Source organism: Momordica charantia (genome assembly GCF_013281855.1).
Source record: "Momordica charantia cultivar OHB3-1 chromosome 10 unlocalized genomic scaffold, Mcharantia_2.0 BLBB01000010.1, whole genome shotgun sequence".
NCBI classification, from domain to species: domain Eukaryota; kingdom Viridiplantae; phylum Streptophyta; class Magnoliopsida; order Cucurbitales; family Cucurbitaceae; genus Momordica; species Momordica charantia.
The window spans coordinates 20,623,807-20,674,900 of record NW_028275158.1 but is presented as its reverse complement, the minus strand read 5'-3'; the positions used below and the strand labels follow the sequence as shown (position 1 = coordinate 20,674,900).

General features: G+C 30.6%; 4 protein-coding genes across 10 annotated transcripts; 3 read left to right on the top strand and 1 right to left on the bottom strand.

Moving 5' to 3' along the window:
* Positions 1–5,582: 5,582 nt before the first annotated feature.
* On the bottom strand, positions 5,583–7,854 carry HB-2 (homeobox protein 2). Its single transcript, XM_022302775.2, has 4 exons — positions 7,539–7,854; positions 6,941–7,245; positions 6,740–6,819; positions 5,583–6,185 (listed from the first exon to the last, which is right to left on the bottom strand). Exons 1-4 carry the CDS (start codon positions 7,678–7,680, stop codon positions 5,873–5,875), a joined length of 840 nt encoding a protein of 279 aa, XP_022158467.2. The 5' UTR covers positions 7,681–7,854; the 3' UTR covers positions 5,583–5,872.
* Positions 7,855–21,773: 13,919 nt separating this feature from the next.
* Positions 21,774–25,294, top strand: LOC111024949 (kihadalactone A synthase LFS). Of its 2 annotated transcripts, XM_022302774.2 has the most exons (11): positions 21,774–21,932; positions 22,030–22,225; positions 22,351–22,431; positions 22,531–22,582; positions 22,804–22,925; positions 23,564–23,664; positions 23,736–23,794; positions 23,935–23,991; positions 24,117–24,162; positions 24,554–24,633; positions 24,998–25,294. In XM_022302774.2, exons 1-11 carry the CDS (start codon positions 21,855–21,857, stop codon positions 25,059–25,061), a joined length of 936 nt encoding a protein of 311 aa, XP_022158466.1. In that variant the 5' UTR covers positions 21,774–21,854; the 3' UTR covers positions 25,062–25,294. The 2 variants fall into 2 exon arrangements, 1 of the variants encoding a protein (XP_022158466.1); XR_002603415.2 differs by lacking the exon at positions 24,998–25,294 and having other exon boundaries at positions 24,117–24,225; positions 24,554–24,628.
* Positions 25,295–26,796: 1,502 nt separating this feature from the next.
* On the top strand, positions 26,797–32,252 carry LOC111024956 (kihadalactone A synthase LFS). Of its 6 annotated transcripts, none has more exons than XM_022302780.2 (11): positions 26,799–26,999; positions 27,077–27,281; positions 28,042–28,122; positions 28,228–28,279; positions 28,929–29,050; positions 30,382–30,479; positions 30,571–30,629; positions 30,699–30,755; positions 30,883–30,928; positions 31,058–31,137; positions 31,977–32,252. In XM_022302780.2, the coding sequence occupies exons 1-11, from the start codon at positions 26,979–26,981 to the stop codon at positions 32,029–32,031; spliced, it is 876 nt and encodes a 291-aa protein (XP_022158472.1). In that variant the 5' UTR covers positions 26,799–26,978; the 3' UTR covers positions 32,032–32,252. The 6 variants fall into 6 exon arrangements, with proteins under 6 accessions (XP_022158477.1, XP_022158472.1, XP_087975061.1 ...); XM_022302783.2 differs by having other exon boundaries at positions 26,801–26,999; positions 27,077–27,272; XM_022302784.2 differs by having other exon boundaries at positions 26,801–26,999; positions 32,001–32,252.
* Positions 32,253–37,840: 5,588 nt separating this feature from the next.
* Positions 37,841–40,874, top strand: LOC111024948 (myb-like transcription factor family protein). The gene is made up of 3 exons (XM_022302773.2): positions 37,841–38,363; positions 39,553–39,761; positions 40,095–40,874. The coding sequence occupies exons 1-3, from the start codon at positions 38,075–38,077 to the stop codon at positions 40,605–40,607; spliced, it is 1,011 nt and encodes a 336-aa protein (XP_022158465.2). The 5' UTR covers positions 37,841–38,074; the 3' UTR covers positions 40,608–40,874.
* The last annotated feature ends 10,220 nt before the right edge of the window (positions 40,875–51,094 follow it).

The following is a 51,094-nucleotide window of genomic DNA, read 5'->3' as shown; positions in this document are numbered from 1 at the left end:
TTTTAGAATATAATTTTTTATGTTGATTTGATATTTGAATGAATATATCTTTTATTAATGCTTAACTATTAAATATTTGACATGAGTTTTTAAAATAACTAGTATTTTCACACGTGCAAGGCACGTGACATCTCCAATTTATTTGTTTATATATTAAAATTAATGGTGAACTTATCAATTTATATTGAATAGTTATGATTTTTATAAGAATTAAATTAATGACTTCTAGCCGTACAAATATTTTTAGAACAAAAATAACGACAAAATTACTTTCAAAATATATATTATTAATCATAGTCATACATGGAGGATAAGACTTTTTTTTTTTTTAGAAAAAATGTTGATGGGAGAGGTGTTTATACTTGCTGAATGTTGCATTAATTATTAAACTTCCAAAAACTTTTTAAATTCTATTATTAATTATAATTAAATATAATTATTAACTAATTTGATATAATTTTAAAATAAAAATTAATTTACGTATTTCTAATTTGAAATAAAATATCAACATTTTATCCAATTTTAAGCATTCATAAACGGTCAAAACATTTATAACATAATTTAACTAAAAATAAAGTTTAAAAGCATGCATAAAAATTTTAAGTAATAACATAAATTTAAGATTAATTCTAAAATCATATTAATAATAATAGTCCGTAAGGAAGAAGAAAATCGATGTGCACATAATAAAAAGAAAAATTACCTGTCCCAAATGTTTGAGATTGCTAAACAATAGTCACATATTCAACTACATTCAATTTAGAAACATAAAAATATATAAAATAAAATAAATTCAGAGGGAAAGAAGAGAACAGAAAAAATATATATTATAACTCAAATGGTGGTAAGAAATGAGTCAAAAAAGAGTAAAAAAAAAATAGTAACAAAATAAAAAAAAATTAAAAAATTAAAGAGTGACAAAAAAAACTTTTAATATTCAAAATTTAAATATAATTCAACGTTATAATTATGGAACTAATTTATGTATATTGAAAAGACAAAAATTTATCATATTATATTTTATGATTTAAATTAAATATTAAATCTTAAAAACATCTTATAATATTAAAATTAAATAATCAATCATGCCATGGTCTTATACCTTGGTTAATTTGATATAGATAATTACTCAATACCTTGGTTTAATCAATCATGTCAAAGCGAGCATAACTCAGCGCTAATTGGCATATACCTCCAACCATTAGGTTGTGATGAGTTCGATCCCCCACACCCATATGTTGTACTAAAAAAAATCAAGAAATCTATTATCAATCCGTTTCACAATTCCATTCATAATAAAATATGATTCACTTTTCTCCAAGTATGCTCCACAATATCTTGAAAATTTTTGTTGTACGTCACATAAAATAAAACTTTTATAATACCAAAGTGAGTATAACTCAGCTGTAATGATGATATAACAATAGAAAAATAGAAAAGAAAAAAATTTGAAATTTGAATATAGAATTGAAAAAAAGAATGATGAACGATATTTGACTCCAATCTAAAAAATGACATTGGCAAACGTAGAATTATCTATATATATATAGTAAAATGTGAGAAAATGAAAAGTCCATACATTTAAAAAATTTGAGAAAGATGAAAAGTCACGTAATAGAGAATTTTCTATTAATTTAACCTTAATAAACCACTAATATTTAGTAAAGTAGGTGTGTGAATCAGTGGTGGTGTTAATGGTATATATTAAGTGGGTGTTAACCATAAGGATGTTGAAAGGTTTTTTCTTCTCTCTTTTTTGAGTGTTACGTGTATGTGAAATTAGTGGATGATTTTTCATTCATTGTTTTTAATTAATGGAAGGATAGCTTTGGCATTGTACAAAAAATCAAGCTTAAATTTGTTCAAAAAAAGTTTCTTCCCCCATCCGTACTTTTAATATATTATAGATATAGATGAAAGCGAGAAAAATAATAAAAAAACATCATACATAATTAAAGTTTAAGTACATATATATTCATACCTTTTTTGGGAGAATTTTTTCCATGTTAATAGCTGATATTAAAACTTGAATTAATCTTCATTTTAAAATAGTAATATACTTTATGGTTTGACATAAAAAAAAGTTAAAAATTAAAAATAAAATTGAATTATGTGAATTGTGGAATAGCCATTAAATATAAGGATAAATAGGTAATTATCATATGAAATAGGTAATTTCTTTTATCTATTCAAGATATTTTGGAGAAGATCTTTATTAGAAAAAATATGTAAATTCTTTAGTTTTTTTTAATGCTTATTATTATTAGTTTTACAAAAAAAAAATGTATTTCCATAAAAGAGATATTGGGTTACATTTTAAAATAATAAAATATATTTTACTTATAACACTTTTAGGTAAGAAAGTAATTACTTTAAACCTAATTTTTAAATTTCTGTTAAATTTTTGGTTTTTGAAAAAAAAAACAACTTCTTATTTTTTTAAAATCATTTTATGACTACTTGTTTTAAAATAGTATTGTCTATTATATTTTGAAATTGTTAGTAATATTTTATCTAATCAAAGAAAATAAGATGTTAAACAAATTTAGAAAAAAATAATGATACTATAAAATTTTATCATTACAAATTTTAGGAAAAATTAATCACATGCACGAAAATTTTCTAAAAAATATTTGATACAATGATTAGAATTAATATCTATTAAAATCTAGAAATATATGTATGATTTAAAACGGAAAAAAAAAGGTTCAATACAAATAATAAGTTAATTTGAAATTAAAAAAAAAAGTTCGAAACTTGTTGGTATGAAACGATGAGGAGATTGTTGAAGATAATAGAAAGAAAAAATTAATGAAAAAGATAAATTATAAATTTTCAGAAAAAGAAATTAAAGAACACAAATGATTCAAGACTTGCTTCTCATATAATCTCAGGTTCTTGTTGAATATATTTTTTTTCTTTTTTAGGAAATTGGTAGGACCTCTATTTTTTTTTGGGTTGATTTTCCTTCAAGAATATGATAAGATCTCGAACTTTGGGTTGATTTTTCTTCTACAAAATGATTGAATCTTTTCTTGTTTTGTTGGTTTTAGGACTATTTACACCTAAATATGATCACAGTACACAAATTATTAATCAAAACTACCACCATCAGTTTAGTATTAATTAAAAAAATTCTTCTAAAAAATAACGGAAGAGATGTAAACAATACATAAACAGATTCCAAGGGTAGTTAAAACCAAAGAAAGCTACATTATAATAGATACGAACATTCAGACTAAATATCAATGAATTATATGGCCACTTTATTTTTCTTTGCAATTGCACCTATACGTGAATAGGCGCATCATTTTGTCGAAGAGTTGCACTTCTATTGTATTAACTTTATCATTTGAATGTGTGAAATGATGTGTAACACAATCTTCTAATCTCCATCACATTAATATGTGAATAGGCACAGCTCTACGGTCTTGATCGATTCTTAGACACCTTGATCCAAATAGATTCATCTCATATAAATCTAAAAGGTAAAATTGGCATGGGTAAGATATGCGTATTGAATCAATAGATACTTCGACCAATCGCATTCCCTCGAAGTTTAAAGTGCAACATTAGTATATATTAAAAAATTGAGTACAAAATTGGTAGAGAAAAATTATCCTTGTACTATTGGGCCTTATCTAGAAGCCCAAATGATGCTTAATGCTCCTAGTATAGCCCATGGGCATTCAGCCTTATTTTGGTCAGAGTACAAGCCCCTTTGAAATATCTAACTCCTTTGCAAAAAAAAAAAAAAAAAAAAAAAAAAAAAAATCAGTATGTTTAATCAATTTTATTCAAAACTTTTAATTTGATTGCACCTAAACATGTTTAATAGTTTCTTAAAAAAATAAAAAATAAAATTTAAGAATGATAACGTTTACCTTAAATTTGAATAAGTAACTTTCGTATGGGTTTCTGTTTGAAGAATATAAAAATTGATAACCAATTTGTATGATTACACTATTAAATTATATATATATGTGTGTGTATGTTGCGGGTCGGAGCTAAGTTCAGCAACTCTATTAAAAACGCATAGGATATTAAAATCTATTCGAATTCACAACCTCTTAGTTGGAGATATATGTTAATTACCGCTTAACTATATTTGTTTTGACAAAATTGAATCTCCGTCTCAACGTTAAAATGATAATAATAATAATAATAACCTCAATGTCATATGAATAATCGCGTCCAATAACTACACCTTATAATTTGAAAACTCAGCAAATTCTAACAAATTCCTAAACATAAATATGGGAATTTTCCACCTTATGGGGTTTGAAACATTGGTTCATGTTTCCTTCTTACAGTTCAAAAGACAAAAGTAAAGCTAATCTCCAAAACTACTTTTTTTTTCCCTTCTTTGTCAAAAAGAAAATTTTAAAAAAATCCCCTAAAATAAGGAACATTGTCCACAAATTAAAATTTGTTTGGGTCTATATCCTCAATTTCCTATAGCCAATCATACAAATATGGAACCCACTACTAATCCCCAATTTTTGGTTGTTTTGTCCCACTAATACACAATTTAAAGAAAGAGTTTCAAAACCCTCCTAAGTATTTTACTCACGAGATAGATTTGTATGTAAGTAATTAAAAGTTAAGAAGTTTGAGGTTATATTTGGCAGGTGAATTTACTTATCACAAATTCTCGTGATAAGCTGAGCTTTATGAAATTCGTCTTACATGCTACATACGACCTTTTAAACATTATAAACTGTCGAATTAAATACAAGATCTCGAAATTATAAATTCATTTTTTTAATAACACATTTTTTCACCCCCACAAGAAAATCTCCTTTCATTATTTCAAACACAAGCTACACAAATTTAGTTGTCTTGCCTTAAACTTATGAATATCGTGAGCTAAATATCTTCAAAGATAAAATTGTGATCCCATACATAGCTTGAGGGCAAACAAATCTGACAATTAAGTATATTTGAAACATACAAATTTTAGATATAGAATTGACTATATAAGAACAAAAACTATAGTTTAGTTGACTATTATAAGTTATTTTCTAGATTATATTTTGGTCTTTAATTATTTATATTATTAACCTTGACTATAACCTTTGTATTTGATATCTAATTTTAGACAATATGATGTTAAGCATCCTTAGAATATATAAGTTAGTAGAAATGTTTATAAATTGCCTACGTAATGTATTAAAATTTTAATGATTGGACTCAACAAAAAGTTTAAAAATAGTCTAAAAACCAAATTGGAAATTCTAAAAAATATTTTAATAAAGAATTGAATATGAGGGCAAAATTTGAAAGAGTTATTTGGAAGTGCACACAAGGTTTTAAACCTTGGAATACAAAAATAAAAATTCCTAGCAAATCTTTAATTACCAATTAAAATTTCACCCTTTCTAAGTAAGTTAAAAATTACTAATATTAATATTATTGAAATACAAAAGAATTACAACTAATTTTTATTTTATATCTGAAAAACATAAGATTGAATCTACTGACAAGTGATACATACAGCTTGATTCTTAGATCAAATATATGTGTATATATTTTAATCATTCGTTAGAACTTCATAGAACGAACAAGAATAAGAGAACATAGAATGTAACAACATGAGCTAAATTAAAGATTAGTTTAAATGAAAAAAATAAATTAGGCATCTCACTTTACAACTCGAACCCTTTTCTATCACTTTGCAAACATTTTTTCTTTTTCCTTCCATTTTCCCTAAATTACAGAAAAGAGAGAGAGAGAGAAGAGAGAGAGAGAGAGAGAGAGAGAGAGAGGAGAGAGAGAGAGAGAGAGAGAGAGAGAGAGAAAGAGAGAAAAATGGGCCCCCAGCAGTAGAAAACAGAGAGGCCCACCAAATCCCATCCTCGTGGGTGGGTATTTACGAGCGAGGGTGGAGGGCGTTGAAGGGGATGGAGGGGGCCCACGGGCTAATGTGGATGGGCCGGGAGGGTTGGTGGTGGTGGGCCTGGCCCAAACGGGGGGCTGACGTGGAGGGGGGGACGGCGACGCGCTCACATGAGGGGCACATGGTGAGGGTGGTGGGTGGGGTCATGTGCATGTACAACTGTGGGGAAAGTTTCAGTGCTCTCAGCTCTGCTACTTCTTTCTGCAACCGCCTGTTCTCCTCCGTCAGATTCTCGCAGCATCTCTTTAGAAACTCGCAATCTACTTCCGTTTGCTTCAATTTCGTCCTAAAACACACCCATAAAACAAACTAATTTAATTTCTACATTCAATTATAAATATATTCTCATCAATTTCTATCCTCTCTAATCAATTTTGAATACAACCCTAACTTTCTAAACTCTCTTTCTTTTAGTACTAGATATAGAGTTCGACGTCAAACTCATGATCTCTTAATCAGAGACAAGTGTTAATAAACATTGAGATAAGTTCGTATTTCGACCCGTGAATGGGTGAAATAATATGGTAAAACTTAAAATATTGTTTTGGTTCCTAACATTTATCATTTATTTATTTTGGTCTATCTATTATCAATTTTTATATATTTTAGTCGATATAACAAAACACAAATGTTTATTTGTAAACAAAGGGATTAAAATGAAAATCCCCCAAATAAAAAGTAATTTCGAAAATAGTATTTTAATTAAAATAAAAAATAGAAGGGTTGGGTTTTAAGTGAACTTAGATTTGATTAAAACGAAATTATTTGAAATTTTTTTATTCCGGATTTAAACTAGCGTTTTGACTAAAATGGCCTTGGAGATTGAGGAAATTTTCTCACCTTGCCCTTCTGTTTTGGAACCAAACTTCGACTTGTCTCGGGCGGAGACCCAACTGCTTAGCCAGCGCCAATTTTTGTTTCTGCACAAAATTACGAAAACACCCCCATGAATTTTCGCCTCATAATCTCGTGTTTGGCTACCGAGAAAATTTTGGAAAAGAAAATGAAAAGCAAAATACGTTTGCGATGAACAGTACTTACAGGATTGAGAGTGTTGTGTTCTTTGAAGCTTTCTTCCAAGACCGCGGACTGATCTTTCGTGAGGCGGAGCTTCTTTCTGGAAGTTTCGCCGTCTTCTTCGTCGCTGATTCCTCTGGAACAAGCTCTGTCGCCGTCCAGATCCTCGCCGTTGGCTTCTTCGCGTTCACTCCGTTTCCCGCTCACGCTGGAAACCGTGCTGTTAGGGCTCGACATCGCCGCCTCGTCCTCGCAATCCGCCGCCGTCGCCGGTATCCGGTTCACGTCGATCCCCCGGAGCAGCGATCGCCCCGTCTCCGACGTCCGATCTGCAAATACCGATACACAAATCAACATCAGCATGCACCAAGAACATCAAAATCGCAAAAAACCTAACCAAAATCCTCCTCTCTTCGACTACAAAATCAAAAACCTAACCAATCCTCTCCTCTCTTCGATTTCAAAATCAAGACTCTAACCAATCCTCTTCTCTCTTCGATTACAAAATCAAAACTCAAACCAATCCCCTTCTCTCTTCGATTTCAATTATCTCAACGGTTAATTCGCTGGAAAAACGTAACAGAGACCTCTGTTTTTCGAAAGAAAAATTCAGAGATCGAACCTGAGGAAGAAGGGAAGGAGGTAGCGTCGTTATTCCAAGGCGAGGGCATGAGATTGAGCTGCAAATGATGATCGGAAGCGAGGCGGTGGGAATGGAAGCTCAATCCAAGGCTCAAACCGAGATCATCTTTGGCAGCCATCATTGTGCACTGCAAATAAAATCCTTGAGTTTCAAGAGAGAGAGAGAGAGAGAGAGAGAGAGAGAGAGAGAGAGAATTTGTTTGTGTGGTCCAAGCAGAAGGGGAGAAGAGAGGATTATATAGAAATGGGGGAATGGGGAAATGGAAGAAAAGAGTTTCTTTAAATTCAATGATGGAAAGGAAGCAAGTGAAGTTGTCAGAGGGAAAAGCCCCTCCAATTATCCCCAATCATCACTTTTGCTTCTCCAAAATATGCCCAACTCTTTGCCTCTTTTGTCCTTCACAATTTTAAAAATTAAATAAAAAGTTTCTCTTTTTTTTTTAACCATGGTTGGGGGAGGGCTTCACTTTTTAACCATGGTTAACCTCTCTTTTACCAACCCTTTTTTTTCCACTTTTTGCTTTTCACCCCCTTCTCTTTGGGTATCATGTCTTTGGCCTCTTTGCTTTTGGTTCTTTTTCATTGGTGGGAGAAAAAGAAAAGCCTTCCTTTCCCTTCCCTTTTCCCTTGAGTTGTTTTTGTTTAGATATATTCACTCAAAAAATTGAAAATACATTTTAATCGAACCATCAAATTTTAAAATATTAATCAGTAACTTTATCAATTGAATTATATGATCGAATTGACTATAATCACAGTAACTTACATGATCAAAGAATTGAATTATTAAAAACATAGTCACAATCTCATAAAAGGAGGATTTTTTAAATTCATCTAGCAAAAATATATGAGGTGAATGTGTGGGTTAGTATTATTTAATATTAATTTTACGGGTAAAATTACCGTACTAGGCTCACCTGAAGTGATGCTTAGCTCGAGCCACTTACGTTGTACCACCTGACCAATTCAGAGCAAGATTATTCGACTAGATCGGTCGAGTTGGTGGGCCGTACATTATACAACCTAACCTTTTGCTATTTGCAAGTAACTCTTTGACTTACTTAAACATTAAAGTATGTCCAACACTAATGTGCATATCTTGTTCGTTAGAATCTGGATCTAAAATTTACATTGAAAATTAATAATAATGATAATAATATAGTTTTTTTTAGTGAAATAATAATAATATAGTTATTATATATATCTTTACTTACTATTTAAAAAAAAAAGTTTAACTTTGATCTAGTTTTGCATTGAATACAAATGAACGTGTGAATTAGGAAGCAAAATATTGGAAAGGTGGGAGAGTAAATCGGGAGCGTTGAAAATGGAAGGGAGTGAAAGAACGGCTAGGATGAAAGGAAGGAGTGGGGCCCAGTGGACAGCTAAGCTGAGGCAACCATCAAATCATGAGTGGAATCATACACACAACCTTTTCAATTCATTCATTCAGTCTCCTCCCACCCCCTCACCCTATGGGTGGGCCCCATCTTATCTTTTTTTCTTCCCTAAAAATTACTTTTTGGTTAAATTACAAATTCCGTCCCAATTTTCAGATTAGCTCAATATTATTGTTCATAAATTTTGTTTTTATCTACTTGAAAAATTCAGCCGCTTGTTTTTATCTTCTTACTTGATCTTAAACTTTAATATACCCAACTCACATAGTTACCCAAATACCAAAACGGACATAGCTCAGTAATAATTGATATATATCTCCAATCAAAAGGTTGTGAGTTCGATCCTTGACCTCCACATATTGTACTAAAGAAACATAATTACCCAAATAGGAAATTGTTGCATGAGAAACAATATATCATCAATATGATTCTAACAATGATTATATGCAAAATTTATTTTTTTCTTGAAATTAAACACTTAAAAAAAAGTCAAACAAATTAAAATTCATAACTAAAGTAATTCGATTGACGCTTTACGTGCTAATTTATGAGTAATCGTGTTCACCTCTTGCTGGATGTGCCGAATTGAAGCTACCTTCTTCTCTTCTATTAGTATTCGAATTTTGTCCATAAATTAAAAGACTTTCGTGAGGTCTCCATCCGTGTATACTAAATTGAAACATTTAAAATCATAGAGATTAAATTTATCCCCTCCTTAGATTATAATACCAAATTTATAGCCTAACCTTACTTTTTCTATAATAATATGAATAAATAATAAAAATAATAATAGATAGATAAAAAGGATTTAAAAGAGTCGCCTTCCCTTCCCTTTTTATTTCTCGTTACACAATTGATCTTCATCACCCACACGCACTCAACTCCACTCGCGGTTTTCGCGCGTGTTTTTCACTCTCTCATTTTGTATGCGTTTGAGAATTATAATATATAATCTTTGCTTTTAAATTTTGTTTTGAAAATATTATATTGTAAGTGGAGCTGGATTTGTGAATTGAGTTATTATTCTTATTATTTTATTGTTGTCCCTCATTTTAATTAAATTCTTGATTTGCTCTCTTTGGGATTTAATTTAAGATTTTTGTGGTTATTCCATATTTAAATTTATTTTACAAAATTGATGGTGTGGTGATAAAATATTTTGGTTAAAGTATATATTACTTATCCCTAGAATTGGAATGACAATATAGTAGGTTAAGTGGAAAATGCACTCTTAATCTATTTACCCAAAAGTTTGCACGAGTTTTTAAATTTTGCCAGGGGAATAGAGTATAAAGAATACCTATTCGGGAATATGACTTCTCGATCATAGATAAGTGTCAATTACTGCTGAACTAAGTTCATGTTGGTTAATTTAATTCATATCGATAAATATATAATTCATAACTATATGTGGTGAGACAATTCATTAAGGTGGAGAATGTATTCCTCATTTCATTTTTTTTAAAATCAATTTGTGTGATGAAGATCATATTTGATCCAAAACATGTCATCATTTAGTCAGTAGCTTGAATTCGCGTGTGTTTCCTACAAAGAAAGAATTTGAAAACAATAAACGTCGAATCTCCCAACTTGAACGACGCTCTGAAACAAGGTTGTCAAACTAATCACTAACGTTTGAATGGTAACTACTAATTAACTTGATTCCTGCCTCATAACGTATCTTACGCCTAAAAGCACGGAGATAACTGTTCAGTTGGGTATACGACTCGAACGGTTATCTCCCCTTTTAATAAATATCCTGAAGAGAAAGGAATGAGGTATACAAACATTTTATGAGTTTTACTCTCTAGGATCCTTTACTAACAAAAGCTCAAAGTGTTAACTCCTTTATTTTGCAGATATTGACATTTCAGATCTTATCTGACTTTGTTTGTCCCTCTGACAAACTACCATCGAGTCTCCCCGAATTTACCGACACAGCTAGGTTTTAAACCATGACTCTGATATCATGATCATATCTCCATAATGATATGATATTGTCCGCTTTAGGTATAGCCCTCACGACTTTGCTTTTGGTTTCACCCAAAAGGTCTCATACCAATGAAGATAATTGTCCTCTTTTATATACCCATGATTATTCCTTTCGCTAGTCAATGTAGGACTTTATTTGTCATCACTTTATAAACCCAACACATAATTATCATTATTACTACTATATTATATACATATATGTCATATTAATTAATAAGAATATGATGCGAAATAATTGTCAAAGCGATCATAACTTAATGGTCATTGACATATATATCCAACCAAGAGGTTATGAGTTCGATCTCCACCTCCACATGTTATATTAAAAAAGAACATGATGCGAATAATTGAATTTTGTTACTATCGGTGATTTGGAGCGCGTAGGGTACAACTTCTAATGGCGATGAAGAGAAAATGAAAATAATAATTTAAATTAAAAAAAAAACGAAAACATTATTTTTTTCTGTCAAAAGAAAAAAACGAAACTAATTATTGTAAGCGTGGAACTTCAAAGGGGACGAGCCGACAGCATCCTATGGTCGCCCTCTCAATCTCAAGACAATGGTAACCTATTTTATTGAATTAAATAATTCCTATTTTTATTTAAAAGGAAAATAAATTATTTTTTAATCTAGACTTTCCTTTTTAATTGCCCTGAATAAAGGTTCATATAATTATATTCATGTAGTTAAAAAGCCAATTTTATATTTGTATTAAAAGTTTGAGTTAATAAAGTGTGCTCATATACTTTATCTTTCATTTAAATAATATTCTTTATACGGAATTCGAATATAAAATAAACCTTTGTCAAAACTTGAAAGTTTAACCGTATATTTCATTTTTCTTCATATTCTTAATCATTTGAAAGTTTTTTTTTTTCTTTTTAAGATTAATTCATTTGGAATTTTTTATTTTGAGAAGTAAACTTATTCATTTTCAATTTTATTTTGTTTCATAGTCAACTTTTTAAAATCCTTTTTGAAATCTTAGTCTAAAAGCATGAATCCATTTTTTAATAATGAAATTAAGTAGTTTTCGAAAAGTAAAAAAGAGAAAACACAAAGAAATTACAAAACATCTTTGAAAAAAAAGTTTACAAACAAAAGTAAGATATTTACATATAAATTAATGCTTAAATCCTATTTTGGTCATCTACAGTCAATTTTGATTCATTCTTATCCCTATACTATTAAAAACGTAGTCATTTTAATTAATTTATTTATTTTTATCTTATTTATTAATCATAATTTAAATGAATCACTATAAAATTTTACAATATATATATATATATATATTGAAACCAATATTTTTTCAAAAAAAATGAGAATCAAACCTGGGATTTTAAAATCACATAAATAGAATCATAGCAATATTTCAAATGTTCCTATCTCAATTTCATGAAAATATCGATAAAAATTTTTAGAAAAGTTACGAAAATTTAAAAATTTATAAGAAATATTTAAATTAACCTATAAATATTTCATTATTTTTAAATAAGTAAAAAATAATTAATATAAATATTAGATCCATATATATTATATTTTTATCAATTTTTTTTGGGAATATAATGGAAAATGTCTATTGAGGAGATGAAAATAGGATCTAAACATTAAAAAAATAATATATAAGATTATTGATATTTATGTGACGAGACAGCAATGATTGGACTATCATTTTTAGGATATGATTCATGGAACCAAATTAAATTGAGAAATTCGATTTATTTTATATTATTTTTGTGTTCAAATATGAAATAATTATGGAAATGGGGACATTACAATAAATGAAAATATATACATATAATTTAGAGAGAGAGAGAATTGATGAAATGGGTCAACTTTGGAGAGAGAGAGAAAGGGGGAGACAGAGGGAGGTGGAGTTCACGTGGGGGAGGGGGCGGGTGGGCGTGATTTTAAGGAAACTCACGTGGGGCTGCTACATGTGGCACGTGCAGTCACACGGCGGGACCCACACGCGCGCCATTTGTGGGCCCACCCTGGTGCTCGCATGTCATTTTGTCGCCGCAGGTCCCGACACCACCCTTCCCTTCAATCATTTGAACTTCCCATCTCCCACCTCTTCCTCCCCAACTTATCCCTCTACGCGCGTCACTCCACGCGCTCCTCCTTTTCGGTTCAAACCCTCATCCCCAATTTTGAAAAGTATCTATTAGATCTCTAATCTTTCGAGTTATATTTAATATATTATTTGAATTTTGAATATGTTAATTTTACACTTTTTAACGTTTACAAATATGTTAGATGTAAAATTTGTTGCAAGTGAACTTGGTCGAGTCAGTCCACTCGAACAAAAGTGAGGAGACTCTCTCTATAAATAAAAGGAGATGCCTGGAGCATGAAGTATGCTTTCCATTATCTTACTTACGCTCGATTGAACTTATAACTAGATTTAGACATTAGAGTGTATTGAGCTTAGCACCACATGGTGTGTAAATTTCTTGTGTGTTGTAGGCGTTCGTGGGGAATTTTTTTTACCTATCCACTCAAATTCAAATATTGCATCTATAGATGTGAATGATTATGAATTTAAAGTTTGGGGATTAAAATTTATTACATAATTTTAGAAATTTATCTTTTATTTAGTTGGTGGTCTGAAAATAAAAATCTTAAATTGATGATTATGAATCTATTAGATATTATTTAAAATTTAGAGATTAAAATTTGTTATTCCATCTTATTTGTATCTAAAATTTTAATCTAATTGATTACATGGTGATAAGACATTATACGTTTTTTTTTCTAAACTCAAGAGTCGTCGACTCTCTGATCTTTATGCCTCTATACCTGACCTTTATGTCTTTTATGCCGTTTCGCCTTTATGATAGGACATGACGTGCTGGTTTGTCTTTCAAAATTTATTTATTTATTTCCTTTCTTTTTTTTTGTAAGTTTTTGTTAAATAGAAATCTAATGAGTACATTGTAAATTTTTTTTATTTATTGTTTTTTATCTTGTAGGTAAGCATCTATGGAATCAAATCTAAACGTTTAGAAATTAAGAAATTAAAAGCAAAATGTTCGAGAGAATAAATAATAAAATTGAAATAAACCCAAAATTTTAGGCATGGAAAATAAGATCTAAACATATATATTTTTTTAATTTTCAATATAAATTTAAGCTCATTTGATAGAGATTACAATCTGAATTAAAAGATGAAAGGTTTAAATCTCAAAACTTGCACACACAGTGATGTATTTTAATATATTGTTTAATGATTTAGATTTTGTATTCCTCAAATTCTAATTATTAATCAAACTAATAGTTTTTATAATTAAAGTAAAAGGTAATTAAATTAAAAAATAATGTTGAAAAGACATTTGTCTCAATGGTCCCACAAATGCTGCGTTGAAAAAATGTAACTAATAATATTATTTAAAGTTGAAAGTCTTTTCCTTTAGATTCTATTAAGTAATAATTGATGACATGACCACAAGAGACCTTATTATAAGAATAATTTGCATAGTGCGTAGAATATTATACACTAAATTTTAAAATTAATTTTCAAATGAATTATAACATTCCAATATATAATACAAGAATACTTTATTTTTCAACAAATTTATTTGTTTAAATAATTAAAAAATATTTTTTTTTAAATACGAAATTATTAAGTATCAGTCGAATGATTTATAATACTTTTGGTTTGTGTTTGGGTATAGTTAGAAATTGAAATTCATGCTTTTCGAAGTTTATTGAGAGAGAAAAAAAAAAAAAATATATATATATATATATACATCTTTTTTAGTGTGAAATACCATTATGTGACAGTGAATTTAATTTGAATTCTTTATATTTTGCATTATGCTTTAGTGCTTCCATTTGAATTGTTTAATTAGTTGACATTTTTTAATTATTGAAGCAAATCATATTTACATGACAAAAACAGTAGAAAAAGACATTGTCCCATGATCATATTTTGTGTGTTGGAAAAAAGTTGTTATGGTACCGTGAAAGTGGCAAGTCTTTGTTTAGACACCATACACTTTATTGAATTAGATTATTTTAAATAATAATTTATGATAAGACTATAAGAGACCTCATTCAAATAATTTAAAAAATATATATGTGCAAGAGCATATGATATAATAGACTATGTTTAGAGCAAAGATTCCTTTCTCTAAATCTCGTATCATATTCACGTGAAAGGAAGCCACGGAAGCTAAACCCTTAGGTTGAAGGGTAAATTTAATTCATTTATTAGATTCTAACACTCCCCTCACTTGTGGGCCAAGTGGAAATCATAATAAAGGGGGAGGAAACGACAATGCAAAGGCTCGAATATAGGACCTCCCGCTCTGATACCATATTAAGAATGAACAAACCACCACTCAACCCAAAAGCTTAAGTTGATGGGTTGACTTAAAATTTGTATTTTTTTTTAAATATAACATATCAAGGTGAATCCTCACAACCTATTTGTTGAAGATAAATGCTAATTATCGTTGAGCTAAATTCACTTTGACTTAAATTTTGTAACTGCAGTTACGCGTGACTTACGCATTAGAATTCTTATTTATTAATCGAAATACTTTTCTTTTTTATCCTTGTTAATATATATTTCAAGTTCTGAATGGGCGTGTCGGCAACGCGCCCCTGTAGCGAGTGAGGGAAAAGAGGCAAAGGAAGGCCGGATATCTTTTAATTAGATAAAATTAATAATTAGAAAATATATTTAATTGGCGGAATTAATGATTAATTAAAGTGATTAAAATAATTTGGGGGAAAGGAAAGAAAACCGACAAGATGTTGGGTTATGATTAAGGTGTCCCCACGAGTGCGTGCTAGCTGTCCCACGTGTCCCCTCCCACTCCTCAATTATTATTATTATTTTTTATTTTTTCTCTCTCTCTTTATTTATTTATTTTTATTTTATTTTATTTTTCCAATTCTCTCCCCCACTACCCGACAAATTACCCCACACGTGGGACCCACTCCCCTTGCTTCCCCACGCTTCTTCGCAGCCCGTACGAGGCTCACCTCCCATGTGATTCGCACGTGAACTCGCCCCACTTTTGCTTCTTGTTCCGTCAATTCCTTGTGAAATCCCGATCTTGCCCTCCCCTTTCCAATTTTGGTTCTTCTATTTTTTTCTTCTTTTTGTCAATTTTTTATCATGTATGTTTTAGGTCACGCAATTGAACGAATGGAAGAGACAAATTAGAGCCCTATTTAGTAATGGTTCATGATTGTGATTTCTTATTATCCAATTTTCATATCTTCAAGATCCATTTATAATATTTGTCACATCATTCAATAATTGAAATTAATATGGACCCTTTGGTAAAATAATAAGTTGAATGATCACGTGGTAGAATATAGGAACGATAGTAATTGGTGTTATAGTAATAGCTGGAATTTTTTCGAAATGTCGTTACGATGACATTAAGGCAGGAGGGGGCCATATTGCAACCTTTAAGAAAAATTTCAATGTTCATCCTCGCTCCATTCTATAATCTTGGATAATCGATTGTGGCTGGTTCAAAAAATTCCTATTAAAAAACTTCAAACTCTGTTTGGATTAACCTTTACGAGTTATTTTTTTTACAAAATTTAGTATTCCATACTAGAAATTAAAAAGAAAAAAAATATTTTGTTCTCAAATAAAATGGAGAATTCCAATATGAATAATCATCGTCCCTACCAAACATTATATATGTACATTAATTTGTCTGATTTTTTTTTTAAGAATCATTTAAAATCTTGGTAGATCGTCTATTGATTAATATTCCCTTCAAACTACCAAATTATATTGTATTTGTTTTTTCATTTTGTTAATGTTAGAAAATTTATACCATATTTAACCAGCCATATTGATAAATAAAAGCAAACTCATTCATATCCTATATTTATATATTTTAATGCATATCCAAAAACATTTTCACTTGACGTTTATCCAAAAATAATAAAATATTCCTGAAAATGGAAGGAAAAAGAAAAGTAAAAAGGAAAAAAAATAAAGAAATGATAAAGAAAAATCCAAAAAATTCACGTGAAGAAAAATAGGAAAAAAAAAGGGAAATAATTGGAGGATATATATCAGGGGCGAGCATCCGACAAGTGAATATTTGGAAGGGAAAGGGGTCTCCATTCTCAACTCTCAAACTTCCCCACAACACACAGCCACGTGAAGCGCACGTGAAGTGTGGGGACCACCACCGGATGGTGGTTGGTTGGTCACCGAAGGGTGTGAAGTATCCAGATTACCCCTCCCCTCCTCGCCACGGAGTTTGTGGTTTGTCCAATCATTTGGCGGAGGACAGTGGGCCCACAGACAACACCACACGACACAACACAACAACTAAAATGTTTTTTGATTAGACTTCTCGGTTTGGGGTTAGTCTTGTCACGCTCAACACACCCATCTTACCCCTCTCCTTTCTACCCAACCTAATCATGTTCCTCCCCAAATATATATGTACATATTTTTAAGATATTTACGGCTCGAACCTGTATCGAACAGTTATTAAGAGTAAACGAGTATTAATTCTACATTGAACGATTATTGGATAGTTGCCACATTGTGATGATTGCGATCCCTTTCTTTTTACTTACCTGATACAGCCATGTTTTTTTTCGCATGAGTGTGTTTGCATCGTGCTAACTATGTTATGAGTGACATAAATTATTATACGTATTGAGTTCACTTGAATGAGTCCAAGAAAATAACAATGGGTCAAACTGTCTGAATTAAGCTTGCTGGACTGAACGATACTACCCAATTAGACTAACCTAACATGACAAGGTCCAACTGAACCAACTCGAGGAGACTTATTTTGTAAATAAGAGGAGAGACTTGGGGTGAGGTATATTCTACGCAACTCTATTTTTTGCTATTCTCAACTTAATTAATCTCTTGTCCAATTTAAGCACTGATATGCATCTCTTTTGTGTGTGTAGACTTGGTTATTGCTTTAGATAATATATCTAAATCTTAAATAATAGACTGACTATTATGTGTTCAATAAATCAATTTTTTGAGTTGGAGAGGCTGAATTTGTAATTTAACATGCTTTTATCCTCACATGACTACATATTTAAAGACAGTTTTGAATATTATTTTCAAAATATTTCTCTACTTACAATAACTACCTGAAAACACATATATTTGGATTAGTCATAGTCATACTCTATTAGGTGAGGGCATTACTGTCTGAGGGCATTACTGTCTGAGGGCATTACTGTCTTTTCAATCTATTTGAAAACATTTTCTTAGGGTAATTGAGAGAAAAGGCTCATCCAAATTCCTCTCTCTCTCTCTCCATTCTCCCATACTCACGTGGGTCCCACGTGGCATCAAACGGACAGCACAGCACACGTGTAGTGTGTCTAACCCGCACGTTCACTTTCGGTCAAAGTAACTCTGTCTTCCGCCCGATCCGGTCAACGGTCAAACCCCAACTGCAAAAAATAATTAAATTAGTAAATAAATAATAATTTCCTCCATAATTTGCCCCTTCCCCCTCCACCGGAATAGCCAGTTCCATCTTCGTACGGATCCATTTCAGGCCGTCCGATCCATTCCCGCCTCCGCCGTCCATCTCTCCCACCACACGTGCACCTCCCCGCTTGCCAAGAAGCATCCGCGGGGCCCACGTATCAGAGCCATGTGACCGGCTGAGCTGGTCACCATGTGATTCTGAGATTCACCCCGTCGAAAACGAATCGTTTCGTTAATCGAAATAAAAAATAAAAAATAAGGAAAATTAAAATTAAAAAGCTGTCGTTGTTGAGTTGGACTACACGTGCGTCGTACCAAAGATCACCAAATCATATATTTATTTATTTAATTTCCCCCAAAAGAAGCCAAAAGACGTACGAGCCCATCCCCAACGCAATAAATAATCATTAACAATATGATTGCGCGAGGGCAGTTTCGGAACCTCAGGAGAAAAAGTATGATTTTCGAGGATTTTGTCTGGGGGGCATGTTTGGTTGGTGGACTTTTTATTTTTTTAAATTTATTTTTAAAGAGTTATCGATTGATAATCAATTCTTTTTTTTTTTTAATAGACAAATTGGAGAAAGAAAATATAAGTCAAAATGATTAATTATAAATATAAATATGAATATTTATATGCATATGATCATTGCTTCAAATGATTTCGTTTTTTTTCCAATCATCCTCTATGATAGGATATTCATTGTTTTTCTAAAGCTCATAGAAAGATTATTCTAAATTCCAATCAAGTTTTACGATCAATTATGATGTAGCCTTTCTGGCTAAATGATTTATTTATTTTTTTGCTAACAACTTTTCAAAAATAGTTTTCGAATAAATGTAAATCACACCAATCTACTTTAAAATGGTTGAAAATCAATCAAATTTAATCTCTGTACGATTCATCTTTGAAATTTGATCTTTGTAATTTCAACATCGTGGTTTCAAAACTTTAAATTAAAAAAAAATGACGTCCCATGTTAAATATCCTATAAATGATTAAATTTATCATAAACTATCGATTTAAGTTTTTGTGTTCATTGGTCGTTTAATCATATTTAACATTCATTTTAGATACCTAAAACAAATAATGATAACTTAGTGATAATTGATACATATTCATTTATTTAGAGTTGGAAGTTCAAACTCTCGTACTCTCAATTTGTGGTATTCTAAAAATAATAATGATAAATCTAAACCATAAAGATCTAATTTATAATTACGAGACCAACTATTAAAAAAAGCAAAACATACACATGAGAAAGAATACCTATAATGTAAAAATGACAAATAAAGGCAAGAAAAGGAAGCAAAAGAGGAAAGGGAGGTTTGAATTTAATTTAAAAAATGTAAAAAAGTAATAAAAGAGAAACATTTAAAAATTATAAAACGTGGCCTACTTGCATTATTATATGAAGATTCTATTCTAATTGACGCCACATGCTCTGTCTCTCTCTTTTAGATTTTTTGTCTCAACGCACGTGCTCTCCAACTGTCCTTATGAGGCCTGCAGATTCGGGCCTTCTATGGTCGGCCCAATATAAGAGCGGCGCAAATGCCTTGCCCGTCTGTTGGGCCTTTTATGGTTGCCCCTCGCTTGTTTTTTTGGGCCTTATATGGTCGGCCCGCTAAGGCCCAATACGGTGCGGCCCAGAAGCCTCGCCCGTTTCTTGGCTTAGTTTTAGAAAAGAGAAATTTAAGTGGATGGCTAAATTTTGTCATCCGTTTTAAAAAATGTTTATTAGTTTTAAGTTTTGCACAAATGACTAAATGGTATTTTAGGAGTTTTACAAAAGAATGTAGTTTTCCAACAATACCATTTTCTATGTTTTGGCTTTTTCCTATATTCAACCACTTTGTTTTGAATTCAAAATGATTTTAATAAATTCAAGGAATTTCAAGTTAATTATTTTAATTACTTTGTTTAGTATTTCGGTTAATTTAAACGATTTGTGTACAACGATTCATCTCCCATCTCATCGTTTTGCAATTGTTCTACTGGATGTTCTTAATGTATATATACATATTTGCATCAATTGGTATATATACCTAACCACTAATAAGTATATGCTGTCACATGTTATTTGTATTCTTGTTTTCGTGTTTCTTTATCATTTAATAAATAATCTACAACAAAAGTAAATTACAAAATCGAAGACTAACAATCCATAAATCAAAATGATTAGGAAAATAGGTGATGCCTCTTAAATTTGTAGTCTTTGGGCGTGTATTGTCATCAGATTCAGTTTCTCAAACTTCTTTTGACGATGAGTTATTTTTCTTACGTTAATCGGTGGATTCATTATTCACTCTTTCATTCTATTCATTAGACTTTGTATCGTCGTTTAAAACATTAGAAGAGTTATCAAAATTAAAAGGTCAATAAATGTATAAACCAATTAAAGAAAAATCGAAATTAGAATTCAATACACGTATATATTACCATGAAACTCAATTATGTCAATACATGTATATACAAATTCAAGAATTAACAAAAATACGAAAGTCAATACATGTATATACAACTATACAACTCAAATACCATAAGTAGAATATCAATACATTTATATACCAATAATTACCTCACTAACACGTTATTCCTCAACTATCTTGCGACTCTTTCTTTTTATTGAAATATACGAGTACAATTAACTCAGTGAATCTAATTTGTAAATATTACTGTAAAAATTAACAAACAAAAAATATATAAACTACTGCATCTAATTTGTCTTAAAAAATGTTTATTTTAATTCCTACTGTCTAAGAAATTAAAAAAAAATTATTTTAATATGTAATTTTTGTTATCTACTCCAGACAATAACTAAAGAAAATAACCTGCCTCAATTAAAATAGACATTTTTAAAATTTGAAGATAAAAATAAAATAAATTAGAAATTTATCGACGAAATAGGCCTTTTAAAAATTTATAAACCAAAATGATATTCTATTATATCACCTCCCCTTTAAATATTTTTAATTTTGAAAGCATGGGTAGATTTAAAGTTGAATAAAATGAATATTTTTAAACTAGAAAAACAAAATGAACCAAAATTAATTAAAGATAAGATTATGAATTTTTAATTTTATAAAGTTTTTAGAAATGACATCAATATTTTAATAGACAGTTTAAAAAAAGATGAGGCCTCACATTTGTATCTACATCTATGTTTTAAAACCTTACCACAATTATCCATATTTTTAAAACATTACAACAATTTTTTTTAAATGTACATGTGGACAGAAACATGACCATGGACACATTCGGATAAATAGATCATATTGAGATTGGAAATAAATGTCTTAACGGGTTAATTAGGATCGGATCCTCTTTTTATCTTGCCAAAAAAAAATTAAATAAATAAAAAAATTAAAACCTTGACCACGTTGACTTATCAGTTATCAGTGGGGCGAACAAGAACTTTCTCTGAACGACAAATCGGCCGAAAATGGAGGAAGCTCTGCAACTCCCAATCATCGACCTCTCCTCCGGAGACCGCATCTCCATGGCTACTTCAATCCGCGAGGTTCGTCGGAGAATTTTCTTAATCAATTTTCTCAAACATTTTTTCCCAAAGAAATACTGAACAAAATCCGTTTTCTCGGAATGGAAATTGCTCACAGGCTTGCTTGGATCACGGATTCTTTTACCTGGTTAATCACGGCGTAGAAGACGAGTTGCTGCAGAGAGTATTCGATGAAAGCAGGAAATTCTTCTCTCTCCCTGTTGCGGAGAAGATGAAACTGTCTTGGAAGGAGCACAGGGGCTACACTCCGCTTTACGCTGAGAAGCTTGACCCGACCGCCTCCAGTTCTACAGGTTTTTCTCCGATTCATTCTCGATTACTCAAGGAACTCCGCTTTTGTTTCAATTTATAGACAAATTTGTACGAAATCCAGTCGTTTATGTTGTTTATGTTTGTATCCTTGATTTGATGTGAATAGGGGATGCAAAAGAGAGCTATTACATTGGCCCTTTGGCAGGCAATGCAACTGAAACCGACTTAAATCGGTGGCCCTCAAGAGGTGTGCAATCGGTGTTTATTGAACTTTCTTTGGAAGAAGTTTAGATTTGTTGATTACAGTTTTAGCTGAACCGTTACTCTCTCTGCAAGGAAATCACAGAACTGTTGCCTTCTTGGAGAGCTACAATGGAATCCTTCCATAATCAAGCACTGTAAGTTCAAATGCTTTTGGGATTGATCTCTTTGCATCCTTATACTCATCAATGCCATGAAATTGGTACTACGTTGTTTTATATGCATGTTTTGTCATTCTTATGCGTTGGCCCATCACCACCGAGAAGTTTTACTCAAAAAGTATTATTGTCTTGTTTATTTCTGGACAGCTAAAGGTTTTTGAATTTTGATTGCTATAATATCTTGCTTTCTGCTGCAGACTTGTTGGTAGACAAATAATATCTCTGATTGCCATGGCTTTGAATCTGGATGAAACTTTCTTTGAGAAAATTGGTGCCTTAAATAATCCTTCGGCTTATCTCCGACTCCTACATTATCCAGGTTCAGTGACATACGTAACTTGATTTTTTTTAAAACATAAAATTTAAAGAAGTTGAAGATGAAGAATCCTTGTTGTTTTAGTGTCGAACTGGTTCAACCTGTTTATTATCGGTGGGAACGAGAAACAAGAAATGAGAAACAATTGGAATGAAGATCAAAAAGGAGATTGATGGAATGATATTAAATCACGTTTACTAAAATTATTTTGGAGCACAAGTAGGATCGTTTGAGAATTGTCACTGATTGCTTTCTAAATTTTATAACGAGATGCATATTTAAATTCATTTGGGGCCTGAAACAAGTAGAAAGAGAAGTGTCTGGATCCACCATAATGGGGAAGTGAAATTGACCTTCTTCACCAAGGAATCAATCATTGGAAATGATTCTCAATCTTAGTGTGAGTCCCTCAAATTGAGAATCATTTTTACTCTTTGGTAAAATTGGAAAACAATACAAATATAAACAGAAATGTGGTAGAATGATTCTCCTTCCCTATTCTCATTACCTTCAGGTAACATCGTCTTAGTTCACAACCAATTGATTCATTAAGATGAGGTCAGTTTAAGGCCCAGTGTTTCAAAATCTTCAAGTAGAGGGATGCAATCCTGTTGATAATTTGCTCATTATTTTTAACTCAGGTGACTTGAGATCTCTTGATGAAGAACTACTAGGTGCTTCTGCTCATTCAGATTATGGGATGATCACCCTCCTCGTTACCAATGGCGTTCCCGGACTTCAGGTATTTCTCCTTAATCAATCGAAATCTTACTCTATAGAGAAAAGTTTTGTGTCAAGTTGCCATGGTAACAGATATGCAAGAAAAAGTACGATCAACCACGAGTTTGGGAAGATGTCTGCCATATAGACAAGTGAGTTCAAAACTTGAATTCGAAAACAGTTGAACATTATAAAGAGGGTTCTCTGAAGACACCATTAGGGAAAGTTCATGACTGTTTGGAAAAAATGTATACTGTTGGAATTCAATGAATGCAATCCTCTTGTATTGCAGGGCATTCATTGTTAATGTTGGGGACATGATGGAGAGGTGGACTAACTGTTTGTTCCGGTAAAGATTGACATTGTATATTTTGATAAACACTAATTGTAAAAAAAAGAAGAAAGGAAAAAAGAACCGAGCGATTCTGCTTGTTCTTTCATTTTTGTGTTCTTATTTAGTGTAATTTATGATAGGTCGACTCTACATCGAGTGATTCCAGTTGGAGAAGAACGCTATTCGGTAACTTTTTAGCTACCCTTCTTGTTTTTATTCCACTCGGAGAAGAATTTAAAGACTCGTTTGGTAACGTTCCTGTTTCTGTTTCTTTATTTTTAATTGGCATGGTTTCAGTCTCCAATAATTCAAGTATGATAAAACAATCTTTTTATTTATGTTTTGGAATAAATTGTACATGGGAACCAGAAAAGAGAAACTTGTTTTGATTGTTCCTAAATTTCTATACAATTGTTAGAATGTTTTCAAAATAGGAGAAACAAGAAATAAAATTAGTTGTAAAATTAGTTGTAAAATGCTTAGGTTTATTAAGAAAATTAGAAACGAGAAACAAGAAACGGGAACATTACCAAACGGGTCCTAAGTTGTTTAGCTTGATTTGCTCTCCACATTGCAGATGGCTTTCTTCTTAGATCCTGATGAAGATTGTGTTGTGGAATGTCTTCAAAGTTGTTGTAGTGAGTCATCTCCCTCAAGGTATTGACATTTCCCTCCTTTTATAATATTATCCCCTAAAGCTCTCCATCTTTGTAGGATTTTGATCCAAGCAACTCCATGATGTGAATCCTATTTACAAAATTTTGTTTTTAAAAACTCAAAAGACCAAATTTTCAACACCAAAATGTATATATTTTCTATTTTCCAAGTGAGAAAATAAAAAGATAAAGTGTTCTTCATTTTTTTTTCTTTTAATTTAACTTGTGGGAGCGGAGATCCGAGCCTTCAATCTCTGGGTCAAGGATATATATTTTAATCAATTGAGTTCGATCTTTTGGTTGATATATATTTTGATCATTTGAGTTAGGCGGAATAGCCTTAATACCATTGAATGTGCATGCAGATATCCTCCCATTCGTAGTGGCGACTACTTGAAGGAACGATTGAGATTGACCTATGCTTCTTGAGGATTTGATTAAAAGGTGTAAGATCTCTCGATAAATTTTAGGAAGAGGCTACCACAATATGTCTGGTTATTTTATATCGTTCAATAGTTATTAAAAAACAGCCACAAAGACAATCATATTCATGTAGTACCAGTCACATTCAATAATTTTGTAAAAAGTGAGTTAAAAAAATGTAAAATGTGTAACATAACAATTCCATTTTTACTTGTAAAAATAGAATGAAATTGTGAACACTCGAGTTTCGTATTCTTATTACATATTCACTACTATAACAACAAAACACAAATAGTGGCAAATAATTACATATATTTTCAATTAAGAGGTTGTGAGTTCGATCTCCCTATCCTACGTGTTGTATTCTAGAGAAAAAAAAGAAAAAAAATAGTGACGTATTTATGGTAAGTTTGGAGGGCTGAAATGATTTCTATTATTACAAAAGAATTTGCTAAGGTTAAGAAATTTGTCCCTCACCACTTCGGTTTGAATCTCCTTTACACTGTGAAGTTATTTTTGTTAAAATTTACTAAATATATAAAGTAAATAATTTAAACTTTTTATATTTTGTAAATTTAGATGGTAACCTATGGCTTTTTTAAAGAATTACTTTATCTATAAATATGAAATAATATATCTTCTTAGATTTATTCTTTTTATATAAAATATAAATGTAAACAAATAATAATAGATTTAAACGTTTAAGTAAATCGTTAAGAAAAATTAATTGCATTAAAAAACCATGGTTCTTGTAAACGAAAAAAAAAAAAAAATCTACTTATCTATATTACATGGGAGTCTTAAAAAAACTTTTTTTTGGTTGACTAATATCATCCTCCCTCAACTTCCAAGACATGCAAGTACTAATTAATTTCAAAAAATTAATTAATTATTTTCTCTCTTTTTTTTAATTAATTAACTATTTATTTCTAATTAAAAAATACATTAATAATTTGGTAAGCTCACTATAGGTAAATTTATTATAAATATAGTAAATTAATTAGTTAATAATTAATTATAAATAAACTAAATATATGAAATATAAAACGTTGGAATGAAAACATTTCTTAATTTGAGATGGAATTTCTTAACTTTTTTGCTCTCTCTAACATTTCCTAAATTTTGTTCACAAACACAAATTCATTCATTTTTTTTAGCATTCTCAATTCACATTCTTTATTATTATTATTATTATCGACAATTTAGTTTATCGAAATTATCGAATAGTTTCTTAGTTAAATAGTAATTAATTGATGCATTCGATAATCCCAATTATGTTGCACAATCTTAGCACACTCGTCATCTATCCCATTTCAATAGATGAATAACATCAAATAATTCAATTCATTTATGAATTTTTGAGATTGCTCACTTGTAAACCTCCGTATGAAAAATTCTAGATCCTCCATTAAACATTATGAAACTAAGTATCACTTATCACGTGGATTAATAGACTGAGGACTTTTTCAACTTTTCATTTAAAATTTTAGTTAAATTACAAATTTGATCTTTTAAATTTTAACAACCGTGTCTATATTAGTATTATATTGTTAACTTAATTAGTTTAACATTACGTGCAAGATGACTATATTATATAATAATTATATGGCACGTTGAATTTAGACATATTTAAGTATTTGGTGGTACAAAATTTAATTAATGTAGTTAAGTATAGTAATTTATTACACGGATAAAAGCAGAATTTCGCTTAAAAGAGACGTCATTGTCAATTCGTCGTTCAGTTTGATTAAGGCACGTACATTGCTTAGCTTTGAATTTGCCTCTGAGCTCTGTAGCAGCATTTGATTAAGGAAGGGAAGAGACTGTTTCAGGGGTTTCATTGATTAGTAAACCTCCGATGCAAGTAAGATCGGGGCCGTGGTTGTTCCAATCATCGATCTCGCCTCTCGAGATCGCACCTCCATGGCTACTTCAATCCGCGAGGTTCGTTGGATGATTTTCCCTTTCTTTTTCTTTTCCCCAAAGTAATCCGTTTTCTCGGAATGGCAAATTGCTCACAGGCGTGCTTAGGTTACGGATTCTTTTACCTGGTTAATCACGGCGTGGAAGACGAGTTGGTGCAGAGAGTGTTTGATGAAAGCACCAAGTTCTTCTCTCTGCCCATCGAGGAGAAGATGAAACTTTCTCGGAAGGCGCACAGGGGTTACTCCCCTCTCTATGCTGAGAAGCTCGATCCGACTGGCTCAAGTTCTAAAGGTTTTTTTCGTAAGGCATTCCACTTCTGTTGCAATTTTCTCACTCTATGCACTTTCTCTACCATTATTCAAATGTTAAAATTGGAGAAAGTTGTTTATCTTGGTTATATTACAAGCTTAGCTCCCGAAAAGGGTTGTGTCTAATTTAGTAGTTGAACTTTAGAAAGTTTCTAATTGGTGCCTAAACTTCTCGTGGTCTAGGAGAGAGTTAGATGTATAGAGGACTATTTGAGGGAAGGTGAAGTGGTACTATGTTTAAGAAGAGGTAATGCAGCCAAAGTTACAACATCTCCCTTAGTGTGAGATCTTTTGGGTGAAAGGGAAACCAAAAGTAAAAGGACGAGGGTTTATGCTCAAAATGGAGAATATTTACTGTTGTGGAAATGTGGAGAACTCGTTAAATTTAAGTTTAATAAGTTTTGTTGTTAACTTTGACAAGTTAAAATGTAGTTAAGATAAAAAACTTATTAGATACAAAATTTATTAGATACAAAATTAAAAGTTCAAAGATCTATTTTTTTTAGAGTGCTGGGCCAAATAGACATATATAATCTTAAAAGTTTAGGGACCTATTTGAAACTTCTTAAAATACTGGACCAAGTAGACACAATTCAAAAAGTTTAGAGTACTGAGTCAAATAGACGTACATTATCTTAAAAGTTTAGAGACCTAAAATTCTGGACTAGTAGACACAATTCAAAAAGTTCAGGATCAAATTTATAACTTATTTCTATTACTTGTAATCTTTTATCCACTATTTGCTGTGATAGGGGATGCAAAAGAGGGGTATGATATTGGCCCTTTGTCAGGCAAGGGAACTGAAGCTGAATTAAATCAGTGGCCTTCAAGAGGTTAGGAATTAGTGTTCATTGAAATTTTTTTGTGTAAATTTATATTAGTTAATTTTTGTTTTAGGCTTCAGCTAATCGTTACTCTCTCTGGCAAGGAAATCATAGTGCTGTTTCCTTCTTGGAGAGCTACAATGGAATCCTTCCAAGAGAAAGCCCTGTAAGTTCAAATGCCTTTGAGATTACTTTCCGTACGAACTTGTACTGAATCTAATATAATTGGTTCTATGTCATTGTAAATGCATGTTTTCTCTTTGGTGTGAATTTTCCCATCCTCACTACAAGTTTTTGAAATTGGACTGCTGCGATATTTGTTGGAAATATTTAAAGGGAATAGGAATTTCTGAAATAACCACACATATTAATTAGTAAATAAAAGTTAAGACGACGATGAAATAGAGCGATTAGAATAGCCTTGTAAATTTTAGATTGAGATGCGTGTTTGTAAAGAAAATACGACCTGTACAACACTAGGTTTATTGGCATTTTTGCAAGAAGATACAACAATCCTTCAAGAAAGCTTGTGTGTAACTGTAACTAAGAGCTGTCTTACGAGTCCCTGATAATTTGTATGCTCAAGATAAAGGTAACTCAAGAACAAGAAAATCAAAGTAGAGCCCTTCTGTTTTCCAAAAAACTGGTATGTTATTGGACTAACGAGTCCTCTCTTCTTTGCAAACTTGTTAGTCAAGTCTATCAACCACTCCCTACGTAATTGGATAGTGGATTGACCAAGTTAAAGAAAGAATAAAAATTAAAATCTTAAGAATATCCAACAATGTATCTTGCTCTCTCTATGTTTGCTACAGGCTTGCTGCAAGACAGTCAACGTCTTTGATTGCTTTGGCTTTGAATCTGGATGAAACCTTCTTTGAGAAAATTGGTGCCTTCAATAATCCATCGAGATTTCTTCGACTTCTGCATTATCCAGGTTCAGTAACATCAACATGTATCACTAAAGTTATAATTATCATTTTTGTTTGTACTGTACTGTTGAACTATCTTATTCCCATTTGAGAATGGCGAATGGAAAAAGAGTCCAGTTGAAAATCAATTGAAAAGAAAAATTATGAGATGTTAATACATATCTAGATCATGTTTAGTAAACTTGTTTTGTAACTGAAATAGGAATGTAGAGGAATAAGGTTAAGATTACTAAATCTTGCGATGGAAATAAAATTTAACTTCATGTGGTGCTCATAAAAATGTCAGAAGAAATGGAAAAACTAAAATTTGGGAATGAAAATTTCCATTTCCTCGCGTCATTATATTTGCCCCATTTATTTATATGGAAATGGGAAGGAGAAGGGAGACTTGGAATCAAAATTAGTCAAAAAGAACATTTGTGGAATGGGTCTAAAATTTCTAAAATTTGGAGAGGATTTCTATTGATATTAATTATCAATGTTTATAATAGGTTCAAGTGATGTGAGACCTCAGAAAAGTAGAAAGCAAAGAAAAGTAAAGAGAAGGTAAAAAAAAAATAAAGATGGTATGACCAACTAAAACATGGGGAATGAGAACGACCTTTTCCATCTTCGTGAAAGGAATAAGCCAATGAGAATGATTCTTAGTTTTAATGCAAAAATTCCACAAACTTAGGAATCGTTTTTGTTCTTTTATAAAATATGTAAACAATATGCATGAAAATGAGTGAGAATGATCCTCTCATTCTCATTTTCTTTGGGTAAACATGACCTTATTTTAGAACCAATGATTCGTTGAAATTTATCTGGTTAGTTATTAAGGCTTAGTATCTAACCATTATGGACACTTCAATTTAGGTAACGTGTTCGTGTTGGACACTCCGACATTTATTGGACACGTATGGGACGCTTGTTAGCAATGTGTGTCACATACTAGTTGTATAAAGTAAATATAGATTCGACATTGGTTAGGCACGTATTGAACACTTATTAAGCACAAGAAATAGACATAGGACAAAATAATAAATTTTGAAGGTAAAATACATCAAACTCATATTTTAAAGCATAAAAATGCACAAGCTTGTTGACTGAGTTTCTTTCCTATTTAAAAATGACATATACTTTAAAAAATAGTGTATTTTAATAAATGTGTCTTTGTGTGCCTGTGTCCTAGATTTTTATAAAATGATGTCACAGTATTCGTGTCGTGTCATATCCATGTCTCGTCTCGTGTTGATATCTATGCTTCTTAGCTTAGTATTACAAATCAGTCCTTTGGGCTTGGATAAGATAGATGCAATATTGTTGTTTGTCTGCTCACTATTTTTTAACTTAGGTGACTTGAGATCTCCCGATGAAGAACTATGTGGTGCTTCTGCACATTCAGATTTTGGGATGCTCACTCTCCTTACCAATGGGGTTCCCGGGCTTCAGGTATTTCTCCCTAATCGATTTATATCTTACTCTGTAGAGAAATTTGCTACAATCTGAGGCAAACTTTTGTGCCAAATTTCCGCGGTAGCAGATATGTAAAGAAAAGTTTGATCAACCACGAGTTTGGGAAGATGTTCTCCATATAGACAAGTGAGTTCAAAACACAAACTCGAAAAAACATTCGAACTTTGTAATGGATTCGATCCTCTGATACCGCAGGGCATTCATTGTCAATGTTGGGGACATGTTGGAAAGGTGGACTAACTGTTTGTTCCGGTAAAGATTGACATTGTATATTTTGATAATGCTGATTGAAGGAGAAAAGAAAAAAAAAAAACGATTCGAGTGCTTTGGATGGTTGTTCGCATTTTCTTGCGTTTTTATCTAGTGTAATTTATGATAGGTCAACTCTACATCGAGTGACTCCAGTTGGAGAAGAACGCTATTCGGTAACTTTTTTGCTACATGAATTCAAATTGTTTTGCCATCTCAACTACATGATGTGAACTCTACTTTCAAGAAGCTTTTTGAATCATCAAATATGATTGGTTAGCTTGAAATTTGCTCTCATATTGCAGGTGGTTTTCTTCTTGAATCCCGATGAAGATTGTGTTGTGGAATGTATTCAAAGTTGTTGTACTGAGTCATCTCCCCCAAGGTATCGATATTTCCCTCCTTTTATAATATTATCTCCAAAAAGCCCATAAATGGCGACCTAGTCGGCAAAAGTTTGTAGTCTCTTGGTCATACTGGTTTAGAGGTCTTAAGTTCAAATCTTTCGGTGAATTTAATACCAAAAAATCTTGAAGTCTTCTAGGTTCGGGCCTTGGGACAAACGTGAGTGCCTGTAAGTATAGGGAAGCAAAGCTCTGACTTCTAATTGTTAAAAAAAAAAAAAAATCCAAAATCTCTCTTTCAGAACTAATAGGACTGTTCTTCAGAATTGTGTTCTAAAAGGAAGTACCTCCCCTTACTCCATTTACATTGGTGACTTTTTTTTCCTCCTCCGATTTGAAGAGTAATTGGTAATGTTCCAATTTCTCCTTTTTTAGAAACATAAAGTTTGGTAGCAATTTTTATTTATTTATTTTGTTTTTCATTTTTTAAAATAACAAAATCAAATTTCTAGTTTCTTGTTTTCATTTTCAATTTTTTCCAAAACATAAACATTATTTTATCATTCTTCACTTAAAAAATGCATAATTAATATTAAAAAAAATAAATGTAAGATGAAATTTTTGAAAATTTGATTTACTTTTGTTAATTAAAAATTTTAGTCAACAAGAAATAAAAATTGTCTATCAAACATATCTTAAAAACAAGATAACAAGAAACGATTATCTTTTCTTTAATTAAAAGAAAAGAAAAGAAAAAAATAGAAACTAGATAAAAGAAATATGAAATGAGAACGTTACCAAACGAGTCCCTAGGATTAATAGTTGCAAGTTCATGCATTATTTGGATCTTTTTCTCCTATAATCACTGAAAAATGCAAAGATTTCCTGTCTGGAAACCTTGCAGATACCCCCCATTCGCAGTGGGGACTACTTGAAAGAACAACTGAAGTTGGCCTATGGCTTTTGAGACTTTAAACTTCCTTTTGGAATTAATGTAATTATTGCAATAAATGTTAGGTTTAGATCTTATTTTGGCTCGGTAATGACATATGTTTCTGATCCAAGAGATTATGTGTTCGAATTCCTTACCTCTACTTGTACTAAAAAGAAAAAAATCTTATTTTCGTCGGTAAATTTTTATGTTTCTTCAAGATTATTTTATAACTTCGATAAACTTAATAGCTTCGTAAGGGCCTGCTTGATAATATTATTGTTTCTTGTTTTTCGTTCTTCTTTCTTAATAAATAAAAATAGGGTTGTGTTTGGTAGATGTATCTTACTTTTTTTTTTTGTTCTTTCAAAAAGAAACAAAAACATGTTATGGGATAATTTTCTATTTCTTGTTCTTTAAGATTCAAAATTAAAAAAGTAAATTTTTTAATATGAAAAGTAGTTTTTTTAATTAAATATTCAATTTTTATGTTAAATTATTTTTTAAAAAATATTTATTATGTGTTCTATAAGAATGTTAAAATAATATTTTTATTTATGTTTTGGAAAAAAATTGAAGATGAGAACAAGAGACGAAGTCATTTGATTTTGTTGTTTTAAAATTTTACAAAATTTTGGAAAAAATTCTTAAACATGAGAAGCGAGATATATGTAATTTGAAACAAAATAACCAACAAAAATGTTTATGCGGTATGTTCATTAATTTGTTTAGTTGCATGCCACACCATGTTAATTCTATCAAAATTTATTTATCTTTTTAGTGCAAGTGGGCTGTGGGCAGATTCGAACTCATAGCTTCTTAATTAAAGACGCGTTTCAATTATCGCTAAGCTAAGTTCATGTTGACTAAAATTTATTTAATTGATATGCCGCATTACTGCTAAACTATGATTTATTAGTAATATTAATAGGGTTAGTAATCTCATATTGATAAGATAAGATATCTAACAATGATTTATAATATAAGTGGGTTACTCCTCTCATTGTTAATTGGTTTTGAGATACAACTCCACGAATAGTGATAGACTATCATAACCAAAAACTCAATTAACCATCCCGTCCAACATTTGGTTTTTAGTTTTCTATTTTAGAAATTATGCTAAATAAATTGAGGGAAATGTAATATTTCTAAGCTTCATTTTTAAAAATCGAGAACTAGAAACAAAATAGTTAATCGTTTTAAAAGTTAGAGAGTATATTTATGAATTTTATTGAGTAATTGTAACGCCCATAATCGTCCTAGCATTCTCCTCCGTCCCCTGCCACCGTCTAGTTCTGGTCTGAATCTTGAGCTTGGGGCGTTACAGTAATTGTAAAAAGTAATTAAAAAAAGTTTTTGTATTTACAAGATTGACCATACTTAAAATAATTTTCCTAACCTCTACCTGCATATAACTGAATTTTACAATTTTACTCTCATTCATTAAATGCAAACTTTAACTCACAACAAAATTTTCACCAACTTTTCTTCTATTCTTTTCAATTTCATGTGTATTTTCGTCGATTGTGAGAATGGTAACATGTTTCTATAATAATTTTAAAATTTAACAAAAAGTGTTGAGAGATTTTGGGAGGTAAATGCAATTTGGGTTTTAGAAAGTTTATGTTTTAAAAATTAGAACTCTTCAATAATTTTTTACCTTTACTTAAAAAAGAAAAATCCTAGGCAAGATTCATGTCATCTCAATTGAAATTGCTTGAATCCCGATATTCATTTAATTTCATTTGCCAGACAATTTCAATTGAGATAAATACAATCTTAGTTTAGGTTGCATGAATTTTCACTTAGAAGAAATGTTTTATATATTGTTTCCCAACTAAATGTACTATGGTTTGAAATTTATTTATTTATTTTACTTCCAATTCATTTTTCGTTTATTTGTTATAATTTTTCAAGTAAAATCATTAGAAATTTGGAAATAATTGGGATTCAATTTCACCTAAATCATTTATATAAAACATAAGGGACAGTTTGTTTCGTGGGAATCCAAGATTTCCGTGATACGGACATCTGGATTTCCACGTTTGTTTTACGGTAATGTAAGATATCCGGGTATCTCGAGATGCCCGAGTATCCTAGGATGCCCATACAGAAGGCATCCAAGTCGATTTGGATGCCCTTTTGAATCATGGAATTATTTTTCATATATTTTTTTTATCAAATTTCTTTAGTTTTATTTGTAATTTTATAATTTAAATAAATTAATGTACTATAGACTAATAAGTAATTAAGTATATTTATGTATTACACGTACATATAAAATAAACTTTAATTAAATTATATAATATCTCTATTTACTTTTAATATTTGAAATGACTTATTATGACTAATATCGTAAATAATTTTAAAACAACATTTTTTTAACGATCAGCCTACCTTTCATATAATTATTATAATTATCAAATTATAATTTGATAATTATAATAAATGAATTTCACATAATAACATTAACTATATAATGGTATTTTTAAAAAATATTAAAGTTGAAAATAAAATTTATATTTAATATTAATTACTTTTTAAAAAGTTCATTAATACATATGCATCCATATACACAGTTAATATAAAGAACTTAAAATATTAAATTAATTTTAAGAAAATCTATTATATAAATGTAAATTATAATAGATTAATGTATAAATTATATAAATATTCGTAAGGACATTTTTGGAACATTATATAAATTTAGAACATTTCCATAGATAAATTCGGCAAAACAAACATAGCTATCCACGTATTCTCGAACATCCTTACATATTTTCCTACAAAACAAATGTGGTCATCTATTATTCCAGACATCTACATTCCCCAAAAAAACAAATGGCCCCTAAAAGTATACTTCGAAAAAACTTTTTTCTAAATTAATTTCCTAGAGCCTAAATTTATTTTGGGTTAATTTTTACAATTATACAATTTTGTTCCATAAGTACTAAAAGAATTAATTATAATGAGAAGATTATATATATCTAAAATTGGATAAGATCAATGATTCAATTGATTAAACAGGATAGAATAAAGTATTGGGTTCAAACTCCTAGTCGTGCCAATCATTATTTGACACCATTTAAATATATTATTCTCCCACTCTAAATTAGTTTAAAATATATTCACGTCCCTAAATTTATTTTTATTTCTTTTAATTTTGTATAAAATTTTGATTCCTTTGAATCTTTTACATATCTCTCGTTATTTGGGTTTGGGATCCGACTTCAACGTTCTCAATTTCAAGTATCTACATGACATTGTTGTATTTCTGTGGAAATTTCTTTTTCTTTTCTCTATAAATATTTTTTAAGGCTATGAATTTTGAAGATATATATATATATATATATATATTATTTATTTATTATTATTATTTTTTTAGAGTAGTAAGATTGAATGTAAAGAAAATATTTAAAATGAGTAAGAATTAAAATAGTTCTTATACAAAATATTGATACTAAAGTTAAATATTTAGAATTTAAATAGTTATAAAAAATTTAGAGATTAAAAGCTTACTATTACTATTCTTTTACTTAATTTTGACTTTAAACTTCAGTTAATTTTTTTTTGAAAATTCAGTTTAATTAATTTAATCAAGTTGAACTTTAATTTTGAATAAACCATAATTTAATACTTGTTCAAAACAAAATTAGAAAACCACCCATAAACAAATCAATTAATAATTCAAAATTAACCAATAAAACATTCAATATTTCTTTTGTGTGGGTTTAATGTATACTTAGTTGAGACCAAGGCACAAAATAAAAAATGCTTAAATTCGTCTAAAAAATAGAACCTATTGTTGAAGCAAATAAATTATATATATATATATATGTATATTTATTTATTTAATTTTATGGCTCAATTCAAAGAAAAAAAAAGGGTAAAATTAATTTCGACTCGTGTTAAAAATTATTTAATTAAGTTACACTTTTTTTTTCTTTTTGTAAAATTAGAAAATCTCCCGTTTTAATTCAATACAACCTAGATCTAACGTACGTGAACCATCCACGTGATCTCCTACACTTATGAACGCGTGGGACCCACGTGATCTTTCTTGGCCGTCCGATCATCTCTCTGTGGGGCCCACCGATTAGAAACGATAGATAAAGAGAGATATAAGAAAAAAAAAGGGAAAACTTTACTTAAAGCATTTACAAGATAAGATGTCTGTACCTTTGGATAAGGTGAGAAAGACAAAAAAAAAAAAAAAACTAAAATAATTAATTTATTTGAATTTAGTTTTATTTTAGTCCATGTGATTTTAAAATTTGATCTCTATTTCATTTCGTTTAATATAAACGGAAATCGATTAGTTAGTCTGAATTTAACTTATCAGTAACTGACATTTATCTCTAACTAAAAAGTCATAAATTCGTATTCTTCTACCCTCCTTTTGTTGTACTTAAAAAAAATTGTATTAAGATTTGAGTAGAAAAAAAGGAGTAAAATTCAATTTAAGGATAATTTTTGAAAAACCAAATTTAAAATAAATCTAAAACCATAAATATCAAATTAATTAAAATTAACTAAATTGATAATTTAACCTATGAAAATAAATAAATAAATAATTGATTTTCCTTTCAAATTTAACAATTGTGGAGGCTAGAGATGGAACCATCGGCTTCGGAATTAAATAATCGAATTTATTGTACACAAAAAGTTTCGACCGTCCGATTATAGAATATATCACAACACGTGTCTATTGAGTATATTCCACGTGGCAAAATCCGCCGAGATCTGAGATCTTTTGCCGACCAATTCTCGCCCTTTTTGACCATTTCCACCGTTGACCAATATCTGACCGTCCACGTGTCCCATCAACTTGTCTTTATCCATTTCCCCTCTTGACTTTTATTAATTATTTTATTCAATAAATTTCGTAATTGTTTAAAAGTCAGCTTCTTTGTGGCCACGGCCTTCCCCAATGAAATTGGGATATAAGTATGTTTTAATTTTCATCAATATTTATAATTACATGGATATGATTTTTTTTAGCTAGCGGAAATTGCGGCAATACGGGAAGAATTGCGGCTTACTGTGAGGTTAGGGATTTCTCGAACGATGGTGGAGTTCGATTCAAAGAACGTTATCAACTTAATTTGTAGAAAGTCCTTCGTAAGAGATAAGACTACAAATTGGATAGTCGACATATATTTTCTAGCGAAATCCTTCACATCGATATCAACATAATTTCATATTTGTAGTTAAAATAGTAAGACTAATTTCAGTATCTATAGCAGCACAAATCTCAATATTTAAAATCGAGATTGATTTGTTAATATTAGGTACGTATATCCTGAACAATGTTTTAAAGAAAGTTTGACCTTTAAGCATCCCAATATCGTGCATATGTGGTTAATCCTGGCCTAAGTCTAATAAAAACGGTATTACACCATTGAACGTGAACAATTCTAACTTATTAACTTAGCCTGTTAGAGTTATTTAAATTAAACGACACGATTCTACACTTCATTTGTAGGACTTAAATAAGATTCTTTAATAAGTTAATTATATTGAATAAAATGCACGTCTACATGATATAAAAGTATCCAAACTTATCAAAAAGATAAATGTCCCAAATTTAAATAAATTATAAAAAAAATACTGATCGACAAAGAGATCCACGTCTGATAAATAACATGCGATTTCACGAAATTAACGCAGCCATCGATCAGCGATAAGGTCAGGTTTGAGAAAAAATGGACGGCTGAGATAAAGAGGAGCAGAGTAAGAAGGTGGGATGCGAAGCAGCAGATAAATTAACATTTATCCAGGGCTGATAAATGGATAGTGTTGGATTTAGTCGGTCTTCTCTTTTTCTCTCCCACCTGCGAAAAGCTGAGGGAGAAAAAAAAAAGGGAAAAAAAAAAAGAAAAAAGAGCTCACAAAAACGAACTCCCAAATTTGCTTCTGCGGAGAACGAAATCTAGCCCTAATTCTTGTCGATCGGATCATGCTACTCGGATCCTCTGATCGGATTCAAATCCAGTTCGTTTTCTGAAGGCGGCGGCGTATTCCGAGTTCGATCCGGCGCCGGAACCATGACGCGGCGGTGCTCGCATTGCAGCCACAATGGGCACAACTCTCGGACCTGTCCCAATCGCGGCGTGAAGCTCTTCGGAGTCCGATTGACCGACGGCTCCATCCGGAAGAGTGCTAGCATGGGGAATCTGAGTCACTATGCCGGATCCGGGTCGGGTGCTCTGCAGGGCGGGTCGAATACTCCGGCCTCCCCCGGGGAGACTCCGGAGCACGGCGTTGCGGCGGATGGCTACGCGTCTGAGGATTTCGTTCCTGGCTCGTCTTCGAGTTGCCGTGAGAGGAAGAAAGGTTCGGGAGATTATTATGCGTTCATTTCTGATTTGAATTTGCCGTTCTTATTTGATTCTTGAATCTTGGTGTTTGCTGGACTTCGCATGCTCATTTTTTGGATTCTTTTTCATTAGTGACTGTTGCTTAACGATTAGAGCAGGAGTGGAAGATGATATTTGATAAGAAGAATGATTACGTTTCTTTTTCCTCTCTAATCAAAATCGGTTCTATGTATTATTCTTGAATGATTTGAAGGAATCTAAGTAGAGAATTTCAACGATGGATATGGACTCACAAAAGTTAAGAGGAAAATTTTGAACTGTTTGGCTAGGATAGGCTTTGGGAGTTGTTTGGTACCTAATCGATTTCCCTTTTATGTTTTTGGAAACAATGGATATTATGAAAATGATAAACTCACGTGTGGTTGCTCGTTTTCGGAAATGATTTCCAAAAAACATCAATCCATTGAATCCAACTTCTGAAAACATATCCATTGAATTCCATGTTCATAAGCATAGAGTGGTGGTTTTCTGAAAAATAGAATCTCGTATTATCTAGTAAAACAGCCTATTCCATGTTCATAAGTATAGAATGCGGTGATCTCTCTTTCAGAGCATCCTCCCTCTATCTTTGCTCAAAATGGATTCTACTAAACATATTTGTTATATTTTCAAAATTCACTTCCAAACACAGTATTTTGAGATATTTTTATTCCCTCTCCATGTTAATGAACAATTCTCTCAAAATAGGCCGGTTTATGTACTTGTGATAATTATATTCTAAAAGTAGGAATCAAGGAACTATATAGTATGTATTTAATCTACAAAAGAAAGAAAGATTATGAGAAATAGAGGGGAGGTGACGATGAATTCTGGAACTTCTATTTTTCTGTGTTATTTCGAGAGGACAACCATTCATATAGGTTTTCTTTCAATTTCTTAAATTTGAATATAATTTTGTTCATACTTTTTTTGCATGGACTACAAAATATTCTTATATTTTTTTTCCCTTGGAAATAGGTAACTAGGAGTAGGATATTTTTACACCAATTAACTTTTTTCTAGTAGAGCTATCACTAAAAATAAACAATGTTGAGAACTTGAGAGAAAATTTCTGTAGTGAAAGTTAGAATTTGAGTGAGAACGATCAGTCAGTAAGAATCAGTTGATCTTTTATTAGATTCATATGTGTGTTTGGTAATGGGCAGGTGTTCCATGGACTGAGGAGGAGCATAGGATGTTCTTACTTGGATTACAGAAACTTGGAAAAGGAGACTGGCGTGGGATAGCACGTAATTACGTTATATCTAGGACACCTACTCAAGTGGCCAGCCATGCCCAAAAATATTTCATAAGGCAGACCAATGTATCAAGAAGAAAGAGGCGCTCCAGTTTGTTTGATATTGTCGCAGACGAAGTTCGTTCTCTCCATCCATTCCATTCCATTCCATTCATAAATGCATACATGTTTCCGTCTTTTATATCTTTCATAATCACAGGGATGCTATTACTCTCTACTAAAATCCAAACGTTCTAGCTGTACAGTTCATCTGGTCTCCAGTTTTAGTAGCACACAGTCTTCTGCAGATTACCTTTGCCCGTTTCATTTGTGAAAATTTTGAATAAATTTGCTTACTTTTCTGTTTTATGCATATGTGTCAATTTAGTAATGTTATTAGCCTTGTTATTTTTACCCTTTTTCATAGCAATTATTGATTTTATCTTGCCAATTTTCTCAATTTCTCTGCAGCCTGTTGAGACTTCAATTGTGCAGCAAGACTTCCTATCTGTCAACAGTTCACATGCTGGTGAAACACAAAGCAATAACCCATTGCCTACACCTCCTACTGTGGACGAAGAATGCGAATCAATGGATTCCACCAATTCGAATGATGGGGAACCAGCACCTCCAAATTCAGATGGTCCCCAATGCGTTTATCCAGTGGTGTACCCTGCATATGTTGCACCATTCTTTCCGTTTTCTATTCCGTTTTACTCGGAATACAGTGCAGAAACCACTAATAAGGAGGAGACTCATGAGGTTCTTAAGCCCACAGCTGTGCATTCAAAGAGTCCCCTCAATGTTGATGAGCTGATTGGCATGTCAAAACTCAGTCTGGGAGAATCTATTGGTCATGCTGGCCCCTCTTCTCTCTCTCTGCAACTGCTCGAGGGGTCGTCTAGACGATCTGCTTTCCATGCAAATCCAGCTTCTGGCAGCGAAAACATGAATTCTGGTGGCAGTCCAATCCACGCCGTTTAACGGATAGTATATTTCTGAACTTCAGATTGTAGGTTATAATTACAGGTTATTGTCAATATACAACAAAATAATGTGCAGTCTGGTTTGGATTTATTAATATTTTCCCGCCCCCGTCCCGCCCCTCCTGTGTTAACTAACTTGGTTGTAACTTGTAGGCTCTAGTATCTTCTGTTTAGAAATCGTTGGTACTGACTCTTAAGATCACATGTTTTATCTTCAGTTTCTGGACTTGATGCTTATTTATATACTTGGTGACATTCTAATTGATGCAGGAGGACATTCAAATTCTGCACTGCAATATTTCAGATGTTAATTGTGGATGCTTGGGTACGATCTCGAATCGAATTTTGTCTCCTCGAACTTATCGATGATTTTTCTTCATAATTCTTAAGGAAAGTTGTTGGGTTGAGAATTGGATGAAGAAACAGGCATGCTTCATGTGTTCCTGTTAGGTCATTCAAAATTGGAAGGATTCAGAAATGAATGTTTGTTCCTTTTTTTAGGTCATTCTCTATATACTATTTGAAAATTATGTTAAGAAAAGTTGTGTTTTCAGGCCAAATGTGAAGAATTTCAATTTTCAACTTTCGAGCATTGAGACATAAATTTGGCAAATGTTCCAAATGTTGACTTTTGAGTCACGACGTGTCTCTCTTATCAAATTGTTGTGAATTTTAAATTATAGGGTCAAATCTAAATTGTCACATATTGAAGATCAGAGACTAAATCGTTATTTCAATGAAAGTATTTCGTCTTTTGTCACAATTAAATTAATTTAATTTTGGTGGAGGAAAAGGAAACTCCACAAAGCTCTTCCGAACAAAAGTGGGATTCTATGGACGAAGACATGATTTCTTTAGATCTCATTGAGTTTTATTCGAAGGGGGAACCTCATAAAGATTGTATTGGTTCTTATCAAAGAATGAAACGATTAGTCGAGACTATTCAAACATGTACAGGTAAATGAAACGACATTTTCGTAGGAATTGGAGCTATAGATTTTTTAGTACATGGGAGTTGTATGAGATCTATAGTAATAGATTTTTTAGTATACTAATTAAATTTTACCTCTTATTTTAGTACGTGCTTCTCGAGAGAACACGTATGTACGAAAGAAGTTGGAGCTTGATATAAATGGCAAAAATATCTTCCGTTTATACAATTATTAATCAAATAAAAAATTATCATTCTTTTTAGAGGTAGAAGGATAAATGTTGGGGATTAGACTTGCTTTATTTTTTTAAAAATATTTCCTCTTCCAAGGTTTGGCCTATGATGAGTCATTGCATCCACTAATAAAATCAACAAAATTGAGCCATTCCCAACAAACCCACCAAAGATTCTTTAAGATTTGGCACAAAAAACAATTGCTTGCAAGTCTTAAGTTTTCCTAATTTAGTGTTTAATCTGTCCTTGATTGCTTGATTTTGGTAATCATCTTGCAAAAGCCACCAACATATCATTTCCCTAGATTTTTGTGTTGATTATACAAGGACTTTGTCTTTTCTTGTCTACCTTCGATCTTCATTAAATCACATAGAAAAGAAACTTGCATCAATCAACGGAAATGTGTGACTCACCAAAGTAGTTGGTCGAAGATATGTATCTTAACTGGTTCAACTTGATAAACTAAAAATGTGGTTGTTGGAATGACTAGTTGACTTTTTCATTATAACGAGTTTATGCAGGACAATTGTCACTGTATATGAACACAAATTTGAGTGATTCACGAGCAGGTAAAGCTCAAGTGAAATTGAGTGGAATTTTGAAGAATCAAAAGAGATGCGTTCGTGGTTTATAGTAAAATACCACATAGAGCTAGTTGGTTCTTATCGAAATACGTTAAATAATTGATTGTGCATCTAACATACTCTTCGAATCTTATAAAATTTGGGTCATTATATATATATATATATATATTTTAATTCTTTTTGTTTGTGGTTAAAAAATTACAATGATTGAGTTCATAAGAGTGAACATTTTGTTATAATTGAGGCACACAAATGAGCATGCTAGCTTATTTACTTATTTACTTGCTTATATTTCATACTTAGGTTGTTAACTTTTAATTTTTTATTTTTAAGATCAAAATTTTCATGAAAATAGATTTAATAATTAAATTTATGGAAGTATAGAAACTAATTTAATACAAATAAAAGTATGATGGATCAAACAAAACGCTATAAGAGGCCAAGTACATAGATTAGTATATTTTAGTTTAAAAAATTAACTGAAAATCACTATCAAAATAAGTCTAATAGGTTATATAGTTGAGGGTTAAAGCATAACGATTCATTTCTTAGAGGTTTAAATACTATTTTAATCTTTCGTCTCAGTATTTTTGACTTTAGCTCATCTGGATCGTTTCGTTGAGCTCTTACTAATTAGAGTAAATTTAATCGTATAAATAATAAAATGAGTCTTCCCGATGTTTCAAAAAACTTCATTTATTTCTAATTTTGATTTATTTTAAAAAAATTGATCCATAACATCTTTTCTGCGATAATATCGGTCAATATACTTCCCAAGTGGAAAAAAAAAAGAGTAGAGTCACTTGATTCCCTCTTTCTGGACGATACAATCATGATATAATAATGATATAACAATTGATAATGATATAACTATATGATTAGATATCACCAATCCTATAATATACTAATACAATTTTCTTTATTTATTTTAATATAAAATAAAATTTATAAGTTCATTGATGCAGTCAAACCGTTAATTTTGGTCCATGCGTACTTTCAATTTTTGTTCATTTTAATCTTTATACTTTAAAAAGTGACCAATTTTATCTCTATTTGAAAATTTGTAACACAAATTTTATATATAATGAAAACTCTCTAATACAAAATTAATTTACTGCTACATTTCAAGAAATCTAGTGAGTGGATTGTTGTGTTAAATTATATATGATCGAAAGAAATAAGATAAAAATGAAAATGAAAGGACAATTTTTTAAAGTATAGAGACAAAATATAGACGTTTCAAAAGTACAGTGATTTTAATAAAATTTCAAAGTACAATGACCAAAATAGATGTTTTGAAAGTACGAACAAAAATGCATTAAAGGACTCAATTAGTATGTAAACCTATATTCAAATAATCATTTCATGACTAAAAGCTTAGATTTAAGAAAATTTTAATTAATTGAAGAGTTGAAAATGACTATTAAGAATTTAAGAAAGGTTTTATCTAATCAAAGCCCATAAATTTAGCTATCATTTTTTCTGGGTGATAAATTTAGCTGTCATTTGATTGATTGATAGGGAAAGTTATTTGACTCCAACATAATTTGGCTTAAATATATGAAAGGGAAGGGTACTTAATTTTCAATATTAAAAATTCTTACTAAACCATTTGGTAAAAGAATAAAAAATTTGTTAAAATTCGCTATAGAAAACTTATGTGTTAGATACGTGACATACTACTTGAAAGAGATGAATTTTGTTAATCGGTTCGTTAGATTTCATTGATAAGATATCATCGGTGACATACTCACCTATCGAAATGCAAAGAACAGAATCTTATTATTAGAAATCAAATACTATTAATATTCATGAGTTACATCTTAAAATCAATTGACAATGTCAAGAATAATCCATGTCAATTGACAATGTGGGATCCTTAACAGATACCACCCGAATTACATTTGACAATGTTAGAATCCATATAAATGAATTAAATTTATCCAACCATCAACTTTTGGGTTGAGTGGTAAACCTTAGTCTCCTTACGATACCCTGTCAGCAACTTTATGGCCTCCAAGCAATCGGAAACAACCTTGATACAGAAAACTTCCAGCCTCACCCCTTCTCGGATCGCAAGAATTTCTTCAAGTAAGGGGGAATAACAAACATCAAGAAATTAGCCATGACGTAGGATGAGTTGGGACAAGACGTATCTCTTGAAATATGTAATTTAATATAAAGTTAACTTTTTGGATCTTTGAAAAATAACCAACTAGACATATATTTCAACTATTGAAATACTTTTGTCGACTTAAACATAACTCAATTGATTAAGATATATATTATCGATGAAAACGTCAACGGGTTTAGTCTCCACCCCGCTTAGAGTACTAGAAATGTCCAAGATGTCAATTTGATTGATGGGGTTAAAGAAAATAAGAGAGTGAATTATGGTTGTGTGATTGATTAAATAGGGAGGAAATTTTATAGGCTATAGGCAAGGCTCCACATTCTTAATGATAAAACCCATAGAATCCAATTATTTTATATATCAACCAAATAAGGTCATCTTGACTTGACTATATGTAGGACACCCCTCAATGACTTATAACCTTTTTTTAAAAGGTTATTTAGGGTTCGGGTCTTTACGCTTTTAGATATTTCAATTTTCGTCGTCCTTCGAATTTTGAGATTATTTCTCAATCTTCCATCACTTTTGAATTCGATATGTCAACTTTTTTTAGACTCTACCATCTAGTCGTAATCTCTAGCCATACTATAAGCAATAATTTGGATATGACATATAGGTAACTGACCGGTACTCTTAATCTTATATCTCCCACATTCAACAACTAATTGAAACAAAATATCCACCACAGGGATAAAGGCTAAAAATATAATTTATTAGTTAACTTAAACAAAAGTTCAAGTGGTTAGACATTGTTCAAGAGCAACGAACAATCTAAGTTTGTGCCAGAACAATTTTTAATCCAGATAAAAATAACTCATGACGTAAGAAATGATATGTTTAGATGATCAAAAGATACGAAAATAAATATCAAAGCGTTTTGAATCTAGGTTCTAAATCTTAGCTTAAGCTCTAGGTCTTGAACGTTGTTAAACTCGATACTCTCTTTGTCTATCTTTTTTTCTCTATTATTTATGCAACTCTTTTACATTATACCTATATCTAACTCTCGGTTAACTCTCTCGTTTGCTCCATGTCGTACTTCTCTTTATATCTCTCCATTAATTTTTCACTCTTTTAATTTTTTAATTCTTTTATCTCTCGACCTCCTCATTTTTAAGGTTGTTGTTGGGAATGACAAAGAAAAATAAGTAATATCATTTTATTATGGCTTATATTTTATTGTTTTAATGAAAACTTTTTATTTATGTTTTGATTAATTATTTAAACGTTACTAAATTAATTGTTTTGTAACATTTTAATTAATTAATTTAGATAAAACATTTTCATTTGTTTTCTTTTTAAACAAATTTGGAGCTTCTTCTTTGGAGGGAGATGGAAAACTTTTGTAAAAATTCTCGCGCGTTCTTCGATTCCATTTGAGTTTGGCGAGTCCATGTTTGAATTCGAAATTAAGTTAACATTAGGGAGCAACCGACAAGTATACGATGTAGTACCATGGTCGTGCCGAAATTGCTTTCAAGGTATTGCTGATCCAACCACAACAATTTTTACCTCTAAAATTTTCCTCCTTTCACCTAAATTCTTCCCCCACCAATTAATACAGATATCATAAGAAATATGTCTTATTTTTTTATAATTATTTAATAAAGATTGAATTAAGATAGTTTCTAGATAATATGTACCAAATTACGATGGAAAATCTGTATTATTTCTCACAAGTAATCTCGCATTATAAAAGCAGTCTTTTTTAACTCTAGACGATATCTATATCCTACAGCAAGATTTAATAAGCAATAGTCAACAAATTGGAATTTATTTATCAACATATTTTTTTCTTTCATTTGAATTCATTTCGATCATTCTTTTAGCTGCTTTGATCGGCACAATTGCCGTAGCTCACCAGTAATAGATCTTTATAAATAACATAAATTAAACTTTGTTCTATGTTATCACACACATTCCCTTTCATTTATATTTGAAGATTGTTTCTGTCTAAAATAAAATTTCTTTTATTCGATTGAAGAGTTATTTTTCGATTAACAATCATTATTTTTGCAGTGAAATTTTATCACATTTATTTTTTTTTCCAAAAAATTGTACTTTTATTAATAATATATATATATTTTTACCAATCTAAACATAATTCAATTGATTAAGATATATATTTTCCATAAAAAAAAATTGGAGGTTTTTTAAAAGTCTCTCATCTTCGCATCATATTTGTTCGACTAAAAAGTATATATATTTTTTTAGAAAGAGATAAACTATGTGGCTGAGAATAAGTTAATGTAGATATCACAATGCCCCATTATTGGTCCATTAATTGCTTGGTCTTGTGTAAAGTTTCATGCCTTCCAATATCATCTAAAGATACAAAATGATATGGATTTAATTTTAAAATAGAGCATAGCCTAAATGGTAGGTCAAAGATTGAGGTATAAATTTTTGAAAAATTTTTCTAAATTTTTTTTTGTAAATAACTTTCAAATTTGAAAATTTAGAGAAATAAATTAGAAAGAAACTTTAAAATCTTCGGGTATTTTATATTATTTTTTAGATCTAAAACAAATCAGGATAATTTCGAGCTAATAACGTTCCTCTTTTTCATTTCTCGTTTTCAATTTTATTAAGAAATCTAAGCATTTGACAACTATTAATGTTTTTTGTTACTCATTTTTTTGGATAGAATGCCTTCGGCTGTAGGTTATCAACCCACTCTTAGTACCGAAATGGGTTCCTTATAGGAAAGAATTACTTCTACCAAGGAAGGGTCCGTAACTTCTATTCAAGCAGTTTATGTACCTGCGGATGATTTGACTGATCTTGCTCATGCCACGACATTTACACATTTGGATGCTACTACCGTACTATCAAGAGGATTAGCTGCCAAAGGTATCTATCCAACAGTAGATCCTTTAGATTCAACGTCAACTGTGCTACAACCTCGAATTAGAAAGTTCACAGAATTGTATAAAAATTTTGGAAACATTTCTTGTTTTTTGTTCCCATTTCTTATTTGTTCTAACATAAACAAAGATCTTATTTTATCATTTTTGAATCCATAGGTGTCGAGACAATGTAATTCTATTTTTTTTTATTAAAAAGGTACGAAAAAGTAACGAAAATGTTACCAAATTGGGCTTCTTTGCTTTGCCTTTGTCTTTTAGAATTGGAAGTTTGAATTCTCTTTAATTTTTTTTTTTAAATATGAAAGATTATGAGTTGTCCTTTTGTTTTATGTTTGTTTGACACTTGTGTTTTTGACCCTTTTCACTTTTTCCTATTAAATTCTCTTGTTTACTTCCCATTTTTTGATCATCATTTTTCCACATATTTGCCTACTTTGTACCAATAGTACTATTTCGTTACTTTTATTTATTATATATATATACTTTTTTTTACTACGATACCAGGGGAATAAAGAGATTTAAACTCGGAATTTTTTTTTTATTTTAATAATATTTTTTGTCTCTATACTTTTGATTTTAGTTTATTTTGATCTATATATTTTCAAAACTTACATTTTGATATCTATATTTTCAACTTTTATTTATTTTAATCTATGTACTTCCGAAACGTTCAATTTGATCTTCGTACTTTTAAAAAATTGATCATTTTGGATTCACTCATTTTCATTTTTATCTCATTTATTCTAGGTTTTCGTTGTGCAAAAAATTTGTGTTAAAATTTTATAAATTGGAACAAAAATGGTAACTTTTTAAAAGTACATTGACCAAAATAGACGTTTTGAAAGTACAAAGACTTAAATGAACAAAAATTGAAAATACCACGAACCAAAATAGACATTTTGAAAATAGAGAGACTAAAATAGTATTTAAACCTAAAAACTTCTATACAACTACTTTGAAATATTCATCCTCATTATCAATATTGATGAAGTCATTTTTCATTTTATGCTTTGGTTAGATTAGATGCCTTTAGGATCAATGAACAAATTTCAATGGATTGTTATTAGAAAGTTGACTTTATCATGGTGATGGAAAAGGATTTGAATTTGATCATAAAAAGAATACATACAACTGATTTTGATATAAAGTCAAAAAGAAAGAAAGAAAAAAGCTAAGGTTTCTATGGTATTTTTCTAAAAAAATTTCTAATTAAGTTAAGAAAATTTGAGATTATGGATTCCCATTAGTTTATCCTATAATTTCTCTTTAATTATAACATTAAAAAGATATCATTATATAGTATAAAGATTCTCAACTAAGAAGCCTATCAACAAACAAAATTTGGACAACCAATATGGTTTTTAATTAATTACCTTTTTTTTTCTTTTTTGTGGACCAAACTAATTTATCTCTAAGCAATCATTGTGCTCTTAATTATTTTTGTATGACAAGTTACCAACACCATAATTTTTAGATAATAACAACAAAATAAAACAAAAAAGTGAAAACTTTGGGTTTGATGAGAAATGGGTGGGGAAAAGAAAATTGGAGATTTTTGTAGGTATGATATACATATTTTTTTAAAAAAAATATTTATGAAAAAAATTTACAATTTAAAAATAATTATAAAATTGATTTGAATACTTCTTTTTTTAGTTCAACCAGGGTGGAGATTCGAATCTTTTACTTTTCGGATAATATGTGCATTTAACCAGTTGAGCTATGTCTAGACTCACAATAATTTTTATTTTTCAGTATTATATAGATGGTAGAAAGACACCAGAAATCTTTTTTGTTTTTCTTTTGACTCACTCTAAAAAGAGCCTTAGAATTATAAATTTTTAACGTTTATGATATAACTTTTTGTTGGTTTTTTTTTTTAATTTAGGTTTGGTCTACAAAATGTATATATATTTAATTATCTTTGTAATTTGCTTGGAAATAGAAGCAATGCACATGGAAAATCACCTTCATTCTTAGGAGAAACTCCCCTTATAGAAAGCATTTCATGAATCCAAAATCAAGTGCTTGTATGTGTAATTAATTAATGCATTTGTGAAGAAAGAAAAAAGAGAAAAAAAGAAACTTTTTGGTGTATTGAGCATTTTGGTGGTTGAAGCATGTATGAAAAGTTTCCTTGTCCATTTCCTTCATTTTCTTGGCATCCAAACAAGAATGTCAAATAGTATTAGGGTTAAATTACTTGCATTGTGACAATATATATACAAACACTTGACCCTACATGTAGAGTACTTTGATGCTTTATTTGTCAAACGATCATGTGGCATTGCCTTTCTTATTTTATAACAGTGATACATACCAACAAAAAATAATATCGTCGTTTACATATGGATTTGATGGTTCTGGTAGACCGATATGCTGTATCTCGACGTTCTCAATTTCGCATGTTACGAACTGGAAGATTCTTTTAGTTAACCAAACGTAAAAACTTCTATTATTCAAAGCTTTCGAGGAAAAATTTCGTAAGTAAACATATGAAATAGAAAAGCCACGAAATAATCATATATCTCTTTCAAGGAAGGAAGGGAAATTTTTATTTAACTAAATTAAGATTTGAAATATATAAGGGACAGACCAAAATGACATGTCAAATAATGTCAAATACTTTTTTCCTTTGTCCTATCTACATGTGGCAAAGTTCCTAAACATGAGGAGCCATCAAATGACATACATCTCAAGGCAAAGCTTGAAAGGGCCATCACCTCCAACTCTCAATTCTCCCTCAACCCTAGAAAGAAAAAAGAAAAAGAAAAAGAAAGAAAAGAAACGTAGGAAATCCTCTAGGAGCGATTTGTTTTTCGAGAATATAAATTTTAATATCTTTAGATGTCTGAAATATCATTAAATATATGAAACGATAGATGTCTAACTTGTTTAGGTAGACATGTTTGTGTTTGATCACAGTAATACAACAAACACAGAAATTTAGATGTTAATCTCATGAGCATTTTAGATTCCCATAAAACTGATCCGTACATATAATATCAATTATATATTTTGGTCAGTTTTTTAGAAAAAAAGAAAAGGAAAATAATTGTTAAAGTTGGCCAATAGCAATTTGCCAACAATTTAATTTATTTTTAATTGTGACCAACCAACCCTTTTTATTACTTATAACTTTAGCACATGAAAAATTGAGAGGTGTCTTAGTTATTTGAATGATGCTTTAGAATAAGACAACAAGAGAGACCAAAATAACCAAAGAAACTATTTAAGAATGATGCTTAAACCCTAATTAAATTACATCCAAAAACAAAAAAGGAATTAATAAATTTTTATTGGGATTAATTTAAGCTAATACAGCTATTAACCAAACTAAACCACCTAATTTGGGTAATTAAATCATAATCTCATTTAACTATGTATATTATCTTAAATATTCTCATTCATGTGCACAACTAATTAAGTTTTATGTTTGATTGTTTCCCCTAGAGTAGGTACAAACTAGATAAGGATAGAATTAATAAGTTTTAGGTCCACATTCTAGTTTAATTTGTTGTTTCTCATTTCTTCATTTTTAATAAAGAAAAATAGAACCCCGTTTCGATAACTGTTTCATGTTTCTTGTTCTCTACTATTTTAAATCAACACTAAAAATGTTACATGAGAACTAACTTTTAAAATTAAATTGTTCAAAATGTTTGCGTTTTATTTATTTTTAAATATTTATTATAAATTTTATATAAAAAAAATTTTGATTCCGTTGTTTCT

What these genes read in the sequence shown, in the direction of transcription:
- HB-2 (XM_022302775.2), bottom strand. Translation starts at nt 7,680, where the DNA reads ATGATGGCTGCCAAAGATGATCTCGGTTTGAGCCTTGGATTGAGCTTC. An exon ending in AACACAACACTCTCAATCCT is followed by an intron (nt 6,820 to 6,940) that starts GTAAGTACTGTT and finishes AATTTTGTGCAG; the next exon opens with AAACAAAAATTGGCGCTGGC. An exon ending in TTCCAAAACAGAAGGGCAAG is followed by an intron (nt 6,186 to 6,739) that starts GTGAGAAAATTT and finishes GGTGTGTTTTAG; the next exon opens with GACGAAATTGAAGCAAACGG.
- LOC111024949 (XM_022302774.2), top strand. Translation starts at nt 21,855, where the DNA reads ATGGAGGAAGCTCTGCAACTCCCAATCATCGACCTCTCCTCCGGAGAC. An exon ending in GACCGCCTCCAGTTCTACAG is followed by an intron (nt 22,226 to 22,350) that starts GTTTTTCTCCGA and finishes TGATGTGAATAG; the next exon opens with GGGATGCAAAAGAGAGCTAT. An exon ending in AGTGAGTCATCTCCCTCAAG is followed by an intron (nt 24,634 to 24,997) that starts GTATTGACATTT and finishes ATGTGCATGCAG; the next exon opens with ATATCCTCCCATTCGTAGTG.
- LOC111024956 (XM_022302780.2), top strand. Translation starts at nt 26,979, where the DNA reads ATGGCTACTTCAATCCGCGAG. An exon ending in GATGTTCTCCATATAGACAA is followed by an intron (nt 30,630 to 30,698) that starts GTGAGTTCAAAA and finishes CTGATACCGCAG; the next exon opens with GGCATTCATTGTCAATGTTG. An exon ending in ACTGAGTCATCTCCCCCAAG is followed by an intron (nt 31,138 to 31,976) that starts GTATCGATATTT and finishes AAAAATGCAAAG; the next exon opens with ATTTCCTGTCTGGAAACCTT.
- LOC111024948 (XM_022302773.2), top strand. Translation starts at nt 38,075, where the DNA reads ATGACGCGGCGGTGCTCGCATTGCAGCCACAATGGGCACAACTCTCGG. An exon ending in TTGCCGTGAGAGGAAGAAAG is followed by an intron (nt 38,364 to 39,552) that starts GTTCGGGAGATT and finishes GGTAATGGGCAG; the next exon opens with GTGTTCCATGGACTGAGGAG. An exon ending in TTGATATTGTCGCAGACGAA is followed by an intron (nt 39,762 to 40,094) that starts GTTCGTTCTCTC and finishes ATTTCTCTGCAG; the next exon opens with CCTGTTGAGACTTCAATTGT.